We start from the raw sequence: 71,586 nt of genomic DNA on the forward strand, positions 1-71,586 counted from the left end.
TTTGCCGATCCGAAGCCAGGAGCCAGGTGCTTCCTCCTGGTCTCTCATGCGGGTGCAGGGGCCCAAGCACCTGGGCCATCCTCCACTGCCTTCCTGGGCCACAGCAAAGAGCTGGACTGGAAGAGGAGCAACCGGGACTAGAACCCGGCACCCATATGGGATGCCGGTGCAGCAGGCAGAGGATTAACCAAGTGAGCCATGGTGCCAGCCCTGCAGTTCTGTTTCAATGCCGGTCTCCTCAACCCTCTGCAAACCTTGCTTGTCCTTCAGCGGCCTGATGTGTCATGTCTTCTCAAAGCCTTGGGAAAAACTTGTATTTTGATCTTTCCCCTGGGCACTATTTGTGCAGATTTGTTGAATGTTGTTAAGGATCAGCCAGCTGGGTTCTCTACATTACCTGATTGAAGCCTTAAAAAAATGAGGTCCACAGATATTTTTAAGCCCATCCTATGAAAGAGGAACTTGTTGTTTAGAAAAATTTTGTGATTTTTCTCAAGTGGCAGAGCCCTCCCTGCTCCACCTGACCACAGAGCCAGTGCCCTTAACATTTCTGTGACTCACAAATTCCCCCAGGCTGGTTTACTTCCGTGCCCTCAGCTTCTAACCTAGTGCTTGGCATGTGCCAGGTCCTTAATAGTTGTTGTATGAATGTATACCAGAATATGTTAATTTTATTTTTGAAGTTTTATTTCATTTTACTTATTTGAGAGAGAGAGAGAGAGAGAGAGAGAGAGAGAAACACACTCCCATTCAGTGGTTCACTCCTCAGATGCCCACAACAGCTGAGAAGTCATGAGTCCAGGAAGTCAATCCAGGTCTCTCACACAGGGGCGGGAAACCAGTGAGCTGAGCCATCACCTCTACCTCCCAGGGTTTGCTCTGGCAGGAAGTTAGAGTCAGCCGGAGCCAGGTGCTCAGAGGCGGGAGACAGGTGTCTTAACAACTTGAGCATTAGGCTAAATGTAACCATGTGCAAATAAGTCCACAATATCAGTCACCATGTGGTGAGTGTCTAGCCTGTGCTAGGTGTGTGCATCATCTCCATTAATCCTCACTATGACTTGGTGAGTAGGCATTGCATTCATTCCTTTTACAGATGAGAAAACAGAGACTTAGAAACGTAGGTGTCTGACTTGCAATCACACCACAGAAATATGGTGTGGAAGGAGGACCGGCTTCTTTTTGGACAACTGTAATCTTCTCCAAGGACATCTCATTCTCTTTGATATTTGTAGCTGAGCATTTTACTTGCAGAAAGATAAAACACAAACAGAGTGTCCACTAATCGAGTGAGTTACCAGAAGGAAAGGTTTCCAGAGTTCTTTAGTGTTTATTTTGCTATATTTGCTATATTTATGAAAACGAGGAACTAAATGTGAAGAACCTTAAAAATCAAACCAAGATGGAGTGACCTAAGCCAATAACATTAAAAACAAGGAGTTACTTTTGCCCCAAATAAAATTAAAGTTTAAAAATTATAGCCCTAAACTTTTTCCCCCAAAGCTAACATTAAGTGCAGCTATAAAAATAAGGGGCCCTATGCTTAGCTAGCTGCGACACTTGTGCCTAGCTGTGCTAAGACCTAACCCAGTTTGTATACCTCCTAATACTCAAATAACGGTGTGGGAAGCGGGACGCCACTCTCCCACCAGGGGAACAAAGGGAGCGAGATGTCGTCCCCCTCAGGGTGAACAAGATGACGCTGACAGGGAAAGGAAATGCTGAAGAAGTAAACAACAAAATGGTGATGAGGTGCATGCCTCCCATGTGATCCCATAGCTGATTGGACAGAAGACGCATGCCCTTCACATGATCAGCTCACGGATTGGACTGCTGTGTGCATGCCTCCCATGTGATCCCGTAGCTGATTGGATAGAAGACGCATGCCCTTCACATGATCAGCTCACAGATTGGACTGCTGTGTGCATGGCCTCCCATGTGATCCCGTAGCTGATTGGATAGAAGACGCATGCCCTTCACATGATCAGCTCACGGATTGGACTGCTGTGTGCATGGCCTCCCATGTGATCCCATAGCTGATTGGACAGAAGACGCATGCCCTTCACATGATCAGCTCACGGATTGGACTGCTGTGTGCATGGACTCTATAGTGCTTTTGATTGGTCGCTGCGGGTATATAAACCGTGTGGCTTTGTGCTGGGGGTGCTCTCTGGACTCCCGAGTTCAGGAGGCCCGTCTGCGCAGACGCCGAATAAATCCTTTTGCTTTTGCATCAGCTGGTCTGGACTCTGAGTCTTTGGGGTGTGCCTCTCTATGTGTTACCATCCTCACTCCGAGGGTCTAACAAATGCTGGAGTTTTTGCTATATTTATGAAGCATTTGCTATATTTATGAAAATGAGGAACTAAATGCTGGAGTTTCCCCAGAAGCCCTGCTGATTATCAGAAGTGAAGACAAAGCACACTGAACTTGTCGCCGTGTGAGAGTCGAGAATTCTGCATCCTCAGGCACTGGTATATGTTCGCTAGCTGGTATCACCTCTTCAGTAGGCAACAGCTTTCTGAACTTTATTTTATTTTATTTTTCTTACTGTTTCTAAATTTTTAAGTGTCTCTATTCTCTGACCCAGGAAATCTACTTTTTGGAGAATGGATGTACTTGGACATGTGAAAAATATGTCAGGGTCAAGTGTTTATTTATTTATTTATTGCAGCATTTCATGTTGTAACAAAGGAGAGGACAAACTGTATGTCCATTGGTATGGTTCTGTTTGACTTAACCATGGTAAGCTACCCAGTAGAATACTAGAAGGCATTGTAAAAGAATTAAGTGCAGCAGTATGTGCGGATATGGAAAGTCTCCAGTACACATCACTACCTGAACAAGCCAGGTGTTCAACAGGACAAGCCCACTGCTACAATCTTATGAAACAGTGAAGATCTGTGTGCATGTGTGTGTACGTGCGGGGATGGGTGGGTGTGAGTGTGGGTGTGTGGGGTGTATATATAAGCTGCTCAAGAGAGGAGTCTGAAGAAGGAGGAAGAATCATTGTCTACACCTATCATTTTGGTCTATTGACTTTTTTTTTTTTTTAAAAAAAGATTTATTTATTTATTTGAAAGGCAGAGTTACAGAGAGGCAAAGGCAGAGGGAGAGAGAGGTCTTTCATCTGCTAGTTCACTCCCCAGATGGCTGCAATGGCCAGAGCTGAGCCAATCCAAAGTCAGGAGCCGGGAGCTTCTTCTGGGTCTCCCATATGGGTGCAGGGGCCCAAGGACGCGGGCCGTCTTCTACTGCTTTCCCAGGCCATAGCAGAGAGCTGGATCGGAAGTAGAGCAGCCAGTCTTGAACAGGCACCCATATGGGATGCTGGCACTGCAGGCAGCTTTACCTGCTATGCTACAGCGCCAGCCCTTTGACTACTGACTTTCACTCAGTGTGTATTAATTCTATTTGTTGTTTTCAAAGATACCCTTTTTAAAGCTGATTCTGGAGAAAGTCTTCCATGTTTTGTTTTACAAGTCAGAAAGAGGTATGAAAGCCTTGTTACACAGTAACTGATTGTGAACCTTGAGCTATAGATAACAGGAAATAATGTTTTTCCCAGAAAAAGGGGTGGGAGATGGCAGTGGACACAGAAAGGTCAGAAGTCAGGAAATGAACAGGGAGGGAAATCCAGCTTTCTCTTTCCATTTCCACATTGTTTAGACGTGGGATTTTGAGAACTCTGAATCCCGTTCTCTATTTCTCAGAAAGGGTGGGTTAGGGGATGCCACAAATACCATCCTGGTTTGTTACTCATTTCCTCTGTTAAACCAGTGGTTCCGGATACCAACCTGAGTCCCAGGACACTATAGGAAAAGAAATTGGAATTGCTGATGGTCTATTCCTGAGCAAACTCCTTTGAGGAGGGAGTGCCTAGAAGAAATTCTCAGAAGGTACCTCACTTGGGTGGTCCAGACCAGAGCCTCAGGGGTCTGTATTGTCCCAGGATACAGACGGGCAGCCATTATTCAGTTAGAGTGTATGACCTGGGAACCTGCCCCAAGGTTGGTGTGGCTTTCTCAGGAAGTGGCACGGAGCAGAGACCTCATGGACAAGAGTTACCAGCATAAGCACGGCCTCTATGAAGACCCAGAGGCAGGGGGAGGGGGAGAGACAGTGACATGGACAGTGGGACTGGCATGTGGTAGGGGTTGAGGACAGAGGTGCCTGTGAAGATGGGAGCAGACAGGGGCTGACACGCTGCTCGCTGTGTCCAGAGCCAGTGGGAAATGTTAGGGAATCCGAGTGATGTTTTACGTTACATCTTCCCAAAGGGGGGCTGGAATGCAAGCCCATGCCTCTGACTGTGGTGAGAGCATGAGTGAAGGAGGGAAGAGTGAGGTTTGAAGGAGAATGCTGGGTAAGAAAGAGGCTAGGTTTCTCTCCGACCTGGTGATGATGAAAAGATTGAAAAAGATGTTGAATGAATAATTTGCAAGCAGTAGGAGCCAGCTGTCTACTGGCTATGTGGGATGTGGGAGAGGGATGAGTAATTGAAGGCTTGGAAGTTTCCAGCTTGAGCAATTCAGGGGACACGGGCTCTTTTTATGGAAATGCAGAAGTCGCGAAAAGGAGCTGGGGGCAGGCGCAGCCAGTGCCCACAGCACCAGTCAGAACGAAGGGGATGCAGTGTGTGCCTTTGAGGCAGCAGATGATGGCTCAAGTACTTGGGTCCCTGCCAGCCATGTGGGAGACCCAGATGGATTTCCCGGCTTCTGGCTTTGGCTTGGCCCAGCACTGGCTGTTGTGATTCTTTGGGGAGTGAATCAGTGGAAAAAAGATTGATCTCTCCCTCTTTCTCTTCCCAAATACATAAACAGACAAATCTTAAGACAGAGAGAGAGAGAGAGAGAGAGAGAGAGAGGAGCCAGTTTGAAGGAGGAAGAAAAACGGTTGTGCTCTGGACGCAGTGAGTTTGCATTGTGTGTGAAAGCACTCGGTGGGGAGATATCTGTGTTCTCCAGCAACCCGTTGGCCCCATCAGGGCCTCTCAGCCCTGAGCGCTCTTGCTTTTCCCCTGCCTCTCATTGGTGTCAGTGTCTGTGGACCATAGGTGCCATGGAGCATTATTAAAATCCATCCTTGCTTCAACTTTCAGCTCGCTGGGCTTTCTTCTGCTGCGCTGTACTTACCCAGTGTTAAGGACTGAATGGTGTGTCCCCACATCCTCTCTCTCCCTGGCCAAATCCATGTATTCTGAAGCCCTAACCCCCGGGACCTCAGCAAGTGGCTCTTCTTGGAGATAGGGACATTGCCTTTAGAGAGATAATTAAATTACACTGAAGTCATTAAGGCAGGCTCCAATTCAACACTACTGCTGTTCCTATCAAAGGTGGGGAATTTGGATACAGCAGCATCATGGGAAGACACAGGGAGAAGACAGTCATTCCTATACCAAGAATAAATGCTTCAGGAGAAATCCACCGTGCTGACACCTTGACCTTGGCCTGCTAGTCTCCAGATCCACCCGGCAATGTGTTCTGTTCCTTAACCTCCTAGTTCATAGTATTTTGTTATGGCAGCCTCAGGGTATGAGTACACCCAGCAGCCCCCAACCCCAACAAATCCAACTCTTGTCTACTGTTGCCCTTCTGTGTGAGCAGTGAGAGTGGTTGGGCGCCGTTGCTGACTGGCCTTTCTCTAAACTCATCCCCACTCAATGACACGCTTAGATACTTCATTTCCCCATCTCCCTTGCCCGCCCCATCTCCTTCTAACTCCACCAGCAGCCCAGCCACTTGTAGAAGACAACCTTTCTTCTCATTTCATGAGGAGACACTCAGAAGAGAACACGCACTTGTCACCATCACCAACACCACTAACCTGCCGCCCCCTCAGGCCATGTCCTCCACTTTTCTTCCATGCGGTGGTGGAGCTCCTGCCACAGCCTGACCTTGCAGTCTTCCTCCCACCCACACCCACATGTGAGCTTTCTTCTTTAGCAGGTGCACTCCCCCGCTTGATCACTTGTTGTCTGCCTACTGGATCATCCATCATCCATCCAGCAAACATAACAGAGATCTCATCTCGGAACGAAGCAGTCTCTCTAGACTCAACCAGTGTCCTCAACCTGTGACTTGATTTCTCTCTCCTTTTGTCAGAAAAAGTCTTCCCACATGTAAAATGCCCCCCGCTTCACCCACCCCGTGTTTTCTTCTAACGTGCACTCTAGAATCTACTCTGGGCAGCTGTCCTCCTAGTTCCTCATGTCAGTGGCATCAGTAACTCCCATGTCACCCTCCCTCTCGACTCGGGGTCACCCGTCCCACTTCCGCTTGCTGTGGCTCCCTCATCTTCCTGACCATGCTCGGCTTCTTGTCCCTTCCTCCCTATGCTCCTGGCCAAAGTCCTCATAACTGCTACCCCTCTTCCCACCCTTATGCTCTAATGATGTATTCTCAAGGAGAAAGCCAGAATGGATCCTTAAAATGTCATGTCACAAAAAGTCACTCAAGGACCTTGAATGGGTTAAAATGAAACACAGGGTCCAGAGCCTTAGCCGATCTGGCCTCCTGCTGGGCTCTGCGGTACTCTCCTCTCCTCTCTCCCACAGCCCTGCAGTCTAGCTACCAGGACCTTGCAACTCGACACAGGCTGTTCTGCCCCAGCGCCTCTGCACCTGCTCATTTCCTCTGCCCGAACACATTCGCCCCAAGGAAGAGTCTAGTGGCTTGATCCTTATGTACCTTAAAGTGTCTGTCGTATTGTCACAGCTGTTGAGAAAGGAGACAGGAAAAGCTGTGGGGTTACTTACTGAACGCCATCTAGAGTTTAGTAACTGCTGTCCATATCTAGCCCCTGAGTATCACAGGGAGCAGACCGTCACCATTACACTTAGCTGAGAGCAGCCATGTACTAGGCAGTGTGCTAAACGTGTTGTAAACATAAAACTCAGTCCTCTACGGACCCTGCAAAGGAGGTACTGCTTCCAACCGCTTCCTTTAGAGGAAGAACTAACTTGCTCTATGTCACCCGGCTAGAGTTTAGTTACCGAATGCCGCTTGTTAGAGGGAGTCAGACTGAAAACTGAGCCTTGAAAGGTGGCTGATCAGACACTGTGGAAACTGGAAGGCAGAGGGGACACATTCCTTCCCAGGCGGCGGTCACTGCGTGGACGTGGGGACACAGCTGGGCAGTCAGCCCTCACACTGTCCAGGAAGCAGTCGCGGCGAAATTACCAAGTTGATCCAAGAGAGTTGGCGGGGAGCCTCGGGATGCAGGTGTGTCGGCGGGTATCGCCCAGGTGAACGGGGCCTGGCTCCAGCGGCTCAGGAGTCTGGATGTGAGGGTTGTCAGAGTCTTCCAAGTCCCTCACACGCGTTTGGGTCCGCTCACGGAAGTTTGCAGCAGGGGGCTGAGGGTGGGGGTGGGGCGGGAGCAGCGAGCAGGCAAACGAAAGGGAAAGGAGCGGTGCGATCTCAGAACGGGGTCAGCCTCGGCTCCCTCCCCACCCCAGCCCGGCGCTCTCCTCGCCCGCTTGGCCCCGCAGAACCCGCACGGCGCGCTATGCCCGACTACGAGTTCAGCCCCGCGTCGGGGGACAGACCCCGCAGCTGGATCTCTAAGCAAGTCCTGATCGTCCTCGGCGTGTGTCTCCCGGTGATTTTGGCCCTGGCGATCTGGGTGGGAGTCCTGACCTGGCGCCAGAGCTCCATGGGCGCCACCGACCACGTGTCTGCGATCGTCCTGGGGCGATGCCTCACCTACACACGGAACATGCACCCGGAGCTGAGGTGAGGCTGGCCACGAAGGCGCGCAGCGGGGCGCCTCTCTCTCTTGGGCGCGGCTGGGCATTGCTCTGGCTGGGTACCCCCGGACAACTCCTCAGGCTGGGCCCCTCGCGGGCGCAGCCGCCTGGATTGCCTGCACTCCACGTCGGCTGCGCGCCCGGGCCGAGAGCCTCTGGGCAGCGCCGAGGCGCGGGTCCCGGTTCTGCCCGCTCTAGCCAGAGCATCCGGTATTGGCGCCAAGCGCGCGGCGGAGATGCCCGCCTCCAGGGCAGGGTGCTGTGAGCCCCGCACCTGGAGGGGCCGCGGTCCACGCTGGGCGCTCACTGCCCTGCTGCCGGGACGGAAAACGCTCTCAGGACAGCGGTGGGTGTGGGTGTGGGGGTGGGGGGTGGGGAGGGACATTTTCAGTTCTGCACGGGGATTCTGTCTTTTTGTTCCGGAGTGCCCTGTTCCAGGAGCTGTCTCTCCTGGAACCTCCTGTGAGGGCGGAGGTCGTAGCAGGGCCACTGAAAGGGGTTTGTTGCTTTCTACAACATGCCACCTCGGGTCTTTTTGCGCGCGCTGAAACGCAGGTGTCCAAAGACACCGAGACCAGAGCAGGGTCAGCCTTAAACCCTGAGATATTTTTCTGATTAGGAGCATCAGCTCGGCGACTCTCTGCAGACCCTGGCACCAGCCCCGCTCCAGTCTAGAACAGGTGCAGGGTCTCTGGGACCCTCCGCCAAAGGGGGCCGCTCTCTCGACTTCCGTTCCCAGGGCTTGGTTACACCGGAGAGCTGGGTTTTGAAACTGTAGGTGAAGTAGATAAGCGGGAGGGCGATCCCCGGGAGCTGCTGGTGCACCCCCCCCCCCCCCCCCCCGTCCCGCGGCGGCGCGGGAAGCGGTCCCGGGACCCAGGCGGGGGGCCTGACTCCACAGGTCCCATTTGCAAATCGCTCCCGGGTTTTGCTAGGCGTCTCGCTGAGGAGCGTTAAACGATTGAAAAAGGGAAGAAGTTGAAGCATGATTTCAGGCTGCGCTTTAGGTGATCCACGAAATAAAGCGATTGAAAGTGAATTTGAAATGGTCGCAGAGGAACAAAAAGTTCTTTCTCACGTTTAGTTAATAATTCAAAAGATTCTTTTTGGTTGTTGCTCCTTTTCGGTGGTTAACACTGGTGATTAAGTGGGCACATCCCTGCTGCCGGGTAGATGCACCACAGAAACAGCGTGGCTCTGTAGTGTCTGACGCGTTGCACGCTGGGTCTGAAACACGCGTGCGTGTGCATACGTCTGTACATGTATATATGTCTGTATACACTTATTCAACATATTTACAGGTGTTTCTGTAGGTACTCACCAAAACAGTAAATTAATATTTAAATCCTACTCCAGTTAAAAACGAATGAACAAGCTACGGGCTGTTAGTATTTGAGTGAAGCATCCAGATGTCTCAGTGACTGCACATGCGCTGATGCCCACTGAACGCTTAAAACATAGCGGCTCATTTAAGTCTTTCCTAACTTCGTAGGGTTTTTACTCTTAGTGTTCCTGTTTTATAGGTAAATGAATAGAGGTAGAAAGTTTGAGTCAAGGGCCCAGAATTTGGCTCCAGAAACTGAACTGTTCACCACCAAACCTCGCTGCCTGCATGTGTTCCATGGGGAAAGTGACCATGAAATGTGTGTCTGGTATCTAGTGGGCACTATTAATAATCGGTGCGCTAAGTCCATCAGCTGTGTAGCACAGCACGTGGTCACCGGGTCTTATGAACATGAGCCCTGGAGTCAGGAATAGATCTTGGCTGTGTCACAGAGTGACGCTGGGCAAGTCACTTAACTTCTTCACTCCCCAGTCCTGTAAAATGGAAGCATTAACGCTAGCACCTGCACATGGAGACATTTTGAGGATTAAGAGGAATAACCCTGCCAAGATAGTAAGTGCTCAAAATGTTATTTTCCTGTTTTGGAAATGCGAAATCAGACACCTTTCCATTGTAATAAACATGATGAAAGCAAACCATGTAAAATGCTGTGTAGTATTAGTTTCTTTAAACCACAGTCCAGTCAATCAGCCTTTCAGTGATGGAGTTTAAGTTGTTTCTAATTTTCTACTATTATTCTCCTTTAACGTTAATACATGCTCTTGGAGAGCTTTCGCATCAGCACATATAGATCTACCTGATTCTTTTAAAGACTCATACAATTCCATACAGGATATTACAGGGGAGATTAACCATGTCCAGTTGACAGAAAATGAGTTTGCTTTTAATGTTCAATCCTAGTTACTCATTCAACAAACACTTTTGAGCTTCTGTCATGTTCCCGGCAGTGACGGAGCTACTGATGCTTACAGTAGCAAGGGACAAAATTCCCACAGTCACGAAGCTTCCGCACCCTTGAGAGCACCGTGCGCAGTGGCCATCTTTGTTCACACAGTCTTGAGTACCCGTGGAGTGCAGCTGTAAGACAGATTTCGAGTGATGGAACTTCTGGGTCCCAAGAGAATTATGCGTATTTTAAATTTAGATACTCCCAAATTCCCTCCAGAACAGCTGTGCCATTTTGCATTCTCACCTCTATCTGTCAGAGGCTAGGCTTTCCCACCATCTCCTCACTGCTGAGTACTCTCTTAATTACGTGAAAAATACCATCTGGTTGCTTCCTGACCACCACCAAGTATAACCACCTTGTATATGTTTATTGGCCATTTCTATTTTCCGTGATTTTCTTGTTCAGATCCTCGATCGTTTCTAGTGAGTTGCTTATTTATTTGCTTTTATGGGAATTCATTACAAAGTTTAATAATATTCATTCACACACACGCAAATTCTTCCCAGCCACATCCCTGAAATCTTGACCCTGTGACCATGTTTTGCTGGCGACACCTGGATTTGGTCATTGCCTTGAGGCAGGTTCTGCTGTGTCTCCAAGAAGAACTTCCTGCAGCCTCTAGCCTAACAGAAAGTCCTTGAGACCTTTCTTCTCCTGCCTACCATCCCATCCCGTGCTAAGGACACAGCAGGAGTAACCAGGGTCTCCAGAGAAACAATATAATTATATGGTGCACGATTCTGTGGCTTGGCCGGGATCAGGTAGGTGGCCTGTGACGTGTGGTATCGGCTGGGGCTGCAGACATCTGGGGAGCTGACTTGGCTGGAACCTCCCAGTTGTGTAATTTCATGTGACTCAGTGACACCTGGGCTCAGCGGAGACAGCCAGGCCACTCTCTGTCTTTTCAGGACTTCTCTCGCTCCTAGCGATCTCCCCACACCATCTCTCCCTGGCCAGCTGGGTTTCCTCAGGGCTCCTGGACTTTCAGAAGTGGGGTCAGGCAAGCTCTCTTTTGCCCTAGGGCCAGGCCTGGCATATTCTGTTGGTGGTAACAGTCCCCAGGCCAACCCAGATTCAACAGGAGGAAAAGCAGACGCCAGCCCTTGAGGGAGGCAGTGACAGGCACTCCATGTACACTTGCTGTTAGTGAGAGTTTTTGTTATGTGAGAGCTTTTGTTTTTATTTCCTTCCGTTCCTCCCCCTCTCCCCTTTGGTTACACCTGTTTCTCTATTTTATCATCTTTAATGGCTAGATTCAAAGTGATGAAACTCTAATTCAGGCCCTCCATAATAAAACCACCTCCAGTCTGGGAGTTTTTGTTCAATGGTATATTTTGGAGATCTAGAAAACTGCCTTCGATATAATGAGTACTAAATATTTAGTTGAGTTAAATGCATTCTTGTTTGGTTTTGGATCCTAGGAGAAATGCCTCCAACTTTCCCCCATTCAGTGTGATTCTGGCTGTGGGCTTGTCAATATTGCCTTCTTTGTGTTGAGGATTATTCTTTCTATGCTCAAGTTGATTATGTTTTTTTAATCATGAAAGGTTGTTGTATTTTACCAAATGCTTTCTCTGCATCTATTGAGATAATCATATGGTTTTCTTTTTTTTTATAGACAATAAAAAAGGAAGATGAAACCTTAATAGCCTCTTTTTTAAAAAAATATTTATTTATTTGAAATGCAGAGTCACAGAGAGGCAGAGGCAGAGGCAGAGAGAGAGAGAGAGACAGAGAGAGAGATATCTTCCATCCTCTGGTTCACTCTCCAAATGGCCACATTGGCTGGAGCTGGGCCGATCTGAAGCCAGGAGCCATGAGCTTCTTCTGGGTCTCGCATGTGGGTGCAGAGACCCAAGCACTTGGGCCATCTTCTACTGCTTTTCCAGGCCACAACAGAGAGCTGGATCAGAAGTGGAGCACCTAGGTCTCAAACTGGTGCTCATATGGGATGCTGGTACTGCAGGCAGCAGCTTTACCTGCTATGCCACAGTGTCAGCCCCCATCATATGGTTTTTATTCTTCAATTTGTTAATGTGATATCTTGCATTTACTGATTTGCATATGTTGAACCATCTCTGAATACCAGAGATACATCCCACTTGGTCCAGGAAAATGATCTTTCTGATATGTTGTTGGATTCAATTAGCTAGTATTTTGTTGAGGATTTTTGCATCTATGTTCATCAGGGATATTGGTCTATAGTTCTTCTTTGTTGCATCTTTTTCTGGTTTTGGAATTAAAGTAATGCTGAGCTTATATAAGGAGTTTGGGAGGATTTCTTCCCTTTATTTGTTTTGAATAGTTTGAGAACAATTGGAAATAGTTCTTCTTTAAAAGTTTGCTGGAATTCAGAAGTGAAAGGACTGGAATTGTAGTATAACTGGTTAAGCCTCTCCCAGCAGCACTGGCATCCCATATGGGCATCAGTTCGATTCCTGGCTGTTCCACTTCTAATCAGCTCCCTGCTAGTGCACCTGAGAAAGCAGAGGAAAATGGTTCAAGTGCTTGGGCCCCTGCCATCCACGTAGGAGACTCAGATGAAACTCCTCGTTCCTGGCTTTTGCCTGATTCTGCCTTTAAAATAACCAAAATATATCTTTAAAAAATTCAGCAGTGAAGCCATCTGGTCCTGGACTTTCTTTGTTGGGAGGGTCTTTGTAACTGATTCAATCCCCATCCTGGTTACTGATCTATTTAAGTTTTTGTGTCTTCATGGTAAATGGCATGTGTCCAGAAATCTGTCCATTTCTTCTAGATTTTCCAATCTGTTGGCTATAACCAACATATAATAATTCCTGGTGATTGTTTTTATTTCCATGACATTTGTTGTAACATCTTCTTTCTCATCTCTGATTTTATTAATTTCAATCTTCTTCTCCCCACCCCACCCACTTTTTTTGGGTTAGCTGGACCAATGGTGTATCAATTTTGTTTATTTTTTCAAAAAACTACCTCTTCATTTCACTGATATTTTATATTTTTTCCTAATTATAAAAGTGGAACATGCAAAATTCAAAAAACAATGATAGAATACAAAATCACTAAACTCTCAAACCTCCACTAAATAGTGGAGTATACTATGGTTTAAAAGAATTCACAAACTTAAGATCCACAAAAAAAGAGACACTTCTACTCAAAACAGATGGCCTCAACATGGCTAGTTTATAGACATCATACAAGTTTCTTCTGTGATTTGATACTTCAAAAATTGCTAGGGTCACTTTTCTATTTCCTACCAGAATATATAAAATATGGTACATTGACATAGTAGGAAGCTATTTTGCATACTTGGCTTCAGGTGTTTTGAAGAAATAATTAAAGTTTGATTTGGGAGGACATTTAGAAATCCTCCAAGGGTTTTTTTTTTTTTTTTTTGTAATTTATTTAGAAAGGAGAGAGAGAGAGAGAGAAAGAGAGAGAAGGAGGAGGAGAGAGAGAGGGAGAGAGAAAAATCTCCCTTTCATTAGTTTACTCCCCAAATGTCCACAACAGTTGGGGCTGGGCAAGGCTGAAATAAGGAGCCAGGAATTTCATCCAGGTCTCCCATGTGGGTGGCAGGGACCCGACGCCTTGTAACTATTACCTGCTGCCGCCTATGGTACACACTGACAGGAAGCTGGCATGGAAAATGCAGCCAGGACTCTGATAAATGTGGGTCTTCCAAGTGGTGATTTAATTTCATGCCACAGGTCAGCCCCTCAAGACACGTTTTTACTCATGCTTGGCCATGATCTGTATTTGACTAGATATGTCCAAAGATTTCTTTTCTTGTGGGGAGCCATTGCACCGCGCCCTAAAGATGGCGCCGGCTCCTTTCTCCCGGAAGGACTGGCGAGAAACAAACAACTCCTAATAAGGAGATGGCTGAGCTCCCTTCCGGCTTCCACATTGCTGTACCTATCAATCCTTGCCACTTGGCTGCTTTTGATTGGTGTGCTGATGGCTATAAGAGGGATGGGAGAGGGAAGGAGGCGGAAGAAGAAGCTTGTTCAAGGTTCCTGAATAAACTGCTTGAAGAAGAGTTCGGGTTGCGTCTTCCTTGCTGGTCGAGGGACGCGACATTTTCTCTTATTATGACTATCAAACAAATATTATAAACTCATGTCCATTTTTGTTACTCTAAAGATTACATATTGGGAAAGTCACAATAAAATTGCTTCACAGGTATCTTGGTCCCTGGGAATAAAAGTTTATTTATGAGTTTGAATTATTCACAACATCATCTAAATTGGCAGCAAGTAAATCTCCCTGAGAATTCTTCAACACCAAAGACAGAGTGAAAAATATTGCAGAAACTGGGAGAGGTTTCAAACCAGACAGGAATGACAGAATTTTTAAAAAATACTTCTTTCCTCATTTTTTAAAAGATTTATTTATTTATTTGAAAGTCAGAGTTACACAGAGAAAGGAGAGGCAGACAGAGAGGTCTTCCATCTGCTGGTTCACTCCCCAATTGGCTGCAATGGCAGAGCTGTGCTGATCTGAAGCCAGGAGCCAGGCACTTCCTCCGGGTCTTCCCCATGGATGCAGGGGCCCAAGGACTTGGGTCATCTTTCACTGCTTTCCCAGGCCACAGCAGAGAGCTGGATCGGAAGTGGAGCAGCCATATGGGATGCTGACACTGCAGACGGAGGCTCTACCCTCTACGTCACAGCACCGGCCCCTTGATTGAGAATTAAATCAAACACAACTGCTCACATTTCGAGGACCTGCTTTCAAGTACTAATACCCTTGCATGAGGTCTTCTGAAGCTGCTTCTGCAGCCCATAGTATGGACAAGTCAGCGTACAACTGGGGCCCTTACCTTCTGTGTTCACCGCATCTGGTTTTCTTCACTCTTCTCCTTTTCCTCCGTCAGCATCTGCATGTCTGTATTCTTCTTCTGTATTCCCCAATCAATATCTCCCTGCACTGTTTTTCTTTTTCAGAAATTGAACTTGAGAAATTAGGACGCTTCTCAACACTGAAATGTTCATGGAATGGTGTCACAAATACCCATTTACTCACCTTGTAGAGTTAATTGACAATGAAATTTTGCCATCTTGTTTTCCCATTTTAAAGTAAATAACATGGTAGAGAGAAAATAAAATACCCTGGGGGCTGGTTGTTGTGGTGCAGCAGGTAAAGCCTCCGCCTGAGACACCGGCATCCCACATGGGCCACTGGTTTGTGTCCCAGCTGCTCCGATTCAGCTCCCTGCTCATGGCCTGCGGAAAGCAGCGGAAGATGCCCAAGTGTTTGGGTCTCTGCTACCCATGTCATAGACTCAGATGATATTCCTGGCTCCTGGCTTGGCGTGGCTCAGCCCAGGCCATTGCAGCCGCTTGGGGAGTGAACCAGCAGATGAGAGAGTGATCTCTCTCTTTAACTCTGATTTTTAAATAAATATATAAATCTATAAAATACGCTTCTCCCCTACCCTGCCCATTTTCTTTTCTCTTCTCTCATAAGCAGATATTGCTACCTGTTTCTCCTGTGTTTTTGTAGAACTATTAGCTGCAGTAATAAACATCTATCTGTCACCAAGCACCTATCAATCATCTGTCAATCATCTATCAATCTATCCATCTGTCTAGCTATCTTTTCACATGTATTGTGTCTTCTATATCTCACTTTCCCCACACTCAACAATCCATCTTGATTATCATTATAGCTGTGTCTCATTCTAATGGTTACAGAATGTTACATTGTGTGAATGTACCATACTCTGGACTTCTACCTATGGACATTTACATATTTCCGAACTTTTGTAATGTATTACAAGCAATGCTGCAGCAAAATCTCCCTCTCTGTGTATGTATGTAGCAGAATCCTAGAAGTAGAATCGCTAATTGAAAACAGGTTCTATTTTTAGTTTATAAAAACTTGCTGCATTTCTCTTCTTGTGGCAATGACAGTTCCTGTTTCCCATACCCTTACTATACTGGTGTTGGCAAGCTTCCTGTTTTTTATTTTTTTTTTTTGTCAGTCTGAAGAGACATTCTTTTTTTTTTTTAATATAAAAGACTCTTTATTTTCTAATTTATTTTCCTAGTAAATTTAAAATACAAACTAACACAAGATTTAAATACAGTATTGATAGGTTTATGACATTTGTTCATGATCCATATAAATATATGACAAGAAAAACACAAAGGGTAAGGAAAGAAGAAAAATAATATCAAAGGCAAGTTTCAGTATTTTACAGGAATGAAGTTGGTATTAATCTGAAGTACATGGACAGGATATGGTAGTTGAAGATATAGAGAAAAAGGAACACTTGCTCACTGTTGGTGGCAATATAGATTAGTACAGCCATTTTAGAAAACAATATGGAAATTATTAAAAAACTAAAAAGAACTACCATTTGATCTACTCTTATGGATATATTGAAAGACTATGAAATAAGCATGTCCAAGTACTATTATTTATGCAGCATTATTCACAGTAGTCCAGATAAGGAATTAAGATGAGTATATATTGATGGATGAAAGGATAAAGAAAATATGGTATATGTGCAAAAATGGAAAACTATTCAGCCTTTTAAAAGGAAGGATGGTGGTGGGTATTTGGCACAGTGATTCGGTTGCCTCTTAGAACACCTGCATCCTGTTCTGGAGCCGCTGGTTGAAGTTCTGTCTCTCTGCTTCTGATTCTGCTTCCTGCTAATGTGTCTTGGGAGATAACAAAACAGATGATGGTTCAACTCCCAGGTTCCCTGCCATCCGCAGGAGAGACCTGAATGGAGTTTCAAGCTCTTAACTTTGGCTTGGCCCAGCCCCAGCTGTGGCAGACATTTGGGAAGTGGACCATTGTATGGAAGATCTCTATTTCCCTGTCTCTTGGCCTGCAGCGTCTCAATTGCTGGTCTCTGCAAGCAATTCTCCAAGTCTGAGATGTGATTTTGTATAACCTGGCTCTGCTGGATCAGCTCATTTTTGGACTCTTCCATACTCTTCAGAATATGCCCCTTCTCTTCCTCCAGCTTCTGCAGCTCATCCTGCCCTCAGAATTCAGAATGTCTTTCAGATGTTTAAACTCTGCTTGAATATTTTGTCTCTCTTTCTGCAGTTGATTCTTCCAGGAAGTTATCTCCTGTCGGATGCCAGCTTTCAACTTCTCAGCTTCTTCCTGCTTTGTCATCAGGTTGTTCAGAGCGCTCTGCAGCTTCTCCTGGTACCCCTGGTGACCACGATGCTCCTGACAACGCTCACAAAGCCAGCAGATGACCCTGCCACCCTCATGCAAAACAGCAGGAGTTTCTCTCCATGGCGTGCACAAGGCTCTTGCCTTTGCCCCTCTTCTGAGCTCAACTTGATCTCATTGATCTTCTCTACTATGTTGGCCACATGTCGATTAGGACGCAGGTTCTCAAGTTGGTAACCGATTCAGCAGAGGACACCTGCTCTCCATTTCCTTGGCTATCATGGATTCATAGTTTGCAGTAATGCAGACTTGGCAGAAGCTGTGGCCACAGTCTATGCTCAGGGGTTCTACTAGGAGCTCCAGGCAGATGGGGCAGGTCACCTCCTCCTTCATATTCGCTAAGATTGCTGAAGCCATAGAAATCAGCGCTCTGCTCCTACCTGTTCTGGTTTCAGAGGTTCCTTTTGCTCACAGAGTTCAGAGGCCTAATCTCCCCAGAGGAGCTCCCTGAAGAGACATTCTTCAGTTGGATCTGCAATTCCTGTGGGTTTTTGCCTTACAGAATGAACTTGGATTTTTCTGGTTAATGAGGTGTTTTGGTGATTTGAATGGCCTTATGGTTTAGATTTCCCCATGCTGAGAGATGAGCTCTAGCTCATGAATTTTAACCGCTTTATCATAAGTCTCCTTCTGAGTGACCAACCCCCACATCCATTAGCTTAGAGTCTTGATCTCAGTTCTCCCTGGTGCTGGCAATGCTAAAGCATACACGTCCACTTGCGCAGATGGTTTTCTCCAGGGTATTTAAGCCAAGGTAGAAGCACTAAGTTGCTACCTACTCTGCTTTCACCTCTACCTGGTACATTAGTTTGCCAGGGCTGTCAGTACAAAGCATCTCACACTGGTGGCTTTGTCCATGAAAGCAGTGATCTCACAGTCTGGAGGCTGGACGACCACAGTTGAGGTAGCCGCAGGTCTGGCTCGTTCCGAGGACCTGAGAGAGGGTCTGTTTCCTGGCTGTTCCCCAGCGTCTGATAGTGTAGACACTCTCCCAGTGTCTGATAGTGCAGACACTCTGCCAGCATCTGATAGTGCAGACACTCCTCCAGCGTCTGATAGTGCAGGCTTCCCCCAGCGTCTGAGAGTGCAGGCATCACCCAGCGTCTGATAGTGTAGACACTCTCCCAGTGTCTGATAGCATAGACACTCTCCCAGTGTCTGATAGTGCAGACACTCTCCCAGCGTCTGATAGTGTAGACACTCCCCCAGTGTCTGATAGTGCAGACATCCCCCAGTGTCTGATAGTGCACACTCCCCCAGCATCTGATAGTGTAGACACTCTCCTAGCGTCTGAGAGTGCAGGCATCACCCAGCGTCTGATAGTGTAGACACTCTCCCAGTGTCTGATAGTATAGACACTCCCCCAGCATCTGATAGTGCAAGCATCCCCCAGTGTCTGATAGTGCACACTCCCCCAGCATCTGATAGTGCAGACACTCTCCCAGTGTCTGATAGTGCAGACACTCTCCCAGCGTCTGATAGTGTAGACACTCCCCCAGTGTCTGATAGTGCAGACATCCCCCAGTGTCTGATAGTGCACACTCCCCCAGCATCTGATAGTGTAGACACTCTCCTAGCGTCTGAGAGTGCAGGCATCACCCAGCGTCTGATAGTGTAGACACTCTCCCAGTGTCTGATAGTATAGACACTCTCCCAGTGTCTGATAGTGCAGACACTCTCCCAGCGTCTGATAGTGCAGACACTCTCCCAGCGTCTGATAGTGTAGACACTCTCCCAGCGTCTGATAGTGTAGACACTCCCCAGTGTCTGATAGTGCAGACACTCTCCCAGCGTCTGATAGTGTAGACACTCTCCCAGCGTCTGATAGTGTAGACACTCCCCAGTGTCTGATAGTGCAGACACTCTCCCAGCGTCTGATAGTGCAGACACTCCCCCAGTGTCTGATAGTGCAGGCATCCCCCAGCGTCTGATAGTGCACACTCCCCCAGCATCTGATAGTGTAGACACTCTCCCAGCGTCTGATAGTGTAGACACTCCCCCAGTGTCTGATAGTGCAGACATCCCCCAGTGTCTGATAGTGCACACTCCCCCAGCATCTGATAGTGTAGACACTCTCCTAGCGTCTGATAGTGCAGGCATCACCCAGCGTCTGATAGTGTAGACACTCTCCCAGTGTCTGATAGTATAGACACTCTCCCAGTGTCTGATAGTGCAGACACTCTCCCAGCGTCTGATAGTGCAGACACTCTCCCAGCGTCTGATAGTGTAGACACTCTCCCAGCGTCTGATAGTGTAGACACTCCCCAGTGTCTGATAGTGCAGACACTCTCCCAGCGTCTGATAGTGTAGACACTCTCCCAGCGTCTGATAGTGTAGACACTCCCCAGTGTCTGATAGTGCAGACACTCTCCCAGCGTCTGATAGTGCAGACACTCCCCCAGTGTCTGATAGTGCAGGCATCCCCCAGCGTCTGAGAGTGCAGGCATCACCCAGTGTCTGAGAGTGCAGACACTCCCTGCCTTGTGGGCAGTGCTCAGCCTTCATGCTGCCTTCCCTCTGTATGTGGCTGCCTCTGTCCAGATGCCCTTTCTCAGTAAGCAACAGTCACATTGGATTAATCAGGACCACTTCAATAACTTCGCTTAAACTTGATCCTCTGCAAAGAGCTTATTTTCAAATACATTCCAAGGTACCAGATTTCAAGTACATTCCAAGGTACCAGATTTCACTGTGTATCGGTTTGTTACTAAACTCTCCTATCTGTATTATGATCTGTTTATCCCTATACCACTGCCACATTGTTCAGATTACTAATGTTTTTAAAGACATTTACTTATTTTAAAGGCAGAGTGATAATGGGGGGGGGAGAGAATATCTTTCAATTGCTGGTTCACTCCCCAAATGGTTGCAACAGTCACGTATGGGCCAAGAGTCAGGATCTCCATCTGGGCCTCCAATGTGGGTGTCAGGGAGGGGCCCAAGCACTGTTTTTTTTTTTTTTTTAGAAAACTTTTATTTAATAAATATGAATTTCAAAAGTACAACTTTTGGATTATAGCAGTTCCCCTCCCCCCATAACCACCCTCCCACCCACAAACCACCCCATCTCCTACTCCCTCTCCCATCCCATTTTTCATTAAGATTCATTTTTAATTATCTCTATACACGGAAGATCAACTTAGTATATACTAAGTAAAGATTTCAACAGATTGCATCCACACAGACACACAAAGTATAAAGTATTGTTTGAAGACTAGTTTTACTGTTAATCTGCATAGTACAACACATCAAGGACAGAGATCCTACATGGGGAGCAGGTGCACAGTGACTCCTGTTGTTGATTTAAGAATTGACACTCTTATTTATGGCATCAATAATCTCCCTAGGCTCTTGTCATGAGCTGCCAAGGCTATGGAAGCCCTTGAGTTCACCAACTCCGACCTTATTTAGACAAGGCCATAGTCAAAGTGGAAGTTCCCTCCTCCCTTCAGAGAAAGGTACCTCCTTCTTTGATGGCCTGTTCTTTCTGCTGGGATCTCGCTCGCAGAGATCTTTCATGTAGGTCATTTTTTGCCACAGTGTCTTGGCTTTCCATGCCTGAGAAACTCTCATGGGCTTTTTAGGGGCCCAAGCACTTGAGCCATCTTCCACTACCTTCCCAGGCACATTAGCAGGAATCTGGATCAGAAACAGAATGACTGGACCTGGAACCGGCACTCTGATATGGGATGCTGGCATCCCAGATAGCAGCTTAACACACTGTGCCACTAAACCAGCCCCAGATTCACTAATGTTTTGAGATCTAGGAAGCATGTCTGCTTTCTGTTACTGGAGATGAGCTTACATTTTTCAGGAATTGGTACTCCTGTATCTGTCTTCTTTCATGTCTTCACCAAGATTTTTTTTAAGACTCTTTCATGTTGTTGCATGGATTAATAGTTTGTTCTTTGTGTTGCTGAGCCCATTGTGTGTATATTCCACAGTTTGTATGGGTATATACACTTGGACATTTGTTTTCTATTCACTTTTTGGATATGATGAATACGCATGCCATGCATGTTAGTATACAAGTTATTGTGCAGAGATGTGATTTCTTTTCTTTTCTTTTCTTTTTTTTTTTTTTTTTACTTGACAGGCAGAGTTAGACAGTGAGAGAGAGAGACAGAGAGAAAGGTTTTCCTTCCGTTGGTTCACCCCCTAAATGGCCGCTATGTCTGGCGCGCTGTGCCAATCCGAAGGCAGGAGCCAGGTGCTTCCTCCTGGTCTCCCATGCAGGTGCAGGGGTCAAGCACTTGGGCCATCCTCCACTGCCTTTCCGGGCCACAGCAGAGAGCTGGTCTGGAAGAGGAGCTACTGGGACAGAACCGGCACCCCAACTGGGACTAGAACCTGGGGTGCTGGCGCCGCAGGCAGAGGATTAGCCAAGTGAGCCATGGTGCCGACCCGGAGATATGATTTAATTTCTCTTGGGTGAATACTCAGAAGTGGAATAGCTGAGCTGTATGGTAGGTACATTTTTTAAAAAACCTTTTTGAGAAGCCCATGAAACTCTTTTTCAGGGTATTGTCTAATTTTACTTCTGTACCATCAGATTTGAATACTCTAGTTGTTCCAATTCTTTGTACTTGATATTGTAAGAGTTGTAAATTGTACTAATTCTGGAGTCAGCACTGTGGGGGTACCAGGTAAAGCTGCTGCCTACAATGCTGGCAACCCATATGGGCTCCAGTTCAAGTTCTGGCTGCTCCACTTCCAACCCAGTTCCTTGATAATGCACCTGGGAAAGCAGCAGAAAATGGTCCAAGTCCTTGGGCCCAGGAACCCACGTGGAAGACTTGGAAGAAGCTCCTGGCTCCTGGCTTTGGATTGGCCCAGCTCCAGCTGTTGCGGCCAGTTGGAGAGTGAACTGGTGGATGGAAGTTCTCTCTCTCTCTCTGCCTCTGTTTCTCTGTAACTCTGCCTTTCAAATAAATGAATAAATCTTTTTAAAAATTCTAGTCTTCTAACACATTTGAAGTGATGTCTTGTTGTAGTAATTAAAAATTTATTTTCTTTATTTAAAAAGCAGAGAGACAGAGACAGACAGATAAACAGATCTTCCAAATACCTACAATAATTGGGGCTGGGTCAGGTTGAAACCGGAAGCCCAGAACTCAACACAGTCCTCCCATGTGAGTGGCAGGGACCCCCTACTTGGATCATCACCTGCTGCCTCTCAAGGTCTTTGTCAGTAAGAAACTGAAGTCTGGAGCTGGAGCTGTACTCCAATGCAGGAGAGAAATGTCTTAACTGCCAGGGTGAACACTCATTCCAAAGTTTTCTTTTAAGATAATCTTCCATAAACTTACATATATATATATATATATGTGTGTATATATATGTATATGTATATGTATGTGTATATATATGTGTGTATATATATGTGTGTATATATGTGTATGTGTATATATATGTGTATATATGTGTGTATATATGTGTGTGTGTATATATGTGTGTATATGTATGTGTGTATATGTGTGTGTATATATGTGTATATATGTATATGTATGTGTGTATATGTGTGTATGTATATGTGTGTATATATATGTGTGTGTATATGTGTATATATGTGTGTGTATATATATGCATGTGTGTATATATGTATGTGTGTATATATATGTGTGTATATGTATATATGTGTGTGCATATATGTGTGTATATATGTATATATGTGTGTGTGTATATATGTGTGTATATATATGTGTGTGTATATATATGTGTATATATGTGGGTGTGTGTGTATATATATGTACATGTATATATATATATGTGCCTTGCTGTTGTTGTGGGTTCCTTTTCCCAGTCTCTCAGTGTTGGAGCGCCTCCAAGCTCAATCGCTGAGCGTCTTCTTTGTCCTTTGACACAACCCCATAGTGTCTATGGCTTTCTCTCTTCTGAGCTTCCCTCATTCACTCATCTGTATATTCCATAGCTTCACCTGAGTATCCAATAGACATTCTTATTTATTTATTTATTTATTATTTGACAGATAGAATTAGACAGTGAGAGAGAGAGAGAGAGAGACAGAGAGAAAGGTCTTCCTTCCGTTGGTTCACCCCCCAAATGGCCACTACAGCTGGTGTGCTGCATCTATCCGAAGACAGGAACCAGCTGCTTCCTCCTGGTCTCCCATGCTGGTGCAGGGCCCAAGCACTTGGCCATCCTCCACTGCCCTCCCAGGCCACAGCAGAGAGCTGGGCTGGAAGAGGAGCAACCGGGACTAGAACCCGGCACCCCTATGGGATGCCGGCGCTGCAGGCAGAGGATTAACCAAGTGAGCCACGGCGCCAGCCCCCGAATAGACATTTTAAACTCAATAATCCAAACTCAAACTCCTTACCAAAGTGTTTTCCTTCCCAGTTGGTGGCAACCCTGACCTTAGTGTCTCAGGCTCCAAACCTTGGAATTATCACTGACTCCTTACTTCCCATAATGCCCTGCATCCAATGCATGAGGAATTCACCACAAACCCAGAAGCTGTCACTTCTCACCGTAACTACCACTGCCCCTCTGGTTCAGGTTACTGGGCTCCTTACGTGGGCCCTTTCCCCTCTTCAGTCTACATGCAACTGAGCATCTGGAGAAATCCTTTGAAACTTAAGGATACACGCAGCGCTTATGCTCAGAATCCTCTAGGGTTCCTCCTTCCACTGTAAGTAGAAGCCAGATTCCCTACGGTGATGTTCCCCGTTCAGTCGGGCATCTTCACCTTTCTGACTTCAGTCCCATCTGCTGGGCGTTGCTCACTCTGCTGGGGGCTCACTAATTCTGGGCTCTGTCTTGACCCTGTCAGGCATCAGGGTCTTGGCACTGCTTGTTTTTTCTTCCCAGAGTTGTGCCCTTGGAGGTTTGTGTGGCTCAGTCCCTTGCTTCCTTCATCCTGGGCCAAACATCACCTACAAGCCACCTGTTCAACACTGAACGACACTGCCACCTCATCCCTCACCCCTCCTGACACTCTTAGCCTACTGTGTGTCCCCACTTTGTTCCATCTATAGTTTCCAGTGTACTCTATAATTCACATAGTCGTTGTGTTTATTATTTCTCGTCAGGCTAGATCTAGAAGAATGTAAATTCTCACAAGAGCAGGGGCCATTGTCTGTTCTGTTGCCTGGTGTAGCTTATGTGATCATACATGTGCCTAGCACATAGCCTATGCTCAACAAATCCTTTTCTGGGCTACTGAATTAATTATTTCTGTGCTCTCCTCACAAAGTGCCTGAAGACTTGATTTTAACATCCTACTTAGAAAATCCTGCCTTGGTGAATCTCACCAGGCACTCACTTCTCCCACTAGATGGCGCTCTTTACCTTAAAAACAGGCTCCAGTGACTTCAACTACGAGGACTAATAGCTGGGTTAACCTGCTTGTTTTCTTTGAGCAGAGACCTCACCCTGCAGGACCCAATGGCTGGGAGATTCATAGAATGATGGCTACTACCCCCATGAGATCTAAGCGCTTTTAGACAAGAGCATCTCGGGTGTGAGAGCTTTCCTAGGGGAGCACTATGTCTGAAGGGGGTGTTGCTTTATTGATGGGGACTTTGAAATACAGTTGAGATTTACAGGCAGGATGTAAGTCTACAGTGGTGACAGTGAAGAGTTATGGTGCCCACAGTAGGCTGGCAGCACACAGCTGGACCTAACCATCAGATGTATCTGTTTTCCACCTGGGCATAAGACTTCAACTGTTTCTACCCCATTTCCTCTTAGCCCACTTACTCTATCTCAGCACCTGGGGATCACTGTGCCCAATCCGGTTGTGAAGTGTTCGTGCAATCTAGGGAAAGATAACTCCTCTTGGGGTCTTAGATGTTCATTTCTGTTGGCAGGCGCCACGACTTACTTGGCTAATCCTCCACCTGCGGCACCAGCACCCCAGGTTCTAGTCCCGGTTGGGGCGCCGGATTCTGTCCCAGCTGTTCCTCTTCCAGTCCAGCTCTCTGCTGTGGCCAGGGAGTGCAGTGGAGGATGGCCCAAGTGCTTGGGCCCTGCACCCACATGGGAGACCAGGAGGAAGCAGCTGGTTCCTGGCTTCAGATAGATGCAGTGCGCCGGCTGTAGTGGCCATTTGGGGGGTGAACCAACGGAAGGAAGACCTTTCTCTCTCTCTCTCTCTCTCTCTCTCTCATTAACTCTGCCTGTCAAAAAATAAAAATAAAAATAAAAAAAAATGTTCATTTCTGTTAGAATCCACTCTAATCCGTGGATAGGTCATGGCTTTAAATTTCCTGTGGGAGGCAGCATTGCTCAGGCGAAAGAACAAGGCTGGGTCTGTGGCACTTCCGCTGGCTAATTGACCTCAGGCGAGGCTCACTCTTTGAGCCTCAGTGTCTTAAGTGTGTCAGCCCTCAGGTTAGTGTCCAGCACGTGGGGAGCACTCTGTGGCTATAGTGACTTTCCGTCTTCCCTCTAATGCTGCCCTCTACCTCTGAGTATCTGGAACTAACCTCCTTGGGCTGAGAGGAAAGGGAAGGGATGAGAGGTGAACGCAAGGGAATGACTCAGAGTGGGGTCGGATGAGTGAGGGGTCTGAGATCTGTTGGCAGAGGCAGAGTGGTAGAGAAGGAAAGGACATGACATTGACCTTGATTCCTGACATATGTGCCCAAGCTACACAGTGTTGTGCTTCCAGGTGCCCATTTGAGAAGGCAACCAGGAGGCTGCCCCCACCCCAGGCCTCTCCAGCCCCCCACGCAAATGTTCTTATTAATAGGTCAAAGATCTTTCAGAAGCTGTTCCCAGAGCTTCAGTGACGCACAAGCTCTGAGTCAGGCTTCAGAATCATTACAGGCCTTTGAGTAAAAAAAACCTTCTTCCAGGTCATTCATCGAGGTCAGTGCTCCAACCCAGGAACACACGGTCACTGAACAAAGATGGGTCTACTGCCTTCTGCCCTAAGGGAGAACACTGCTGTGGTGACCCACGGGGAGGGGAGGCGTTTCAGTTTGAGGAAGGCTTAGAGGACTTGGGCTTGTTTCAGGAGCCAGCCTGTGCAAGTTTGCTGTTTGCAGAGAGGATGTAACCTAAGGGAAAGAAAGGAAGGCAGGTGAGCTGGTGCTGTCCTCTGGTCAAAGGACCTCCAGGAGATGCACTGATGGTGTTTGCTGGGGCAAAAGCTTTTCTCTTGACTGCTCCTCGGCAGGGTGTCCTTGATTAATGAATTGCTTCTAGAAAATGCATTCTAACCTGTGAAGCATGACTCCTCGGAAGATTATGCAAACTTCGGAGCCCTCTGTAGATTTAAATGGAGATGTTTCAGCACTTGAATCCTTCTGCCCCTGTGAGGAACCCCACCCAACCTGTCTTGGAGAAGAAAGTGCGTGTGCCAAGCAGGCAGGAAGGAGGCCCCAGGGGTTTGGGTAGCCTGAGCCATTTTTCCTTGTGTCTGATCCTCTCCGTGACCTGTGCCTTTGACATTATTTATGACTGGGACTCAGCTGTGCGTCAGGTGTGACCTGGCAATCCAGTCTGCCTTAAGGATGAAGAAAGTCTTTAAAGTGGAGAGAAAGTTCCACTGGAAGAGGTCCCCAGCCCTTTCCCCTGATTCCACTCCATCTTTTCATCGCAGTGAGCTGGTCCTTAACTGCATGAGCTTCCCTAAAAGACACATTGTAGCCAAGGACACAAAGGCGACAGGTGGTGACCAATGGGACTTGGATCCCAGATGCTTACATTTCTAAGACCTTTCGAATGGTCACATGTTTGGTCTGATTGCTCAAGCAACATAAGAAGAAAATGAAAGTTTTGGTATGATGTCCATTGTAATATATGCTTACTGTAGAAAAATGGAAAATATAAAGAAAAAAATTAAAGGTTACAAAACAACTCATAAAATTAGCATTCAGGGATAACTACTCTTTAAATATGGTTTGATTACTATGAGTTTTTTTTTAACTTCTGTTTCTACCCTGTGCAGTAGAAAATGTTCTAGTAGCATTCATTGCCTTCCCAAATTTTAGCTCTGTGGGCAATTCACAGTGCTCTAATTGTAATGAGTTTTCCCTCTTGTACTCTGAACCATAGTAAGAGCGCCTCAAGGTACAAAATAACACGTATTTACCTTTATAGCCTTGAGCTTGCTGTGAGGCTCACAAGAGGCCCTCAGTAAATATTTGTGCAAAGAACAGGTGGAAGAAACAACTCAAATGTCTATTGATTCATGAGTGCGTAAGCACAGTGTGATGCGTATGTACAATGGAATATTGTTTAGCTACAACAAAGAAGGAAATCATGACACAGGTTACAGCGTGGATGAACCTGGAGAACTTCATACTAAGTGAAACCAGCTGGTCACAGACAGACAAGATGATTCCACTTATGTGAAGTCCCTGGAGTGGTCCAATTCATAGGCACCGAGAGGAGAATGGAGGTTGCCAGGGCCCAGGGAGCAGAGGGATGGGAGTTAGGGTTTTTTGGGTGCAGATTTCAGTTTTGCAAAATGAATAGTTCCAGAGATGGGGAGCAAACAACGTGAATGTTCTCCACCCTGTTGAACTGGACACTTACAAATGGTCTAGATAATAAATTGTGTGTTGCTTGTATTTCACCACAAATGAACATGTAGAAAAGAGTGGGTGTAGGGATGAAAACACCAACCAAGGTTTCTGTTGTGCTCCAGCTAGTGCAGCTTTCATTCTTTCTCTTCAAATTAGAAACTCTTGAAAATGGACACAATAGGCTCATTTTCCTCTCTTCTTCATTTGCAGAAATGCTTAAGAACAGGGAGCTTCTACTTTAGGAAAGCCTGGATTTTCTTAAAAGTCCCCTAATGATCAGAAGGCAGGCTGGGTGCACTCTGAACAGGAAACGTCTCACCATAGATGTGAGCGTCGACAGGAAACAGTGTTTTGGGGACACGGAGAATCAAGGAGGATGCCCAGATTTAAAGTCCGTTGGTGGAGGAATTGGACTTGAATAGTTCAAAACGATTTCATGAATTACTTCCAGAGCTATTCGTGCAAGTGCACCTGCTCTGCCTGGGTCTCCTGGTAACTGTCTGGTTTCCATCGCGGTTGCTGTCAGGTGCTCCTGGAGAAGAGCTACGGGAGAAAAATGCTGCTCCTGTGAAATATCTCAGACGGCTCGCCCCATCATTGGCGCCGTGCTTGGGTTGGCCCCAGGGGCACTTTCTGAGGAAGAGCAGGGGCTCTGAGCTTGGGTGGGACAAGTTTCAAGTTCTGGCCCAGATACCCTAGCTGTGGAGTTCTGGGCAGGTTATTTGGTCTTCTGAGTTTATAGGGAAAATGGAGATAATTACATCAGCGTTGTGTGGAAAGGGATCCAAGGAGATGCCTGCGAAATACTCAGCAAAGGAAGTCCTTTGAGTGTTCATTATTGTGGTTGTTAGAATCATGACGGTAATTAGTGGCTGTTGATAAACTGGTTAACAAGGTGCAAGCAAATAAACATAAAGCAGGGGAAGTAGACGAGGACACACATGGAAGTCCTAATTCTGACCTTGTAAGTGCACAGTGAAATGCTGCTGACTTACTGCGGAACAGTTATCACCTGACCTGGGGCAGGCGTTGTCCTCGTGGCTAAGGTACCCAAGTGCCTCCGTGAGAGTGCCGGCTCCTCTCCCAATCCCAGCTTCGTGCTAATGGGCACCATGGGTGGCAGCAGGTGTCGGCTCAAGTACTGAGTCCCTGCCACCCATGTGGGACACCCAGAGTTCTCTGCTCCTGGCTTGGGCCTGGCCCGGCCTAGGCTGTTGTGGTCATCTGGGGAGTGAACCAGCAAATGGCAGATTTCTATTTCTTTCTCCTTTTTAAAGAAGTAAATTTAGAAAATAAAATGACCTTTCTGTTAGCATGAAGTTGTTACCCTCCCGATTTGAGCTCCCTGTTTCTCATTTGTAAGATGGAAGGATTTAATTAGATCCCTTAGCCTCACCCCTGGTTGATCATTAGAGTGATTTATGAGAATTATTTAACAATTTCTCATTCTGTTCTCTTCTTTCCTGGGCTGACTTGGCAGGTGTGGAGCCAGACACTGTATCTCTTTCATAATGCTTGGGCAGGTTCTCAGCTGTGGTCAGAACTGAGAGCCTGGACCAGGTGGCTTCCCACACACTTCTGGTTCAGGTGGGCATGAGACACAGTCATGTCTGAGCTCTGGGGAACAGGTGCTGGGCTGCTGGTGGCCATTTAGTCTCCCCGCCCCAAGCAGAGGCACCCCAGGAAGTCTTATGACTGAGGCTTCCTTTGAAACAAAAAGACCTCTGTCTGTCTACCTACCTACCTACCTACCTGCATATCTACCTATTTATCTTTTTTTAAAGATTTTCTTTTTTTTATTTATTTTACTTGAAATTCAGAGTTACATAGAGAGAGGAGAGGCAGAGAGAGAGAGAGAGAGAGAGAGAGAGGTCTTCCATCTGCTGGTCCACTCCCCAGCTGCCGCATCTGCTGGAGCTGTGCTGATCCGAAGCCAGGAGCCAGGAACTTCTTCTGAGTCTCCCACACGGGTGCAGGGGCCCAAGGGCTTGGGCCACCTTCTACTGCTTTCCCAGGCCATAGCAGAGAGCTGGATCGGAAGTGGAGCATCCAGGACACCAACCAGCGCCCATATGGGATGCTGGTGCTTCAGGCCAGGGCGTTAACCCGCTGCGCCACAACACTGACCCCTGTCTACCTATTTATCTATCATGTATCTACCATCTATCTCTCAACTATCACCTATCATTTAATAATTATCTATCATCTACCTATTATCTATTACCTATCACGTATAAATCATCTATCACCTATTTATCTTTTATCTTTCATCTATAATATCTATCATCTATAATTCCCAGAAATGACTCTTAATCATTGCATGCTGTTTCTCTAGTCCACTGCAGTCCTAGGTCCTTTTTATTTCAACAAGTATCTTTAAGCCAATACAAAGGCTGATGGGCACATCCAGGGTGTCTACTTTGATTTCAAGGATGAAAACAGCTTCTTAAATCCTGACTCCAAACTGCTCATGACCTCTGCATTTCTCTTACTTGTGGGGGCACTGGGGAGGCCCTCCCCTACAGGAAGGAGAAGGGGTGGGGAGATAAGTGATAGACTCTCCCATGCTGTGTCAACTCCAGCGCTCCAACCATGGACTCAACTGTTGTTTTTCTTGAACTTGGGGTTTCTTGAACACTTAAGGTAATGTTTCTTCAATTGAGGTCCGTATCTAAGAAGCATAAAAGTAATTCTGGAGTTATGTGTTTTTCATGAGACTGCATTGAGGTACTGGAGATTAAATAAGAATACAGGAGGCTGTTGAGGTGCAGTGGGTTAAGCTGCTGCCTGTGACGTTGGCATCCCCTATGAGCACTGATTCAAGTCCTGGCACTTCCCCTTCCAACCCAACTGCTTGCTAATGCACCTGGGAAGGAGGCACAGAAGGTGGCCCAAGTACTTGGGACCCTGCCACCCACGTGGGAGAGCTGGATGAAGTTGCAGGCTCCTGGTTCCAGCCTGGCCCAGCCCCAGCTGCTGTGGCTGTCTGGGGAGTGAACCAGTGAATGGAAGATCTTTCTCTCTCTCTCTCTCTCTCTCTGTAAGACTCTTTGCCTTCCAAATAAATAAATTAATCTAAAAAAACAGTAATATAGGCGTGGATATTTGGTTCAGCAGTTAAATACTCACCCGTGTCCCATTTCAGGGTACCTGGGTTGAACTCCCTACTCTAGCTCCCGACTCCAGCTTCCTGCTAATGTGGACCCTGGAAGGGAACAGGTGGTGCTGAAGTAACTGAGCTTCCACCACCACACAGCATCCCATATAGGCATCAATTAGAGCCCTGGCTCTCCACTTCTTATCCAGCTCCCTGCTAATGTGCTAATGAAAGCACACGTGGGAGACCTAGAAGAAGCTCTTGCCTCCTGGCCCAGCCCTAGTCATTGGAGCCTTTTGGAAGTGAACCAGCAAATGGAAGATATCTCTGCCTCTCTCTCTCTCTCTTTAACTCTGCTTCTCAAATAAATAAATCTTAAAAATATATATCAAAATTACTTTCTTCTTTTTAAAAAAAATTTTTTTTTGACTGGCAGAGTGGACAGTAAGACAGAAAGAAAGGTCTTTCTTTGTCATTGGTTCACCCTCCAATGGCCACCGTGGCCGGCGCACTGCGGCCGGTGCACCGTGCTGATCCGATGGCAGGAGCCAGGTACTTCTCCTGGTCTCCCATGGGGTGCAGGGCCCAAGCACTTGGGCCATCCTCCACTGCACTCCCTGGCCACAGCAGAGAGCTGGCCTGGAAGAGGGGCAACCGGGATAGAATCCGGTGCCCCAACCGGGACTAGAACCTGGTGTGCCAGCGCTGCAAGGTGGAGGATTAGCCTAGTGAGCCGCAGCACCAGCCAAAATTACTTTCTTCTATTAAAAAATTTTCTCTTTCCTGCAGAATCTTTCGTGGTGGAAATTCTTAGCCTTCCACCTTTGTCTGCCTCAAGTCTTGTCGATGCTGCTAAGGACAGAGGTAGAAGAGTTTTACTCTTAGAGAGCTGGAATCTGGAACAGAAGTTCCCGAGAAGGCCAGTGTATTCACTAATGAAATTAAAATTTGATCCCGTAAAGCAAAAGAGCTGCCAGACACCTTTTCTCTAAACTGCCCACAGTAGAGCCCCATAAATTTTGATTGACATTGAAGTACATAGTGTACCGGCTTTTTCCCCTTAAATAAAAAATGTATGGAGAAACCGGGCTTGGTGACGGTGTTCTGGCTCGGCTGTCAAAGGTGAGTGTGGATGAAGCTGAGATGTCCTGCCCAGACACTGGAGAGTCAGCGCTTTGAACCCTTCACATTTTCATGTGCAACCCAATGATTTTCAAACTTAACCGTGCAAAGAATTGCCTGGAGTGCTCATTAGAACGCAGCTTGCTGGGCCCTAACCTTCCATTGCAAGGGCACTTTAAGGAGTTCATGGAAACATGGAATGGAAAAAAAAGTTTGTTTTGCTTCCAAAGGAAAAAAAATCCATGCAAAGTACTTTCATAAAACACATTTTTCGTGATCTTTTGGAAGACCCTCCATATGCATGGATTTCAAAAGTTTTCTGTGCCAACCCTTTCATTCCAATTTTCCATGATTTTTTAAAAAAGTTTCCTCCAGATATTTACATACCAATGGTTAAGACTTTCTGAGGGAACACAATTCAACCTCTAAAATCATCCTAATGGGTATGAAGTGCAATGTTTTCCCTTGTGACTGATGAGATCAATCACCATTATGTGGCTCATGGATTACTTTCACACTCTGACAGAAAAATAGATATTAAAGTCCTTTTCCAGAGAGGGAGGAGATGTACAGTTCAGCACACACTCCCTCGGACTTACCTCTAATGGTAGAACAAGAAATGTACCATGGGACTCCAAATCCCATTAGGTTGGCATGTACCAATGCCATCTTACTAGTTAAAGTGATCAGTTTAAGCTCATAATTGATCATAAAGATAGGATTAAGTGTCAAAGGGATCTCATAAATAATACCAGTGTCTGCTAATAATAATTGATAGAATTAAAAAAGAAAGAACGATCCAACATGAGAAGTGGGATACACAGCAGGCTCATAGAAAGGCAAATGCCCTAAACAGCACTCCAGCCTTAGAATCAGCCCTTAAGGCATTTGGGTCTGGCTAAAAAGCCCATGAGAGTATCTCAGGCATGGAAAGCCAAGAAACTGTGGCAAAAAATGACCTACATGAAAGATCTTTGTGAGTGAGATCCCAACGGAAAAAATGGGCCATCAAAGAAGGAGGTACCTTTCTCTGAAGAGAGGAGAGAACTTCCACTTTGCATATGGCCTTGTCTAAATAAGGTTGGAGTTTGTGAACTCAAGAGGCTTCCATAGCCTTGGCAGCTCATAACAAGAGCCTAGGGTGATTACTGACATCATAAATAAGAGTGTCAATCGTTAACTCAACAATGGGAGTCACTGTGCACCTGCTCCCCATGTAGAACCTCTGTCCTTAATGTGTTGTACTATGAGAATTAATGGCAAAACTAGTCTTCAAACAGTACTTTATACTTTGTGTTTCTGTGTGGGTACAGACTGTTGAAATCTTTACTTAGTATAGAGTTGATCTTCTGTGTATAGAGATAATTAAAAATGAATCTTAATGAAGAATGGGATGGGAGAGGGAGTAGGAGATGGGATGGTTAGCAGGTGGGAGAGTGGTTATGGGAGGAAGAACCATTTTGATGACTGTGCTGGAGGCAGGGTTGCTTACCCGTGGTGAAAGCTGAGTCATTGCCAAATAAAAGCAAGCCCTGGGTAGTGAGCCTTTCAGCAGGATTCTGATGGGTCAATTAGGGACGCTTCTCTGGGGATGGAGGCTCCTGAAGAGACACAAGCTCACTCCGTGCTCTGCAGTGCAGGTTGACTGCTTCTTCACAACCCTCATAGCTTCACACGCAGCTGCTGGTTTTCAAGTCTTCCCTAGACCTGGTGAGATGGAGATAGAGATAAGGCAAGTTCAAACGCTGTAACGCTCATTGCTTGAACTAAAAGTTTACCATTTTTTTTCTTGAAATAACTTTTAGATTGTTGCAAGATTTAGTTAATTTTCAGAGTTTTGCAAAGTTTTTTTCCAAAGTAATTTCACCAGTGTTCTCATTGCTTTTGTGGAGGAGTGGAACTTTGGAGTTTCTTCTCTATTCTGGAAGTGAGATCTTTTTATTGGTACCTTTTGAATCTTTTATGCATCAGATTCAATTTTCCACTCAATCTAGACGTATTATTTTGAATTGGACGTTAGAAAGACAGGAGGTTGAAATAGACCCAGTTTCCAGCCTTGAATGAGCATAAACACTCTAGGCAAACAGATCTGTCCCCAGCTAACTTTCTCTTAGGGCAGGACCAGTTGGGGGCAGAGTAGGGGAGAAGATTAAGTTTTCCTTAGAGGGGTAGAGGCAGCTGCCTATGAGAACTGGGTCTTGCCTGAGTCATGACTGAAGACGTGGTTGGACCCATCTGTAAATTAGAATCTCATGGTCATGCATCCCTCGTTGCTGAAGAAAGCACCACACACAAGAGTCAGGGGGCAGCAGAGTTCCTGTAGTTCCTACTCACTCACTCCAAGAAGTGGGGATGGGATTTCAACAGGAGGTGGGGAGGGTGGCAGCTGGGCGGTGGGTATAGTGGCAGCAAGCAGATGGCACTCCGGAGAGTTCAAGGAAGGATGTGGACTCTTTTGAAGGCACTCAGAAGGCCTTGATGGTTTTATGAAGTGTGAAATGTGAGAAAAGTAGTTGTGTTTATGTGTTCTTCTCAATTTGATGTAGCACTGGTGCCTGAGCATTAATGACCAGACTCAGCACTAGCACCTAATGGACACAGATCTGAATCTTGGCAATACACTTTGCCAGCTGTGTGGACTACAGAAGTTGTATTAACCTCACTGAGATTATCTTTTGTCTGTGAAGCAGGGAGGGGAATGTCTATCTCACAAAAATGTTGAACATGGGGCCAGTGCTGTGGTGTAGCGAGTTAAAGCCCCAGCCTGCAGCGTCGACATCCCATATGGGTGCTGGTTTGAGTCCTGGCTGCTCCACTTACAATCCAGCTCTCTGCTATGGCCTGGGAAAGCAGTAGAAGGTGGCCCAAGTCCTTGGGCCCCTGCACCCATGTGGGAAACCTGGAAGAAGCTTTTGGCTCCTGGCTTTGGATCAGCTCCGGCCGTTGCGGTCATTTGGGGAGTGAACCAGCAGAATGGAAGCGTGCTCTTTCTCTCTCTCTTTCTCTCTCTCTGCCTTTCTTTCTCTCTGTGTGTAACTCTGACTTTCAAATAAATAAAATAAATCTTTAAAAAAAATGTTGTACTGTGGCATGGTTGGTCGGGCCTCTGCCTACAGTGCCGGCATCCCATGTGGTTTGCAGGTTCGTGTCCTGGCTGTTCCTCTTCTGATCCAGCTCTCAACTTGTGACCTGGGAGAGCAGTGGAGGATGGCCTGGGTGCTTGGGCCCTGTGTCCAAATGATAGACCTGGAGGAGGTTCCTGGAATCCTGGCCTTGGGTCTGCCTAGCTCCGACTGTCATAGCTGTTTTAGGAGAGCACCAGCAGATGGAGGGCCTCTCTCTCTCTGTCTCTCCCTCTCTCTGTCTGTGACTCTGCCTCTCAAAAAAATAAATAAAATCTTAAAAATATGTACAGACTGGATGTGTAAATTACCTGGTACCTAGCTACTTACTGAGTGAGATTTTTGATTGGTAATTTTGCTCCAAAAGTATCTTAAAGTCTAATGATTCATGTTTTATTTATTTTTCATGCTTTATCTCTCAGAAATCAGGATTGTAAAAAAATACTGAACACCTTCACAAGTGCATTTGTTTCCAAGGATCCTTGCAACATTACAAAAGAAGACTATCAACCACTGATTGATTTGGTCACTCAAACTGTTCCTTGCAACAAGGTAACTAAAGCAGGTTGTTGATTTTTAAATTTTAATAATTTATTTTTATTTATTTGAAAGTCTGAGAGAGAAAGAGAGAGAAGTACAGGTGTTCTATCTACTCCCCAATACCCACATGCCCATGACAGCTGGGGCTGTGGGCTAGGCTGAAGCCAGAAGCCCAGAACTCCATCTGCAACTCCCACGTAAGTGGCACTCCCTTAGGGGATGCAAGTGTCCCAAGCAGCATCTTAACTATAAAGGCCCACCCAAGGTAAGGGTTTTAAAACTGTGAATAAAAGCCAGAAGTCATAGTACCAAATTTTTATTAGGATGAAGGAAGAGGAAAATTCCAGACACTGGAATGTGAGTGTGGTTGACATGGACAGAGTTTGTGAGGCCATTGGGGAACCATGATATCATCAGGATTGAGGACATCTGGGGATGGGGGAGGGGTAAGAAAAAAATGAGGACCAAAAAAAAAAAAAAAAGAAAAAAGAAAAATTGGCCCAAGTTCAGGAAAATAACCTAAGTATCAAAGCCAACTCACAAACGCAAACAGAAGCAAACCAAGTTTATATGATTATGAAACTTTTCCTTGACCTCTGACAGCAATAAACAACAACAATGTTAATGAAATTTTGCTCTAGAATAGTGCCCTTTTTACTACAAAAGACTCTTCTTCTTTTAAAAATGATTTATTTATTTGAGAGAGCTAGAGTGAGGGGGGGGGAGAGACAGAGACAGAGAGATCTTCCATCCGCTGGTTCACTCCCTAGCTGGCTGCAGTACCCAGTGCTATTCCAGGCCCAAGCTTCATCTGAGTCTCCCATGTGGGTGGCAGGGCCTGGGAACTTTGGGCATCTTCTGTTGCTTTTCCCAGGCCATGAGCCAGGAACTGGATGAGAAATGGAGCATCCAGGACATAAACCGGTGTCCAAGTGGGATGCTGGTGTCGCAGGTGGAGGCTTTCCCTGCTACACCACAAAGCCGGCTCCTACAAAGGATTCTTCCAACCCTATTGTCTTAGACCTCCACAGCCGTCCAGCAGAGTAGGTAGGTCAGGTGTCAGCATCTCCATTTCACCAGTGAGTAAACTAAGGTCTGGTGAGTTTGGGTGACCAGGGATCGCCCAAGCTCAACAGGCCTGAAAGTGGCTGAAATGCAGATAGCACAAGACTTGCAGCCTGAAATGCTTTTAATACACAGAAAATAGGGAAAGGGCTACTCTACCATGTGTCTTTTCTGAAGTCAATGTTTAAGGCAAACATTCCATGTGCTCCAGGTTGTTTCTGGGAAGCTTTTGAATCCATCTTCAACTCCCGGCCCCTCACCCCATTGTTGGTGGGCTGGACTTATTGTGGGACTTCTCCTTGGTCCACCAAGAAAGGTGCCTTGCACGGAAGAGGTGCTCAGCACTTAAGACCCAGGCTGATGCTGTGAATATGTGACTATGTGACAGACATTGTGCCAAGAATTTACTTGCACTTACTCTCCATAGCATCCCTTCTTCATCATCGTCATCATCATCATTTTACAGTTGTGGAAAGTGAGGCCTCACCAATGCTCTGATTACCCAGGATCAAACAGTGACTTAGTGGTGATGCTGGACTGCAAGAAGGAGTGTGACTCCAGGGCCCAGGCCTGAAGCCACCACCTTCCAGTCAGCAATGATTAGATCTGTGGCCGAGAGTATGATTCTGAAGTTGCCTTGTACTAACCTGCAAGAGGAACCTTAAAGAACACCCCAGCCTTTATTATCTCTCTCTCTCTCTCTCTCTCTCTCTCTCTCTCTCTCTCTCTCTCTCTCTCCCCCTTTCTACCTCTCTTTCTCTCCCTAGGGGAGATTTGGGGAAGGTGGAAGAAATTGTGGAGTTCTTTAAAAATCAAATAGCACTTCTTCCAGAAAATAGAACGCATAAAAACTATTTTGCGGATAATTTTAGGATTCCTGGAACTCCCTGATGCTTCCTCCAGATGTGGACTGAGCTCATGTTAACTCTCAGATTTTCATCAGTGACTTGCATACCTTGTTGACTGCAACCCAGAATAATAAATTCATTTTACACTGTGACCTCAGACACACATGCATTCTCTTTGTATCTCCATCTCTCACACAGAAAGCAATTGTGAACACAATAATCTTTACATTTATTCTGATATTTTATTTCTTTACAAATATGTGGATTTATTTATTTTTTTTTACTAATAAATTGATCTCAATGACAGGCTGTGCTTATTCTTTCTTAGACTCTCCTTTGGAGCAGATCAAAAGAGCTGGCCCATCAGTACTCAGGGATCCAGAAAGAGATGTTCACTCTGGAGGACACGCTGCTGGGTTACATTGCTGACAACCTTGTGTGGTGTGGAGACCCCAGAACTTCTGGTAAGCACCTGGGCCTCACTGGGTGGCCCAGGAATGAACAGGGTGGAGGAGCCCTGAGCACTGCGAGGGCCCTGAGCAGTCAGGGTGGCTGATGGAGCTGTGGGAACCTGTACTTATATGACAACTGTACTTACATGACAACTGAAGCCAGGGGAAAACAGTGTCCCCTAGAACGTCCTTGTTTTCTTGAAAAATGGACTTTGGAAGTCGGGATTACCCAGGCCCCTTTGATTCCCTGCTTTTTTCTGAGTGTGTATCTAGCCTGTCTTTTACTGTTTGGCATTTTTCCTTCTCTCAGGGCACATTCAGGACCAAATAATGCTACAGTGAGATGGTGTCCCAGAAGGACCCAGGCCAAAGTCCTTATTTCCACAGACCCAGCATGGTAGCCCTGCACTGGCTCCTCTGCATCTCAAGCCAATCTGTGGCTTTGCCTTCATTTTCCAGGTGTAGCTTTATTTTGCCCAGAAAAACTCAAAACACTCACTTAGGAAGGTGTTTCTTTCTCTTGCCTAATTGCTCTGGCAATGTCTTCCAGTACGATGCTGGATAGAAGTGGTGAGAGTAAGCCTTCTTGTCTTGTGTCACATCTTAGAGGAAAAGACTTCAATAATGACCATATAGCGTGATGTGATCTTTGGGTTTCTCTGCACAGTCTTTATTGTCTTGAGGTACCTTCCTTCAACACCTGACTCTGGTGGGAGTTCTTATTGTAAAAGGATGTTGGATTTTGTCAGCTGCTTTCTCTACATCTAATGATATCAGCATATGATTTTGTCTTTCATTCTCTTAGCGTGATGTGTCACATTTACTGATTGGAATATGGTAAACAGTCTTGTGCCCCAGGTACAAACCCCAGTTGATCATGGTCCTTTAATGTATTGTTGATTTCAGTTTGCTAGTATTTTGTTGAGGAGTTTTGGACCTATGTTCATCAGTGATTTTGTTCATCATCATCAATATTTTTGCTTGCACTTGGAGTCATCTCCTAATATAGGCGAAAATATTGACGAAACTAAAAAAGCAACTTAAGTGTCGATGATCCTGCAAAGCTGATGAAATCACAAGTCACCTTAGAAGTCTCATGGTGTGGCCTGGCTCTGACTTTCACCCTCCTCCTCTTCCATCATTCTCCTTTATTTTTATTTACAGATTTATTTTATTTATTTGAAAGGCAGAGTGCAGAGAGAGGAGAAACAGAGGAAGAGAGCCTGAGAGATCTTCCATCTACTAGTTCTATCCTCAAATGGCCACAATGGACAGGTCTGGGCCAGGCTGAAGCTGGGAGCTAGGAACGCCATCCTCATCTCCCACGAGTGGCAGAGGCCCAAGTGCATGGACCATCTTCCACTGTCCTGCCAGGGTTTGCCTCAGCAGGAAGCTGGATAAAGGAGTCAGACCCGCACTGTGGAATGGGATACTGGCATCATAGGTGGCAGCTTAACTTGCTGTACCCCAAGTGGCCCTCATCATTCCCTTTCCAACCTGCTGCTCTGCAGTTCTGTTTGCACCTGTCAGGTTGCCTCCCACTCTCACTCTGCATGGAGCACCTTTCCCTGCCTTGTCTGTGTGAAGACACTGGGTCATCCTTCAAAACCAAGTTCAACATCAACCTTGATGCCATGCAACACCTCCCCTCCCCAACCCAAGCTGCTCTTTCTTTGGTCTACTTATGACATCGTATCGTGTGCTCTCTGAAGGCAGAAATCTCATCTGTTCCATCTGTCTGCTCCAGGACATGACACTCAGTAAATGCACATTAAGACAGATATCCATGGAAGAAGTGGCACGGAAAATATGTATTCAGGGTTGGGTGATGGCCCAGCAGTTAAATCACTGCTTGGGCCATTCACGCCCCATATTGGAGTGTCTGGATTGAGTCTTGGAACCCCAGCTTTCAACCCAGTTTCCTGCTAATGTGAACCCTTGGGGGGCAGTGGTGATGGCTCAGGACTTGGGTTCCTGCCATCTATATGGAAGACCCTGATCGAGGCCTGGACTCCTGGCTTTGGCCTTACCTGGCCTGACTTGTTGCAGGTACTTGAGGAGTGAACTAGTAGATGGAAGATCTCTCTCTGTCTCTATCTGTCTCTGCCTTTCAAATAAAGTGAAAATAATTTTTAGAAAAGAAAATTTATATTCATGCTTTATGATTATAGTACTTTAGCAAAGGCTTAGCCTGTCCCAATTGGATGAGTATGAAAAGACTTGAGATTATCTGAGCTTAAGGGTATAGGGACTTAAAGAGGTGGGGAGGAAACTCTCAAGAGAGAGAATTGTTAGGAAGCAGAGAAGTTGTTGGTGAGAGTGACCCCTGAAGGTGCAGTTTAATCCCTGGTTCTTCTGGAACTCAGGGATAACAATGGGGCTTGCCTCTGTTGGATGAAGTTTTGTTGTCATTTCCCAGAATGTTGACTCAAAACCTGTCACTGTGTTCCCATCTGGGATCTGCAGGGTAAGGAAGGGACTTGGAAGGGATTCAGGGAACACTTAGTTAAATTGGGTTGAGATGTGTCCATCCTCTATCCTCCTTCTTTGCAATGAAGCAACTGGAAAATTGAATAGCCCAGGAAGTGGACCTTATCAATGCCTTCTTTTCACTTTAATTGTCTTCTATAAACCATGTTTTTCAGAAGTGAAGGAAGAATTTTGCCCATATCGGAATGAAAACTGCAGCAGCACTGCTACTTCTGTGTTCTGGACCGTGGTTTCTCAGAAAGTAAGTACCACGCAGTGAGATTCTGGTGCTTGCATTTAACATTTGTAGAGTTGCAGATCCTTTCAGGAATGAAAGTGCAGGATTCTTCCCTGAAGAAAATGTTCAGAGCCACATGCCAGAAATTTTCACATTTGACTTCAGGGCATTCGTGGAGGGTCTGAGGGCTCCAGTTGAAGGACCCATGTCCTTACCCATGCTGCCAGGAAGCTCGGGCTTGCTTTAATCCTCTGACCCAGTTGCAGGTGATTCTTAGAGTCCTGGAATAGTTGCAATCACTAACATTTATAGGTCACTCGCTACGTACTAGGTGTAGTCTTCAGATCCTGATGTGAGCTGAAGAATTCTCTCTTCCCAAGAACACTGTGAAGTAGTGGCTGTGAGTATCATACTCCTGTTACAGATGACGACATGCAGGTGCAGGTAAACAAGCAATCACCTAAACGTACACAGTCAGCAAATGGAAGATCTGGGAGTTCACCCCAAGGTTACTCCAGGTCCAGCATCTGGGCTGGAAAACATGTGCATGCCTTGCACCCCCACCCGTTTCTGACTTCACTCCAAGCTGCATATGCCTATTTTTAAAAATGTTGCTTCTTTGCAAGTAGACAAGGAAAAAAGAAAAGAAAGGAAGGAAAAATGAAAGAAAAGAGGAGGAAAGTATATTAATTATTATTCCCCCAAATGAAACTTAGGCTCTTGAGGAGCTGGGGCAAGAAATTGGAAACTAACATTGGTTAAATGCATGTGTCTTAGTCTATTGGTGCTGCTGTAACAAAACACTTAATTTTATAATTTATAAAGAATACAAATTGATTTTCTTACAGTTCTGAAACTCAAGGTCAAGGTACTCGAAGAGTCCATGTCCAAGATGATTCCTTCTTGTTGTGTACTCAGCCTGCAAAGGGGTGAACACTGTGTCATCCCATGGCGGAAGGCAGAAGGGCAGAAAGGCCCTAGCTGGTTCCTTCAAGCTAATTCCATTCATTATAATCCCATTCACTACAATGGAGTCCCAGGGCCTAACCATCTTCTAAAGTCCCTACCTCTTAGTATTGTTGCATTGGATCTTGGATTCTCACATGGGTATTTTGGAGGAACACATCTCCAATCATAGCAGAATATTTGTGACATTCCTTAAGTCATTTCCACTTAATCCTTAGGTAGCACCAGAAGGTATAAATCTCCATGTTAAGGCTAAAGAAATTGAGACTCAATGGTGAAGTGGCTCATCCCTGGTCACTGGGCTACCAGGTAGCTAAGCTAGGATCCTAATGTAGATCTGCTTGACTTCAGATCTGTGCTCTTCAATTTTATTTTTTGCAGCTGCTTACTGGTTCTGTCTTTTATGTGGATCATTTGACTATATTAACTTTCATGCTCTTCAATTTTGTTTTTTTTGTGTCTGTTTTTTAAATAGCACATTTGATGTTTAACTTCCTGTTGGTATCTAACTGAACTTCCTTGTACTGTAAGGGGTTTCAGGCAAACCCTGGTATGGCAGACACAGGATATAGCTCTGGAGGTAGAATGAAGAGATCACATTTAAAATGGGCAGATTTCTTAGCCATTCTGACCCTAAGATTCCCCACTTGTCAAATGGAGATCACTACCTGCCTGTTCCATAGGGTTACTGCAATGTTTAAACAGGATACCAATATCCTATTAAGTAACTCGGAATCCATCTATTTAACACGTAGTGAGGACCTACTGTGTGTTGTGAAGTCAGGGGCCCTATTTAATTTTTGTTTGCTTGCCTGCTTTTTCTTAGAATAGTTCCTACATATTTCATCACTGTAAGATATGCTTTAGGGCAATGATATTGCTACAAACCTTTAAAGCCAGGAAACATTTCACATGTACCAAGCACCTACTTGTGATCCTTATTCCATCCTTAATCCTAGGAGTACAATGGTGACTGTGATTGAATATTCCCTGTTGCTGTGAACTACTTTGGTTCCTGTACCTTACTCTTTGCAAAGTGTTTGTGGATGTATGTGAATGGCCCTTTATTTCTCTGACAATCGAAGCGACATTGCTTGGTGGTTCAAATTGCTTCCAATATATGTGATCTTGAGGCAAAGTGACCCAATACTTACATTATAGGGGCTGTTGTGAATTCTGTCGTATGGGGCCCATACTTGCCACCTATTCACATTCTCTAAGTTAGCACCTGTGATAAATAATGACAGTGGAACCTCTTCAGTCCTTCATCATCCCTAACGGAAATACAGAGGCAGCACTGGATTTCACAATTCAATGTGAACTCCTTTGGTGGTGTCACTGTCACGTGCAGAAAAAAGTCTAGATGCCCTGGCAGTGTTTATGGCCCTCTAACAACTTATTGAACCCCCTCCTTACTTCCATGAGTTTTTATTGGGCATCCACTCTGTGACATGTGCCAGGTATGAGGCACCCAGGGCAGTAGAGGTAAGTGGGACAGCCCTACTCATGGCTCTCACGGAGCCCTTAGTACTGGTAGCTAAGTGGACATCAGTCTCATTGAAATGCAACCTAGTTAGATCATGTGAAGGGGAGCTGGGCTGCTGTCAGGGTTCAGGTCAGCGAGACTGGAGCTAGTCCCGGGCATCTGGGTAGGACTCCTGCTGAAAGCATGTAGATTGTTTCCGTTTTGCTCATTTTGGTTTGGCCAATGCCTAGTGAAGACTTCAGATAAATATTTGTTGTAGGAGAAATAAAACTCCTTGCTCATCTCATTCCATGATTCATTCAGCCCTCCCTTTCTCTGTGCCTTTCTAGGCCTTGGGGTCACTTTCTCTTGTCTCCTGTTTCCTTTGTCTGTGATATTCCCCTTTCCTGGATCCCTAAATTGTCCACTATGCTTCCACTAAATGAAATGTGTCTACCAGACCAAGATAGTAGGACAATACTTTGATCTTCCTCTTCTACACATTTCTCTTCCTCATCTGCACTTTGGACTGCTGAACTGCTGAATTTAGCTACCCTGTGAACAATGGCATCGGTCTTCATTGTTCAGACCCATACAGAGTGGAGTAACTGCTTCAAATACTCTGACATGAAGTGTAATCCCGCCAATGGTTTGGAATGAAAAGAAATAGAACCGGCACTCCTATACTCCAACCCTCCAGGATAGTCCTTCTTCAACCAGCTATGTACTAAGCACTGCATTGGATGGAATGCCTGGGGGCATGGTGATTAAGTTTGCATGCTGAGAAATGGCGGTCTGTTTTTTTTTTTCTTCCAAGTTTGCAGAATCTGCCTGTGGTACCGTCTATGTGATGCTCAATGGGTCCAGAACTACAGCCTTTAGCAAAGCCAGGTACTCATTTCTTTACAACCTATTTGCAAGGGTTATCACGGCCTTCTGTTGGACATTTAGTCCCTAGAAAGAACATGCTTTTCATTTTTCAGGTCAGTTCTGGAGATCTGAGCTAAAAGAGCTAAGACCTTTATTTCCTCTTAAGAGAGAGTTCTTTCAGAGTCAATGCTTCTGCCTGATTTCGCTTTTGCCTAAAATCTTTCAATGGTTCTGCAAGCCATTGTACTGTATCCAGCTGCTGCTGCTGACTGCTTGAGACCTGGTGTAATTTTCTAAGCTTTCTTTCCTGTTACACTCCACCCGGCCCATTCTCCTCCTCTGTTCACACTGTTCCCCCATACAACTTGTCTTTCCTTCTTGCTTCTGCCTGTCTCTGCCTTCACCCTCCCTAGAGGTCTGACCTGACTTTGAACTCCACCATGAAGAGTGTGGATCCCAAGATCCCAAGGAAGCAGTAGAAGTACTGTGGGGAACATCAGGAAGTGCTCTGGGCTCTTGACTTTGCTGATCTCTCTGCTTGCGTTGTCAGCAGTGGCCTGTCGTGGGTAAAGGAGGGGACGGCAGAAGTGCTTGGGCAGGGCACCTGTCCTCTGTGAGACCCTGTGTATGCGTAAGCCCTAGAGGGAACGGTGATGTGAGGGTTAACTGAGATAATGTCTGAAGAATGCTGAATTCTGTGCCTAACAGAGAAGATGCCCAATGCACTCCAGTGCTGACTCCCTCCCGTTATCCACACCCAGGGAGATGAGGCCACACCCACGCTGGCCTTCTCAGACCTCCTTCTGCGTTTATGCTATTTTCCATTTTGTTTACATTTTTGGCCTTTGTTCTCCAGTCTTTCCCCTGACGCGGCTGATTGAAAAGAGGGAGAATATATTAACCTGTGCTGGGCGCACTTGCTACCCCAAAGTGATTTTCCCTCTCTCCTGTTTTAATATTTCAACCCACAAAGAAGTATTTGTCCTTTTCACTTCTTTTGACCCCAAACTTAAAGGCTTTTGGGTGAAAGTGTTAACATTACAGGATTTTATAATCTGGGATTAAGGACCCAAGTACGTGCATCAGGTGAGGCAGCCATCAGAGCTGAGCAGGAAGGATTTAGCAGTGGGGTTGGGAGAGACCACCAGCGTCTGCCAAAGCAGAGCTTGGACTTCAATGGGCATGTGGATTGCCTGGGGATTGTTCACTTGCCTGTTAATTCAGCAGGTGGTCATGGGCTGTGGTTCTGCAGTTCTAACTCCCTCCCAGGGATGTGTAATAGGTTGGTCTAAGAACCACTCTTCAAGCTGCAAGTCATTGAAGAAGTCAGCATCAATGTGCAGATTGAGAATCTTGTTCATTCAGAGATCACCTTGCAGGGGAAGCCGTATCTGTTTCTTTCTTTTTTTAATTTATTTTATTTATTTGAAAGACAGAGTTACAGAGAGAGGTAGAGACAGAGAGAGCGGTCTTCCATCCATTGGTTCACTCCCCAGATGGCCTCAATGGCTAGAGCTACGCCAATCTCAAGCCAGGAGCCAGAAGCCTCCTCCAGGTTTCCCACGTAGGTGCAGGGGCCCAAGGACCTGGGTCATCATCTACTGTTATCCTAGGCCATAGCAGAGAGCTAGATTGGAAGAGGAGCAGCCGGGACTAGAACCGGTGCCCATATGGGATGCTGCCGCTTCAGGCCGGGGCTTTAACCTGCTGCACCACAGCTGTGTCTGTTTCTAATGTGAATCCTAGGTGATTCCCAAGGGTTCTCATCAAGGCGTCCTGCCTGCTGGCTTTTGACGGAAGGTATGGATGACCTCAGACTTCAGTTTGGGGTTGACATGTTCTCTTTCTCTTCTATTGCAGCACTTTTGGAAGTGTGGAAGTCTTCAATTTGCACCCAGACAGGGTTCATACACTTCATGCCTGGGTGATGCATGACATTGGAGGAGTTGAAAGGTATATTTCACTACTCACACTTTGTACCCAGGGGTTATTTTATGAATCAGTTCATTGAAGAACCCAGTCATAGAATGGCTTGGGAGGCTACTGGCTCAGAACATGATTCAGGCCATCCCAACAACCTCTCATTTTTATCTCTGTTCTTAGTGTAGCACCGCTTCATACCTTCCGCTCCCCTGCTCACCTGCGAGCTCACAGAGATGCGCCTCTCCTTCTGGGGAACCGAAAGGAGGGACTCAGCAAATGTTGACAGAGCTTGTTATTTTAATCCCGTCCTCTTTTTGCCCCCAGGGACTCGTGCTTAGGTTCCTCCATAAAGGAGTTGAAATCGATCGTAAACCAGAGGAACATTTCCTTTTTCTGCCAGGATGACTACAGGTAACTGATTTCTTCGTGGAGAAATGGCTGTCTTGCCATCTGTAGGCCTTTGCCCTTCTGCTGATCTGCTCTGAGCTGGGAGGGCTGTGTGACTGCTTCTTGGGCCTTGGTGGTGGTCTCAGATTGGACTAGGATGATGTCTGTCCCTACCTTAGGGTAGCTGGTGGCCTTTGCTTGGCCACTTTGGGCCCACCTTCCCTGCCAGGCTGCACAGAGTGACTTGCCCATGAGGCTGGCCCAGCCTGTGGGTGTGTGTGTCCTGGTTTCCAGGGTGAGTGACCCTGCCTCAGGCATACGGGCCTGCCATGTTTTCCTACAACCTTTCTCTCAAGTTGTGAAATTCTCGTGTCATAGAATAATTTTGCATGTGAAATGTCCTCAGTTGGTTCTGGGTATAGATGCCCCTAACACTTGGTACGTTGCTACATGGCAGTCTGCTAAGATTTATCTTTTTAGAATTAAAAAAATAAAATCTTAAAATCTTTTTCTAGTATTCCATGTTTGTTAGGAAAAGTTTAAAATTACTGACAAATATTATTTTTTTAAAAAATATTTATTTATTTGAAAGTCAGAGTTACAGAGAGAGGGAGAAACAGAGAGAAGAATCTTCCATCTGCTGGTTCACTCCATAGATGGCCACAACAGCCAGCTCTGGGCCAGGCCAAAGCCAGGAGCCATGACATTCATCTGGGTTTCCTACCTGGGTGCCAGGGACCCAAATACTTGGGCCATCTTCTGCTGCTTTTCCCAGGCCACTAGCTGGGAGCCGGATTGGAAGTGGAGCACCCAGGACACAAACCAGCGCCCATATGAGATGCCAGCTATAAGCAGTAGCTTTACCCACTATGCCACAACACTGACCCCTAAGTATGTATTTTTAAAGTCACCTGGGAGCCCACTCATTAATTTTTAAAAAATTTATTTGAAAGACATGGGTCAGGGTGGGGAGCCAGAGAAAGAGAGATAAAGAGATTTCTTCCATATGGTTGTTTACTCTCCAAATGTCCACAATAGCCAGGGCTAGGCCAGGCCAAAACCAGAAACCTGGAATTCCATCAAATCTTTCACATGGATGGCAGGTACCCAAGTATTTGAGCCGCCATCTGCTGCCTCTCAGGGTGCTCCTTAGCAGGAAGCTGGAATCGGGACTCAAACCCAGACACGGTGACATGTACTGCAGACATCAGATGTGCCATCTTAACCACTGGGCTGTAATGCCTGCTCCACCCCCATTTGTTTTTAAGTTATGTGGCCATTGATGTAGGTAGTGACTTCTTGATAGAAAAATCATTGGAGATTTTCCCATGTGCAATAGCTTAGAGCCAGACTGATGCACAGAAAAAAAGATTTTCAATGAATGTAGAAGCTGAAATGCTAGAACAGTTTTCCTGTCCCCTTTGCATCACCACTCGCTCCCACTAACCACATCACAAATGAAGAAGGCGAGTTTCAAGGGACTCTGTTGGCTCTTGCTTCCCCACCAGTCAACGGGCTCTTGTCTGGGAACTGCCAGGAAATCACGTAAGCCTTCTGTGGCAGGCAGCTTGCTGGGAAACACAAAGAGAAGAACAACTGTGAAAGAAGCCTCACACACATCGAGAAGCCTGTTACTGGAAGGGGTTTGCATGGAGACAGTAGGATACCAGAGTCCTGGGAGGCGGGAGGAAGGAAGATGAGGCTCATTCTCAACTTTCTTGTATTTTTCCCCTGTTTCTCACTAATGGCCAGAAATCCTTTATATTAAAACCCATCAACTGTGCCTACCCCAGGTTCCAGGTGAGCTCACACATTCTCTTCTGGAAAGAATAGCTTCCAGGTGGACTTGTACAGATAGTGGCCCACATAGGAAGCAAGTCATTTGTGTACCAATGCCAGCCATTGAGAGCCTCAGATCATGTGGCCTTAGATTCAGAGGCCGTGTTTGAAATCACTATTCATTTTCTCCAACCATGATGTCATACTATATTCACCATGATTTTTTGAATTATTACACCTGTAGGACCCCTTGTGGTGTTGAGGAGTGGTATGACTCTCGGGGGCTCAAAGTGAATGCCATGGTGTAGACATGACCCGTAGTTCAACTCTCCTTATCCCAAATGTACCTTCTGACTTTTGTCAGATGTCAGCAAACTTTTGTCCAGATGTTTTAGTGTGATTATTATATAAGTAAACAGAAATGTGGTTATATTAACATAGATTAGACCTCCTGATAATCTGATAGCCGTGTAACAAATCCCCCCACTCAGAGGCAAACACTATTGACACTCGGCTGTAAATCCTTCAAGAATTTCTCTGTTCTTACTATACACAAACTCACAGTTCTCATATTATATGTATAAGGTTCTTAACAAATGTTTTAACCAGTGGAATCAATAGAAGGTAACCTTACTTTGTTGGATGACCTTAAAAGCAGCAAATGGTCAGTAACTTTATCTGTTGAGTGCCCCCTAGTGGTTAATTAAAAAAAAAACAAAGGGCGCATTGACGGTTCTGTTACTTCAAAATAACACAGTCTCTATTCTTCAGAATGTTACACAGCGTATGAAAGGTGTGTCCATTTTATGAGAACATGTGACATAATAATTTACAAATTTATGGAGGGATATTGAATGTGACATAATTTTTACAAATTTATGGAGGGATATCGTCTTACCAGCATAACTACTGCTTCTTAGAATACAAATGAATTCTCAAGCAATTAGATATTATAATTAAGAAGCATGCTTTTATCCTCAGTTGATATAGATATAAAAGTCTGCTTTCAAAATCCTGAATGGTCTTAGGAAAATTCCTCTCCCAAAGTGGTATTTTCTTTCAGAAAACACACATTTCCCCCTAGAATGCTTTCACGTGGGTGGCCTCAGGTGACCTGCTGGTGAGGAGGAAGTGACTCTGTGCCTGGAGCCACTGTGCCAGCTGGCCTTGGCGATGGAGTGGAGATGATCCTGAGAGGACCATCCCAAGGCCAGGTTCTAACACTTTTCCCTCCCAGTGGTGCTGCATCTAAACATGGGTCTCGTCCTTGCTTTACGCTTAGCACAATCAGATTCAGTTCCAATTCAATGAACCACTTTCTCCAGTGTCCACCCAGCATCCTACAGTCATGCACCAGAGACTCCCATTAGACCCTTTTGCTTTGTTATCTCCAAAAACCACAGTCATTCCTCTGTTAGACGCATATGTAAGGTTTGTTTGTGCAAAAGAAATGTGTCCTCTGGTGAAAGCTTCCAGCCCTCTCCCAGAGGCTGGGCTGCCTCTGACTCAATGTACCTTCCAGAAACTTCTGAAGAGAGGAAAGCAAATGATCCACAGAAACCAAAGGCACCCCATCCAAGTTGCTGCTTCTGCTATTTCTTGATCATCAGTGGGTATTGATAGTGCACATCTATGACACATTAGAGTCAGGTGTTTCTTTTCACCGCCATTGTGTTACCATCCAGCAGCCCTTCTCAGTATGTGCTTCCACAGCTTTATAAGTGGAATGAAATCAAATTGGGCCACACTTCAGTTTGTCATTCCTGGAGTAGATCTTTCTCAGTGTTGTCACTGCCAGAGAGGACCTGTGTGGATGCTGGGTGGTCCACGCACACTTTCATTGCTAATGAAGGGGCTGCTTTTATTGGCAAATTGAACCAGAGGTGCATCTCATGCTGCATCTCCACCTCTGCTTTTGCTTTCTTTTCTAGGCCTGCCAGGTTTGTCCAATGCGTGAGACATCCGGAGCATCCGTCTTGCAGCGTCCTGATGTGAGCCCACTGCCATGGTGCCTGGATCTTCAGCCCCCCTGTTCACATCAACACGCACAACACCGGATGCACTGGTGCAGAGCAGATGTGAAGGAGGGTCTCCCGTCAAGATGTGAACACAGAGATGGAAATATTTTCCTTCAAAGGCTTGAAATAGTTTATGTTATTGGCATAGCTTTTATTGTAATCTGCAGACACTCAAAAGTATTATTGTACAAATTTAGAATGAAAATTTTATATTGTTATTTCATGTTCATGTGACACTTTTATGTTGTTTTTATGTTGGGAACATTCTTTCTATTGAGAAAAAACCATACCAAACCTTTCTTATTAGACCAGACATGGTCTATATATTTTATAGCCTTCCTACAGATGGTCAAACTGTAAACTCCATAGTTATGGGTTAAGTTGGGATTATCCCTTGGAAAAATTATTTTGTAGGATATTTTGTGTAGGATGTTTTACCTCTAACCCTTCCTAGAGCTCCATGAGCTTGGTATTATTATCTTCCATTTTTTAGATGAGAAAATGGGAGTTTAGAGCAGTTACATGATTTACATAAAGTTATCCATCTAGAATCAAGGTAGAGGCTGGATTCTCACAGCTGTCCATCTCTGAAGTACAGGTGCTCTCTCCTTCTAGGTCTGTGATAGACTAGATATGACAGACAGTATATATATATTTTCTCTTCCAACACATGCGTGTAGCATTGAATTGAACACAATAGAATCTGGAATGTGATCTTTCTGGATGGCTTCATAACAAATACCTTCCCCTCCTCCTCCTTCTCTATTCCTGTTCAGTGAGTCATATATGTTGGTTGCACTTCAGTGGCAATTTATGCATTCTCCCTTCTTGTTTTGGATCCATCATACTTGGGACTCATATATTTTGCTACTATTTCAAAGAACTAACTTACAGCTCTATTGATTTTTCTTTGTATTAAATTGCTTTTTGCTCCTCTCTTTATTATTAGAAATACAAAAATTCCTTTGAGTTTCTTTGAGTATTTTTATTCAGCATCTTGAAATGAAAGCTTGGATCACTGATTTTTCAGCCTATCTTCTTTTCTCACACATGCAGTTTAGTCTATAGATGTTTCCTGAGCTCTATATTAGCTGTAGTTCTTTAAAAAAATGGATTTGAGAAGCAGAGAGAGATAGACATATAGATAGATAGATAGATAGATATGTCTTTCATCCACTGGTTCACTCCCCAGCTGTACCCAACAGCTAGGACTGGCTCAGGCCAAAGCCAAGAGCCAGGACCTCAATCCAGGCCTCCCATGTGGGTGGCAGGAACCCAATTACTTGAGTCATTACCCGTTGCCCCCCAGGGTTGGCATTAGCAGGAAGCTGGAGTCAGGTGCTAGAGCCAGATGTTTTGATATGTAATGTGGGTGTTTAAACCAGCGTGTTAACTACTAGTCTGAACACTCACCCTGCAGCTACAGCTCTAGAGTTTTATTATGTCCCTTTCATTATCATTCACTTAAAGATATTTTCTAATCTCATTGTTATTTAGAAATACATTCCTTAATTTTCAAAATTCAGACTGTCTAGTTTTTTTAAAAGATGAACATGTTGAGCCGGCGCCGTGGCTCAATAGGCTAATCCTCCACCTTGCGGCGCCGGCACACCGGGTTCTAGTCCCGGTTGGGGCGCCGGATTCTGTCCCGGTTGCCCCTCTTCCAGGCCAGCTCTCTGCTATGGCCAGGGAGTGCAGTGGAGGATGGCCCAGGTGCTTGGGCCCTGCACCCCATGGGAGACCAGGAAAAGCACCTGGCTCCTGGCTCCTGCCAGGATCAGCGCGGTGCGCCGGCTGCAGCGGCGGCCATTGGAGGGTGAACCAGCGGCAAAAGGAAGACCTTTCTCTCTGTCTCTCTCTCTCACTGTCCACTCTGCCTGTCAAAAAAAAAAAAAAAAAAAAAAAAAAAAAAAAAAAGATGAACATGTTGAGTGAAGAATTAAACTGATCAGACTTCTCTGGGGGAATCTGCTTAGTTTGTTGACAATGGAATAAATGTTGAAGTCAGGTGTTTCTTGTTCATTATCTCAGCATCACACTGTGATCTTGAACAAAATACCTGAGCTCTGTGAACTTCAGCTTTCTTTCCACTCCAATAAGGACTGTAGCCTTACCCACATTAAATGTGGAGAGTACTAAAGATGGTGGCAAACGCTGCCCATGCAGCACAGAGCCTGCATCTCAGCAAACACCCGGCCTCTGTGGGCTCCTTTCTGCTCCCACACTTGGCAATCCAGTCTCCTTCAGAAGCACTTGCAGCTCCAGCCACCATGATGGACTCCTCCCTTGCCCCTCCCATGTAGGCAGACCCTCATGGGAAGTTAGGGCTGGCTGGACATGGGGGTGGGTGTCTGGGACCAGTGCTGGGTGCGCCTCAGACTTGCTCCAAGTTCAGTGAACAGCCCCTGCAGAGCGTCTTCATAAACAAGCCCTTGCCAGTGGGCTGGGTAGCCTGGCTGTGCTCCTCTCAAGCCCCATGGCTGATTTCTGCACACGCTTGTGTCTTTGCTCACCGGGGTACCCTTTGAAGTAGCTGCCTGTGCCAGGAAATTTTTTTCTTCACTTTTCCTTCCACAGATGAAATAGGTAGAGTAGAAATCGACCTGTGAGACTTCCTTCAAGAAGACCCACGTGAATGTTCAAGTTCAGACTTAGCGGAGGCCTTGAGGCAATGAGGGAGGCCACAAGAGGCCCTGGTGAGCCATGGATGTGGCTCATGGACTGGGTGCTTTCTCCTTATACCACCTCATGTATGGCCATGTGCCTGCCCCTTTTCTCTCCGTAGTTCCAACTTTGGGTACCTCTGATTATTGAGCATGCAGCCATTTCTGGCCCAAAGACTTCCTGGTCTTCAACTAGAACTTCCTTTGGCTTTGACCTTACCCCTTTCTGTGCCTTTCTTAGCTCTTGTTTGGAACAGACTCAACTCATGTCTGTGCCTTCTGTGACATGGAGGACACTGCTCAACTTTGGTTCCCTTTCTGATGTCCTTTTCCTCCTTAAAATGATTCCTGAATCTGTGACTTGAATGTCTCAGGAAGACCCCTTAGTACACAAAAGGGCTGTGTTCTTGTGGATTGTTGAAAAGCAAGTAGTTATATGTACTGAGTAGTTTTTATGTATGACAAGTAAAGTTAGTTTAAAGTACAATGTTAAAGTATACCTGCAGTAACATTAAAAGGTATTTTATAAATTCAATGTTAACCCAGACATTTAAAATAGATTTTAAAAAAATTACTTTACTTAACACTACTTTGGAGTCATCACTTTAACATATTGTTTTGAACAATCCATTAAGAACTCTTTAGCTGATTGCCACCCTGGGAGGGCAATGATCAGCTGGTCTTCTACTTCCATACACAAAACACAGAAGGCTTTGAACTCTAATAGAACATTTGTTCTTGAACTTGGTGCACACAGGTACACATTGCCATTGTCATCCTCTGCTTGGATTGCCAGGTCACATGAGGTAGTAAAAGCCATGGGATTAAGAGACAGGTGACCCACTGAGCAAGTTCAGTATCTATGAATCTAGTTTGGAATATATTGGTAACACAGAAATGAATTATAGAAACAATAAAAGAATACTACAGGACTTTGTGGCATCGTCCTTCCCTAAGATAGCTGTCCCTGGGCTTGAAGGTGGAATTAAGGACTTGTTGAACTGGTGGTAGCCACCAAAGACAGCAGGATCTCCTCTCTACATCTAAAGTTCAAGTGAGTTCATACCTGGAGAGAGCAGTGACCATCTTGCTGAGTGTGTCTATTGAGTGAGGGATGCGGGAATAAGTGTCTTACTCTCCTCTTTTTCAGTTGAGAGGCTAAAGAAGAATGTTAGTTTCTTTTCAGTAAGTCTCAGGTTTGAGAATACACGATGACATAACTTTGTTCTCTGTTAAGAAAACTCCCGTATAGACCAAGATGTAAGGTAATGACACAGCAAAACGTCTGACTCCTAGTAAGTGACGTAACTGTGAAACAGCGTTGAAAGGCTTGATGTAAAATGCAGGCCTGCAGAGAAGAGAAAGCTAACACTTACGGTGCTAGGCGTTCCATGTATTGTAGCAACCCGTGACTCCAGTTGTGAAAACAGAATACAGTTTGTGATGAAAATAAAATATTTTGAGTATTAGGAGCTTATAAACTCTCAGGAAGGAAGCTGCCCAGTCAAGAACAACAACACCCCAGGTGCTCCACTTACTGGTCAGGAAGAAAAGTCTGCTTGTGCTGCAGATAATCGGCTGTCCGTCCATCACTGCCAGACCACACAGCCAAAGCAGTTTCTGGGAACAAAAGAAACAGGAGAGAACGGTACAGGGCGCATGGCGGGTGGTGCCTGCTTCCTTGCTGGGCCAGTTTCAGATTCATGCTCACACAGCTATGTCTGGGGTATAGGGCCTGATACACAAGAAATGCTCAGATCAGACCTCAATTTTTCTGCTCATAAAATAGGATTGATAACAATGCCTACATCCTGAGTTGTTCTTTTTGTAGTAAAATAACATTTGTAAAATTCTTAAGATTGTGTTTAATGCATGAATAACTTGGTCACTGTTATTTTTTTTTTTTTTTTTTGGAAAATGGAGTCTGTTTTTATTCTGGAAGAACTGTCTTGACTACTTGTCTAGCCTACTTGGTTTAGAAGCTGAGATGCTGAGACTATGGGGGCTACGCTGAAGACAGCAGGGAAGGGCCCTCCTGCCAAACAGGATTAGGCACAATCTCTCTCCAGCTTTCAATCATCCAGGAGGGTTAGCACCTTCCCACCTGAGTGAGAAATGGGCAGTTATCCTCCTGTGGCTTTCCACAAAGAGTTAGCGCCTACCGTAAGCTGGGTGTCAACAAAGGATAGCGACAGAACTCCTCAGCTCCAAATATAAGAAGTTAACATTTGTCATTGTCGTCCTTCAAGCTGCCCAAGAAGAGTTCAACACCTCCGTTGGCATTGCCAGTCCAAGCACCTGCTCTCCCTCTCCTGACCAGGGTGGTGCTCTACTGAGAGCAAAGGCGTGGCGTCCTCCTTGGTGGAATGAAATCAGAAGTGCGTGCTGGCAGTAGAACTTCTCTCCCTTGCAATCAGCTCACTGAAAGAACACTGGGAAAGGGTAGGAGCTAAGAAATGGAGCAGCTGCACCACGCCTGCAGTACAAGACAGAAATTTCCCTTGCAGAATAATCCTTCATAATTAGCCCAGTCTTCAGAGGCTTCTCGGGGGTCCTTCTGCTGTCAGTATTCTAGAGCATCGAGTCCATGCTGCTGGATGGGATCATTTTAAAGAAGTGTTCTTTTAAAGTTTCATCCATGACCATTAACATGTCAAATACCTTCACAATAAAAGTAGCACAGTAGACGCTTCTGGAGTAATTTGTTGCAGAATCATGTGAGGATCCTAGAACACAACAGTCGCAGGTCAGTGCCTGAGCTCCAGGTGAAGAAAGGAGTCCTTTTGCTGTGTATCAGGGAGGGCTGATGTTGGATTGAGCGTGTTTTGGAGTCAGGGTTTGCCTCACTCTGTGTCTCCCTTTGCTATCACGAAGCCAAAGAACACCCACAAACAGAAATGTGGGGATCACCAACTATCCCTTATTGCCTGTTCTTTTTTTTTTTTAGAAATGTTTCTGTTTTTGCCATTTAAAATTTTTGAATATTATTTGAAAGACAGAGAGGCTTACTCCCCAAATACCTGCAACACCCAGGGCTGTGTCATTCCAAAGCCAGGATCCTGGAACGTAATCTGTGTCTCCCACGTGGGTGGCTGTGACCCAACTACTTGAGCCATCATCAGTTGGCTTCTAGCACATGCATTAGCAGGAAGCTGAAATTGGAACTGGAGATAGGACTGAAACCCAGGCAGGGTGATATGGGATGCAGAAGTCCCAAATGACATCTTGACTGCTGTGCAACATGCCCTACCTCTCCCTTTGTCCCCATCACCATTTTTTTTTTTTTTTGACAGGCAGAGTGGACAGTGAGAGAGAGAAAGGTCTTCCTTTGCCGCTGGTTCACCCTCCAATGGCTGCCACCGTGCTAATCTGAAGGCAGGAGCCAGGTGCTCCTCCTGGTCTCCCATGGGGTGCAGGGCCCAAGCACTTGGGCCATCCTCCACTGCACTCCCTGGCCACAGCAGAGAGCTGGCCTGGAAGAGGGGCAACCGGGACAGAATCCGGCACCCTGACCGGGACTAGAACTCGGTGTGCCGGCGCCGCTAGGCGGAGGAATAGGCTATTGAGCCGCAGCGCCAGCCCCCCCATCACCATTTTTAACTTGATCCTGACTTTCCAGCTACAGACTTCAGCTGCAACTGGCTCTGGCCAACAGGATGTTAGTGGATGTGAATAACACAACTGTCAGATCATCTTAAATATAAAGCCACTTGCCCTGGACTTCCTTTGTTTCTTTTTTACCTTTCATGAGAACCAGTGTGGCAGCAACAGCAGTCTTGGACCCAGAGATGGAAACCATAGGAAGAAGATGGTGAATATGAAAGGTTTTAGAGAAAAAAACTTCTCTTTTCCTTTCCCCATCCTGATCTACTTTCACCTAGAATCTCAGTTCCATGATGGCAAGACTTGGTCTGTTTTGCTCATTGCTTTATTTTCAACCCCAGATTAAAAATTCAGGAAGGGCCGGCACCACGGCTCACTAGGTTAATTCTCCACCTGTGGCACCGGTACCCCAGGTTCTAGTCCCGGTTGGGGTGCCGGATCTGTCCCCGTTGCTCCTCTTCCAGACCAGCTCTCTGCTGTGGCCCGGGGAAGGCAGTGGAGGATGGCCCAAGTCCTTGGGCCCTGCACCTGCATGGGAGACCAGGAGGAAGCACCTGACTCCTGGCTTTGGATCAGTGCAGTGCCGGCCGTGGCGGCAATTTGGGGGGTGAACCAACGGAAGGAAGACCTTTCTCTCTGTCTCTCTCTCTCAATGTCTAACTCTGCTTGTCAAAAAAAAAAAAAAAAATCAGGAAGATTTACTCTCAGAGCTCCTGTCTGCATATGATCATCATGGATCCTTGCCTTTGCACTCCAGTTCCCTTTGCTGGCTTTGTCAGCCTTTCCGCTGAATAACTGATTTCCCGAGTATTCACTCATCACCAGTTTGAGCCGACTTTTCTAGGAGCGAGGAGATGGAGTGTTGGTAGAGGATTTGGTGGATTTTAGTTTTACAATCCACCACGCTTGGGAGGTGTGGGTCGACCTGTGTTATCAGAGGTGTCCCTGGTGACCTTGCAGCAAACGATTGAGGAAACAGCTTCAGTGGACGTGGACAAACTGCCATGAGTTCTTCTCGTAACCCCATGAGGCAGTGGGAGTGAAGAAAGGTGGGAGAGCGAGAATTGGGGAGGGGAAAAAAACAAAACATGGGCAGAAAAGAAACCCTGGCAATGGGCAATGTGGTGTGGACGGCATCCTTCCTGTGGGTTGCACAATTTAGGGGCGGTGCCATGAATCAAAGGCCATCAGAACTATGTCCACATGGAGAATCCTGTGAGATGTGTGGCTGCTTGGGCTTCCCCTGCACTGAGCCACTGTGCTTCATATGTAGCCGTGACCATGGGCTGGGCGGATGCTTTGGCTGCTGCAGGTGGCCGTAACCGGAGCATGGCCAGCCTCACACCCAGGAGCCATCTTCGAATAGGAAATCCGCCCCCACCCCATCCCCCTCTTTAATGTTTGAGCAGTGAGCAGAAAGGCAGCTAAGACCAGAGGTGACAGCCAGGGGAAACCTGTGGCCCCGCTCATCTTTGAGCCCACTCTCAGGCCACCTGTCCCTTTCTCCCCAACTAGCCCCAGCCTTTAGTGTCCTCGGGACCTGCTCTTGTCATCACCCTCATCACACTGCTTCCTGGCTGGCAGTGGGTGGGTAAGGAAGCTCTGGGCCAAGGCCTGGGCTGGAATTGTGTGACCTTGGCCTACACACTCAGCTTCCTTGGTTCTGGGCTTTCTTACACACGACGTCATACACACCCAGTTTGTCACAAGGATTCAGTATGTGCTACTATCATCATATTATTTAATTAATTTTTTTCTAGAGCTTGTTCGGCTTTGCAGAGACCCTGTGTGAGAAAGAGTGAAAGCAGAAGGAGATAGCTGGCAGCCCAAAGCCCTCAGGCAAGGCAGGATCCAGGCCAGCCTGGGAGGATTCTCACTGTTTGGCCCTTTGCCTGTAAGATAATTTTTTCCTCTGTTTCCTCCTCTGTAAATGGAGGACCAGAACAAGAACTTATCTTGTTGGGTGTGTTTGAAAAAGGACTGGAGATTAGATTTATCTTCAAGGGAAAGAACCCATACTCAGAGAGCTAAATCTGATAGAAGCTTAGCCTTGAGGACAGTGGTCTAGGCAGAGGCAGCCCTGCCCTGGGGGCTTCTCAGAGACCTGTGGCTGCCTTACCCCTGGACGGACATCTTCTTGTCATGGTCCAAGATGGGCTCCATCATCCATGCCAGGCTCCAGGTGGTAGGAGGGAGAAGGACAATTGAAAATCAAGCAGTAACTCTGCAATGTGTCTTGAGGAAGTTTCTGGAAGCTCCATGTGACATTTTGCTAACTCCCCACGGACTAGAACGTACGTGACTTCATGCAGCCAGAGGTGAAGGAGGTGAAGGCTTTATTCTGAGCAGCCATGAGCCAGCCAAGAATGCCATTCCTTCAGAGGAAGGCAAGACTAGGTATCGGAGAGACGGAGAGACAGCCGGGCACACGCCCACCAGTCAATCCTCGGTGTGGAGTAAATTCACAACGAGACCCCTTCGTCCTCGTTATCATTATGCATCCTCTCACCTCTGCTGGGTGAAGACCAGCATGGCCCCCTCAGAGCAGGGACTCGCCTCCGAGACTCCCACACTTCCCTGCCTTAGATCGTAGCCCTCGTGCCCCTGAGCTGGTATGTGGAAGGCAGCCCTCCAAAGGCCTCACCTGGGGTTTTTTTAAGTGATCTGAAAGAGATCAATACAATTGTGTTATTCCCATAGATTGGGACATACCTGTATATTCCTTGGGATGGAAAGGTCTACAGTCTTCATGATTTTAAAATATAGTCTAAGCTTCTAATAGGCAGGCCAATACAGAGTTTAAAGAACACCTCCTAGAAGTATATTTTATCTGAATCGATTATGTGTGGAAATAAAAATGAGTTGGCAAAGTGAGTTGGAAAACTGCATAGTGTTTGAAAGTGTAGTTACCGGCCGGCGCCACGGCTCACTAGGCTAATCCTCCGCCTAGCGGCGCCGGCACACCGGGTTCTAGTCCCGGTCGGGGCGCCGGATTCTGTCCCGGTTGCCCCTCTTCCAGGCCAGCCCTCTGCTGTGGCCAGGGAGTGCAGTGGAGGATGGCCCAGGTGCTTGGGCCCTGCACCCCATGGGAGACCAGGAGAAGCACCTGGCTCCTGGCTCCTGCCATCCGATCAGCGCAGTGCGCTGGCCGCAGCGCGCCGGCCGCGGTGGCCATTGGAGGGTGAACCAACGGCAAAGGAAGACCTTTCTTTCTGTCTCTCTCTCTCACTGTCCACTCTGCCTATATAAAAAAAAAAGTGTAGTTACCAACATAGTGAATTTCACTATTTCACTTAAGTAAGAGATGGAATTTGCTCCATGTCACCGAACTGGGAGTGTGTATGTATGTTTTGAATCAGACACTTCAAAGTGATTGTGAAATATTAGATGTAAGTAAAGAGTGGTTTCCAAGTAAATTACATTCAGCAAGATCAAGACTGGAGTAAGGAGAGCGACAGGGAGGGCACACAATTAAAGGAGATATCATTCTTGGGGTTCCACAAGCACCCTAAGTTTCTCATTCACCTGATTTTAGTCCTGCTCTTGCAAATCAATGTGTAGCTCATCGCTTGAAGGTGTTAGAAAAAAAGCTTTACTGTGACTCTTGTTTAATTGACAACTTTTAAGTATTTTGCTTTGAAGAATTCAAAATGTCTAAGAGCTTTTGGAATATTCTGTTTACAGTGAAAGAAATCATAGCAGGAAGAACACAGAAGTAATCTTAACAAATGGGAAAGCTCAGTGATACTAAAACTAAAATACTAAAAATATGTCTAAAATATAGCTCAGATGATACAAATGAGCCTCTTAAATGCTGTTGGGTAAGAAAACTGTTACCTTTTTAAATGATACAATAATTAACAGTATTCAATTGGTTCTGTTCTTTTCATGAATTTATGCCTAAAGAAATATTCGTATGTTGATTGGCAAACTAATATGTCTTCTCTTTCAAAGTTTCTTGGATTTTTGTTTGGAGGAGTTTTCAATTCAGAAATCAAACAGCGATCCCTCCAATGGGAGCCACTGGACTCTTAGCTCTTGGTGCTCACACTGAGTTCAGAATGGCAGCAACTGTTGCTTCTTGAGGGTAAAACAGGCCAACTACTCAGAAGGTCCAGACGGAATGTTTTACTATGCAGGTGACCCAGAAATGCTATATTTGATAGTGTTACAGGTAGGGCCCATGAGACTCCAGAGGTCCCCAAATTCTACTATTCAATTTGACTCTTGTTTTAGGCTTTGTGCCTTGCAATTCCAGTCTTGCTAATGATTCAAACATGATTCAAGTCTTTGAAGTATTAAATTAAGGTCAAGGGCATCGCCTATGACAAAATGGTCTGGAATTTAATGTTCAACCCAATCTGGTCTGTATCCAGCAGTTTTAATCTAAAGCCAATGTGCAACGTAGACCATGCTTGGATTGGACTTGACCAAAGAACGTCAAGTTTGCATTGTTTTGACAGAGTCAATCATATCTTTTCTAGTCAGGACATTCTTTCCAGTGGGAGTTGTAAATTCACCTCCATAAATTACTTTTATGTCCCTGGTTGACTCGTCATTACAGGAGCTCTCTGATATAAAATCTGCAGTCATGGAATGAATATATCAGTGCTCTGCTGGAATCCAGCAAATCAGCAAAGAATTTACGGCCTCCCTGGAGCATGCAGAGGGCTGTGCTATGCTTGCCTCTCACCTCCCTCATAGCGTTTCAAGGACAAGACATCTATGATTAACCCATAAGGAATAAACACCTTTTCTAATCCTCAGTGTAGTTATTGGATACACAAAATTAATTTAACCTGATTCAACATTATTAATTGTGACATGAGGCTGGAGGCTGCCCTGATAGGCTGGTCTGAAGTGGGACACCGTAAAAAGTTATTTTTACCTAACCATTCCAAATACTCCTGTTATTAACAGTGGGTGCACTACCAGAGCGTCTCACATTAGCCCACATGACCCTTTAATAGAGCTGTCTGGTTGAAACAGCACTAGACAGGGTGGCTGGTGTGTCCCAGTCTGCCCAGGACTGTCTCAGTTTTAGCACCGGGGTCTCTCATGAAAGGAACGGTCTCAGTCCCAGACAGTTGGGACAATTTGTCATTCTAACTTGGAGTCAGAGGCCTGACTCTGCCATTAATTAGTGTGGAACTTCATTTCTTGGAGTTTGTTTCCTCTTGGGTAAAATAGAGAAAGTGGTACCTCCCTCCCAGGCCTGTTGTATAGACCCTGTGTGAAAAACTGTGCCTGGGACCTCCTAGCTTCTGGCATCAAAGCAGTAATTACTCTGGGGACGGCCATGGTCTGCTCCCCCCTGTGAGGGGGTCCTCCACCTCTCAGTTATTTGTAAGCGAAGGACTCCCAACCCCTAATTAATAAAAGAAAATTTTGAACCCTGATTGTCTAAGATGTTACCCACCCCATGGCCTGACATCTCATTATGCTGGTTACTATGTCTTGGGTTTGGCTGCAAGACTGTAGTATATCTTTGAGTTTTCAATGTAACCAGTGTCATGTGCGGGAGATTTATATGACAAGTGATTGATATTTAAATTTATTTATAGAAAATCATGTTTTTGAGTGACAAGATGGGTGTTTCCTGATTTTCAAGAAATTCAGGGGAATCAAGGCCAAATTTCAAGTTGATTAAGGGGCCTGTGCCTTTCCATTTTCTGAGTCATTAAAGGCACTGATCTAGCCTCACCCTGTTATTAAAGACGTGTAACCTGGGAGCTGGTCACTGCATCTGCTGCCAACATGGGGGTTGCCAGGTAAGGGCAATTGGCAATTTGTGCACTCTTTTTTATTCTATTTCTTTGCTGAAGACCAATGATTATTTTTCAGTAACAGCAATTAAGTGAAAACTCAGAAAAGTAAAGAACAAGATTTGCTGAATGAATGAACCAAGTCGTTAGGGTTAGGCAGAAAAACATTCTGGAAGGTCAAAAATGTCAAACATGGGCAAGCTCTTACCTGATCTCTTCAAAGTGAGGAGCACTCTGATTTTATATGATCACATTTCAAATGTTAGAAGTATCTTAAAACTGGTATATTCATTTTCTGTGTTTTTTTTTTTTTCTTCTCATTCTGAAAAGCTATTCTTTATTGATGGTGCATCTACAACAAGTGTTCATTTACGGTAGAGGAAATTCATTGTCTTGCATTCTGTTATCCACTGCTTCCAAGTTTTATCCAAGTCAGGAAAGACTAAGGGATTACTAACATCCATCATCTCCACCTGCAAAGAAAAAGGGAAGAAAAGAAGACTTGCCTTGCTTTGTAAAAGAAAGAAAGAAAACAGCATGCAGTGCAGCTTTAGCAGAGACGAATGTTGAAGTCATGAGCCATGAATTTGTACCAGGCTTAGAGCCAAAAGAGTGATTTTTTTACTCACTCCCTTCTGTGTCTCCTGGGTTTGGTTGTGTGACATGGGTCAAATGCAGTCACTTATTGGTAGTTTTAACTCCCCCACTTGAAGCTGGCACACTCAGATCTGTGAGCTCCCTGAGCCAGGTGCTTACCTGCAACACAACCCTAGTCCTGAAAAATACTTTTTGCTGGATGACCTAGAAATTTCCTTGATGACCCATTGAAATGTTAAATTTGAAAGCTTGGTGCTGAGTGTAAGATTTCCTTGTTCTGTTATTCAGAGTTAAAAGCATCTGAGAAGGAAATGTCAAAAAATATGAATTCCCTTCCTTCTCCATTCCAATGTGGCCACTCCTCACTTTCTACTTCCTGTTATGAAATCTCTCCAGGGAGTGTGTCTTTTCTTAGAGCCCAACTCAGAGCCTCAGTGATGACGATAATGACGAGAACACTGGGTGCCAGGCCAGGCTGACCACTTTTGATCATTTTGTTATCTCCATCTCCTTTTTAAAAAAAAAAAAAAAAAAGATTTATTTATTTATTTGAAAGGCAGAGTTACAGAGAGAGAGAGAGGTCTTCCATCTGCTGGTTCACTCCCCAGATGGCTGCAACGGCTGGAGCTGAGCCAATCCGAAGCCAGGAGCCAGGAGCTTCCTCTGAGTTTCCCACGTGGGTACAGAGGCCCAAGGACCATCTTCTACTGCTTTCCCTGGCCACAGCAGAGAGCTGGATCATAAGTGGAGCAGCCAGGACTCGAATGGGGACTCCTGTGGGATGCCAGCACTGCAGACGGAGGCTTTACCTGCTACACCACAGCCCCAGTCCCTTCCCTTCCTCTTCACCACACTGGGAGACTGCCTCTGCCACAGGTCCCTTTACAAAGGGAACAAAAGAAGAACAAAGCTTGGAAAAATTAAGTAAAGAACCCAGATACAATTGTGAACAGGTAGCTCTTGGACTTGAATCCAGGGCTCCTGACCGCAGAGTCTAATCCTTAATCCTCTTGGAGTAGATAAGAGAGTCATTACACGCTCATGCATGTGGAGACCTGGACCCAGTTCCCTGCTCCCAGTTTCAGCCTGGCCATTGCAGGTGTTTGGAAAGTGAACCAGTGAATGGGAGCTCTCTCTGTCTGTCTCTCCATATCTGTCTCTTAAGTACAATAAATAAATAAATAAATAAATAAAAATTTAAAAATGTAAAAATAAATGCGTATATAAGATTTCTTTCTTTCTTTTTTTTTTTTTTTTTTTACTGGCAGAGTGGACAGTGAGAGAGAGAGACAGAGAGAAAAGGTCTTCCTTTACCGTTGGTTCACCCTCCAATGGCCGCTGCGGCTGGTGCACCACACTGATCCGAAGGCAGGAGCCAGGTGCTTCTCCTGGTCTCCCATGGGGTGCAGGGCCCAAGGACTTGGGCCATCCTCCACTGCACTCCCAGGCCATAGCAGAGAGCTGGCCTGGAAGAGGGGCAACTGGGACAGAATCTGGCGCCCTGACCAGGACTAGAACCCGGTGTGCCGGTGCCGCTAGGCGGAGGATTAGCCTATTGAGCCGCGGCGCCGGCATAGATTTCATAATTTTCAATAGGGTTTAACACACATAGTGTCATTTGGTTCCCAGATACACTCTGTTTCTATTGTATGGATAAGAAACTAGAGGTTCAGAGAGATAGATCAATCTGTTTAAGGTCACCTAAATGATTTAAAAAAAAAAAAAAAGGTCTTGACCTTAAACAAGAGACTTCTATGCTTAGTCAAGGAAGACTTCTTGGGCAGCAATTACAGGAGTTTCAGAGTCTTCACCAGTAAAATGAGGACTGTGCCTACTCACCTACTCACACGACAGGTGTAACACTTATGCCCCAGAGGACTGGGTGGGCACTAAACCCTGAAAGTCCTACCAGTCATGGCAAGCTGGCTGAAGATCACGTTCAATTGCTGTTTTGAAGTTCTCAAGGTTAAAGTCTACCTGGAAGGAGAAGGTGAAAGAGCTTCCCAAGAGAAATATCCCAGGTCATGTTCTCAGAGTCCAGGGTGGGTGTGGGACCAGATCTCCAGGTGGGAAGAGAAAGTCAGGGTGGGGCATGGTGGGGGCAGGGAAACGGTGTGCAAGTCCCTACTCCAGCATTGTATTATAATAGGCCAGGGACCATGGGCAAGTCATTCATGCATATACCTTTGTGAGCTCACATGGGAAATGGGATTCATAGCGACACCTACTTCAGGGAGATGTTGAGGATATTAAAAGGACTGGGTGCTTCATGCAGGTGCTGGGTGTGAGGAGTAGAACACTAGATATGCCCCCTATTAAGAGGAGACTGGGGAAAGATTGCCTAGGAAACGTTATGGCGGCCTCTAGTTTTTGTGTCATCCGAGGTCCCTAGTCGTGTGGGGTGTGTATTTCAATGCCGAGAGGCTTGGATTCATAACGGAATATTCTTGAGTCCTGGAGCAGAGAAACCCCATCACTTTTCTGAGCCTTGGTTTGCTCTCGTAAGAAATGAGAACGATGCCTTAGTTACCTCACACAGGAGATCTGAGATCTAAATAAGATATAGCCTGAGGGAATGTGGGGAAAGCGAGAGACAGAGGGGGGTAATTGGGATGATGAGGGTGATGTGACTTTTCTTGGAATTTAGAACATAAATAAGAATTTTTATGCATCTATTAAGAATGCCCTTATGGAAACTCAAAAGGAAAATTAGGACAAATATTACAAACAAGTAAAATACCAGGATGTTTTAGCAAATAGTGACTGAAATGTGACAGTGGCCAGAAGGGGGAGCTAGACAGCCATATTGGTACTGCAGCCCAGTTTCGACCAATGCTTCGGATTTCATAATCTCACTACCAGCGGGCAGCAGAACATCTGGAGGCTTGGCGTTGGCCCTCACTCTGCAAGTCTTTGAATTCTGTTGGTTAAACATAGCAACACTGACTCTAATTTGACAGGCTGCTGTGTGAATGGGGTGGTCATCTAGGGTCCCATGGTTTGACTTCCTTTTCTACTAATTCCTGTCTTGATGTCTCCCCCATTGCCAGCTTTCTCCAACCTCCTTCCAGAAAACCTTCATGCCTTCATGGTACCCAGAACTTCTTTGATGAGCTCCATCCCAAATCCAAAGCGACAGAAAATCCCATCAGCTCATCCTTTAACATACATCCAAAATCAGACCACAACTCACCATCCTGGTCTACACTTGATTTTCCAGATCCCGGTAATAGCCTCTTTGACTGGTTTCCTGCTTTCACTCCCTGGCTGGGTCTTCTCCCCAGGGCAGGAAGAGGGGCCTTTGAAACACAGAACTGGTCACATCACTTCCAGATCAACGCTCTCCAAGGGCTTTTCAGTGTGCTTAGGCCAAAAGCCAAAAGCAGGATTACAGAGCCCCTGAGGCTCTCTGCCTCCTGTATTCTGTGTGCTTTTCATTTCATCTTCTTCTCACCTCAGTGCAGCTGCTCCAGCCACATTGGCTTCCATGCTGCCCCCTAGTCCCCATTCGAGACTTCCCACTTCTGAATGTACTCCCTCTGCCTGGAGCACTTGCCAGATATCCACATGATGACTTTCCTCCCCTGCTCATGTCTTAGCTTCTTGGAGGGGAGGAGGGAGACATTAGTTTGTGATGTGATGGATATGAGGCCGTGACAAAGCATCCATACAGGGAGGTACAGTAGGAAGATGGGAAATTGGGACCAAAACTGGGGAGATGGGCTTTAAATAAGCAAGAATGGGGCCAGCACTGTGGCATAGCTGGTTAAGTTGCCAAATCCAACCCCAGCATCCCATATAGGTGCTGGTTCGATCCCCAGCTGTTCTACTTCAGGTCCAGTTCCCTGCTAATGGCCTAGGAAAGTAGCAGAAGATGGCCCAAGTGGTTGGACCCCTGCACCCATGTGAGAGACCTGGAAGAATCTCTTGGCTCTTGGCTTCAGCCTCGTCCAGGCCATTATGGTCAACTGGGGAGTGAACCAGAGGATAGAAGATTTCCCTCTCTCTCTGTCTCTCCATCTCTGTCTGTGATTCTGCCTTTCAAAAAATAAATGCATCCTTAAAAATAAAAAGAAAGAATAGATGAGATTGTCAGGGACACCATGAAGAGAGAAGATGGAGCAGTGGCTTGAGGGACTTCCCAGCTCTAGGTACATCCTGGGCAGCGGGAGGAGGAAGGCCAGGAAAGAGACAGTTAAAGAGATAGGAGGTGAACTGGGGAGTGCAATGGAGGGGAGACAAAGATCAAGGAGAACCTACTCTGAAAAGTAAGCAGTTAACAAAGTTCCACTGTTGGGCACCAAATTGCAAGGAGTTAAGGAGAATGGAGGCAGCTGATGGGGTCCCCTCTGCTGTTTACCAGCTAGGACTTTGGGAAGGTAACACACTCCATGGGCTTGAGTCTTTTCATTTGCAAAATACTCATTGTGCAATACACCTCTCATCAGAGGGCTGAGAAAGTTAGACAAGACAAAGCAAGTACTTCTTACAAAGTAAGTGATAATTAGGTAGAATCTTCAATTAGTGATAAGAGCCACAAAAACAAAAACAATGTCAAGATGATGAGATCTGAAGAGAATGATTATTTCAGACCTTGATGAGGAAGTGAGTCAGACAGCTGCTTTTGGAATGTCCCTGGGCTTTGTCCTCACTCATGGCTGCAGGCAGAGATTCTGGGAGGCAAGGAACCTAAGAGGCCAGAAGCAGGGACCCCTCTAGTCCTGGTCGGGGCTTGCAGGGTCCCGGAGAAGAGGAAGAGGATTCCAGAGATGTGTGTGAAAGGCATGAGTTAGATGGAGAGGACATGTGTGAGAACTGGGACAGGTACTCCAGCAACTTCAACATGAGGGCACTTCCAAACAGTCGAGGAAAATGGAATTAAAAGATGAGGTTGTTTTGGGGCAAAATTTTTTAAAATCACTCATGTGACAGATCTTCAAAAAGTTCATGAAGAATGTATGTATTCATACTATTCATATGTATTCATACTATTCATGAGTTTCAAAAAGTGGTTTGCACCAAAAGAAACATGTTTTACTTCCATTTCCCATGAAGTTTTGGAAGTACCCTCGAATAGGTCATCCTTGAAATTAATTTAGTTCCAATGCTAAATTGCTGAATTAAGTGTTCATGAGTGGTTGTTGTCCAATTTTTTTTAAAGATTTATTTTATTTATTTGACAGGCAGGGTTACAGAGAGAGGAGAAGCAGAGAGAGGTCTTCCATCCGCTGGTTCACTCCCCAGATGGCTGCAAAGGCCGGAGCTATGTCGATCTGAAGCCAGGAGCCAGGAGCTTCCCCTGGGTCTCCCATGTGGGTGCAGGGGCCCAAGGACTCGGGCCATCTTCTACTGCTTTCCCAGGCCATAGCAGAGAGCTGGATCAGAAGAGGAGCAGCCAGGACTAGAACCGGCACCCATATGGGATGCTGGCACTTCAGGCCAGGGCGTTAACCTGCTGCGCCACAGCACCGACTGCTTTCCAATCTTTTTAAACATTATTTATTTATTTATTTGAAAGGCAGAGGGACAAAGAAAGAGATGGAGACAGAAAGAGAGAGAGATCTTCCATTTTTTGATTCAGTCCCCAAATGCCTGCAACAGCATGACTGGGTCAGGCCACAGTCATGAGCCCAGAACCCCACCTGGATCTCCCACGTGGGTGGCAGGAACCCAGGTGCTTGGGCCATCCTGAGCTGCCTCCCAGGACATGCATTAGTGGGACGCTGAATCTAACGTAGAGGCAGGACTCCATCTCAGACACTCCGATGTGGCAGGTGGGCGTCCCAAGTGGTGGCTTAATTCTCTGTGCCACAACTCCTACCCATGCTTTCCATTCTAAAATTATAAATTGGGCTTTCCTCCGGCCAGCTCTGGGATTCAGAGATGAATAGGCTGGGTCCTCACCTCGAAGAGATCACAGGCCAGGAAAGAGAGGGCAATTAAGGAAATAACAAATTTGCTGATCATGGTCCTAAGACTCCTGCCGCCCCGGGCTCTTAGTTTGCACTCTGAAATGCAGTTCATCATAATGGTCTCTGTTCAATATGTGCTTCCCCTGCTGTCTTTAAGCACTGGGAAAGCAAGTCCCACGAACACTGTTTATTGATGGAAATTTAAGGATAACATATTGAGAGAGAAAATTATATCGTAAGGGATGAAATAAAGCAGACCCTGAAATCAGTACAAGCAGCAGCAAAGTAAGCCAACTGCACATCATATTAGTAACGTAAGCACTGAGGCACAAAGAATTGATTCAATGTTTAGCATAAAAATTGTGTGCATTATTCATAGGTTACATTCCAACAGGAAAAATAACCACAAATAAATCTTGCAGTTTTATTTAACATGTTTGTATTGGCCTATTTCATGTTTTCTAGTTTAGGCCAAATGAATACATGTATATGTTTAAAATGGGAGAAGATGAAAAAAACTCTGTGTTTGATTTGAATTGGGAATTTCATTGTGAACTCAATATTTGGAAATGCAAAACCATTCAGCCCTGTAGATACTTTATCGTATTTATTTAAATTTCTCTGATGATGTCTTAATTCAACAACATTTACTTACATAGTTATTAAAGATATATTTATTTATTTGAAAGGCAGAATTACAGAGAGACAGAAAGAAAGAGATCTTCCATCTGTTGGTTTGCTATCCAAGCGGCCACAGCAGCCAGGCCTAGAACCCCACCCGATCTCCCGCGTAGGTGTCGGTGGTCCAAGCACTTGGCTCACCCTGCACTGCTTTCCCAGGTGCGTTAGCAGAGAGTTGGATTGGAAGCTGAGCAGCTGGCACTCATGACTGAAACTAGCGCTCCTGTGGGATGCCAGCACCTGGGCCATGACTTCACTGGCTGTGCACAACACCAGTCCCAGTGACATTTACCGAGTGCTTACTGTATTCCAGACACTGTACGGAGCACTTGAGGTGAGCTATTTCATTGAATCCTCCCCACTGCACACTGCAATATGTACGCCTGGCATTAGGAAGGTGAGACACTTGCCCAAGATCACGGAGCTGGGAAAGGCAGGTCTGATGGCAGCACCGCACTCATAAACACAGAGACGGTTAAGCCAATCAGTAGAAAACCTTTAGCCCCATCTTAAGAGTGCCGCGTTCATTTGTGACACTGAACTTGATCTGATGAGTGAGATGAATAAGCCTTATGGGGGAACATAAGGACCCATGGGGACCACCTAATGTGTTAATAGAAGTGTTTGTGTCTGTGTGGCCCAGAGTGTCTTCACCACTTCCTGGGAGGTAAGACCTGGGTTCAGACCCAGCTCTGCCAGGCCCAGCCATATGGCCCTGTGCAAGCACAGTAGGCCTGATCTTCCAGCTCTTCACGAAATGACCAAGAATCATTGTATGTGCTACTTGCCAAATTTTAAATTAATTTTTTAAAAAAGAAGCCAGTGAAAACAAAGGAACAAACAAGCAGAAGAAATTGTGTCAGTGTGTGACCTTCCAACCTGTTGTGATTTGGGGATCAGATAAACCCTCAGATTCCTCCCAGAATTCTTGGTGGGAAAAGAAACAGTCCCCTCAGGCATAGAGCAGATGCTTTGATCATGTGTGTCATCTCCTCTGAGCTGTGCAAGGTGACTCCCTGTCTGCCACGTTGTCACCTGGAGAACAGAGGCTGGAGATCCCTGGGGCAGGAGGAATGAGGCTAATAGCCACTGAACACCTGTTACATACCAGGAACATTTTATGGATCCTAGTGTCTGCAATAGAGTTCCCCAGAGAGACAAGAATGATGTGCGTTGGGGCCGGCACTGTGGTATACTGGGTAAAACCGCCGCCTGCAGTGCTGGCATCCCATATGAGCGCCGGTTTGTGTCCTGGCTGCTCCACTTTCGATCCAGCTCTTGGCTGTGGACTGGGAAAGCAGTGGAAGATGGCCCAAGTCCTTGGGCCCCTGCACCCGTGGGAGACCTGGAAGAAACTCCTGGCTCCTGGTTTTGGATTGACGCAGCTCTGGCCATTGCGGTCATCTGGGAAGTGAACCAGCAGGTGGAAGACCTCTCTCTCTCTCTCTCTCTCTGCCTCTCTGTAACTCTTCCTTTCAAATCAATAAATATATATTTAAAAAAAGAATGAGGTGCATGTACATAGAGAGAGCATCTATAATTTGAAAATCCAAAATCTGAAATGTTTCCAAATCTAAAACTTCTTGTGCACTGACCTAATATGTCATGTGGAAAATTCTACACCATGAACCATTGTTTATACACAAAATTGTTAAAAGTAGTGCATAAAATTACCTTCAGGCTATGTGTGTGAGATATAGTATATGAGAAATAAATGAATTCTGTGTTTAAAATTATTTCCCCTGCCTGACATATATTATCATATATATGCGCAAATATTCTGAACAACAAGAAATAAAAATCTGAAAACCCTCTGGTCCTAAACTCAAAGGTATTTCAAAAAGTTCATGGAAAGAGGACAGTGATGTGGTGCAGTGGGTGAAGGTGCCACCGTGGTGCCACCATCCAGTGTTGAAGTTCTGGTTTGAGTCTTGGCTTCTTTGCTTCCGATCCAACTACCTGCTAGTGCCCTTGGGAAAGCAACGGATGATGGTCCAAGTACTAGGGTCCCTGCCACCTACCTGGGAGACCCAAATGAAGTCCCAGGCTCCTGGCCTAAGCCTGGCTCAGTTATGGCTGTGTGGACATTTGTGGGGTGAACCAGTGGATGAAAAGTCTCTGTTTCTCCCTCTCTCTGTCACTCTGACTTTGGAATAAATAAATAAATATTTTAGAAAGTTTGTGGAAAAGTTGAGTTAAAAGATGTTTATTTTGAGGGCCAGTGTTCTAATGTAAGAGGTAAAGCCGTGGCCTGTGATGCCAGCATCGCA

General features: G+C 45.8%; 1 protein-coding gene and 1 pseudogene across 7 annotated transcripts; one reads left to right on the plus strand and one right to left on the minus strand.

The window, feature by feature from the left end:
* Positions 1-6,712: 6,712 nt before the first annotated feature.
* CD38 (CD38 molecule) lies at positions 6,713-55,445 on the plus strand. Of its 6 annotated transcripts, XM_008274042.5 has the most exons (9): positions 6,713-7,226; positions 7,496-7,739; positions 35,498-35,627; positions 37,857-37,992; positions 40,626-40,711; positions 43,936-44,009; positions 45,849-45,941; positions 46,236-46,322; positions 50,009-55,445. In XM_008274042.5, the coding sequence occupies exons 2-9, from the start codon at positions 7,513-7,515 to the stop codon at positions 50,070-50,072; spliced, it is 897 nt and encodes a 298-aa protein (XP_008272264.3). In that variant the 5' UTR covers positions 6,713-7,226; positions 7,496-7,512; the 3' UTR covers positions 50,073-55,445.
* Positions 16,001-17,729, minus strand: LOC127490356 (tripartite motif-containing protein 5 pseudogene; annotated as a pseudogene). Its single transcript, XR_016229769.1, has one exon. The product of XR_016229769.1 is annotated as a tripartite motif-containing protein 5 pseudogene (transcript).
* Positions 55,446-71,586: the final 16,141 nt, after the last annotated feature.

The sequence above is a fragment of the Oryctolagus cuniculus genome, chromosome 2, assembly GCF_051225735.1.
Source record: "Oryctolagus cuniculus isolate XC-2025 breed Fujian yellow rabbit chromosome 2, ASM5122573v1, whole genome shotgun sequence".
Classification (NCBI taxonomy): domain Eukaryota; kingdom Metazoa; phylum Chordata; class Mammalia; order Lagomorpha; family Leporidae; genus Oryctolagus; species Oryctolagus cuniculus.

Bases quoted from the DNA above. Each gene is read 5' to 3' on its own strand.
- CD38 (XM_008274042.5), top strand. From the start codon at position 7,513: ATGCCCGACTACGAGTTCAGCCCCGCGTCGGGGGACAGACCCCGCAGC. The intron at 7,740-35,497 runs GTGAGGCTGGCC...TTTATCTCTCAG, and splicing joins AACATGCACCCGGAGCTGAG to AAATCAGGATTGTAAAAAAA. The intron at 37,993-40,625 runs GTAAGCACCTGG...CATGTTTTTCAG, and splicing joins TGGAGACCCCAGAACTTCTG to AAGTGAAGGAAGAATTTTGC.